The sequence below is a fragment of the Hevea brasiliensis genome, chromosome 8, assembly GCF_030052815.1.
Source record: "Hevea brasiliensis isolate MT/VB/25A 57/8 chromosome 8, ASM3005281v1, whole genome shotgun sequence".
In the NCBI taxonomy this organism is placed as follows: domain Eukaryota; kingdom Viridiplantae; phylum Streptophyta; class Magnoliopsida; order Malpighiales; family Euphorbiaceae; genus Hevea; species Hevea brasiliensis.
Window position 1 is genome coordinate 1,952,444 of NC_079500.1, and position 72,089 is coordinate 2,024,532.

The 72,089-nt window shown below is 33.5% G+C and overlaps 4 protein-coding genes, 1 long non-coding RNA gene and 2 other non-coding genes across 13 annotated transcripts; 2 read left to right on the forward strand and 5 right to left on the reverse strand.

Annotated features, from left to right (window-relative positions):
• Window positions 1–5,571: 5,571 nt before the first annotated feature.
• LOC131182649 (small nucleolar RNA R71) lies at window positions 5,572–5,678 on the forward strand. The gene has a single exon (XR_009150911.1). It is a non-coding gene; the product is annotated as a small nucleolar RNA R71 (small nucleolar RNA).
• Window positions 5,679–16,331: 10,653 nt separating this feature from the next.
• Window positions 16,332–20,095, forward strand: LOC110635732 (protein DETOXIFICATION 43). 2 transcript variants are annotated; one of them, XM_058150914.1, is made up of 13 exons: window positions 16,332–16,618; window positions 16,706–16,827; window positions 16,931–17,212; window positions 17,338–17,543; window positions 17,763–17,898; window positions 18,012–18,108; window positions 18,253–18,353; window positions 18,468–18,631; window positions 18,722–18,793; window positions 18,861–18,977; window positions 19,076–19,171; window positions 19,290–19,411; window positions 19,810–20,095. In XM_058150914.1, the coding sequence occupies exons 1-13, from the start codon at window positions 16,542–16,544 to the stop codon at window positions 19,862–19,864; spliced, it is 1,647 nt and encodes a 548-aa protein (XP_058006897.1). In that variant the 5' UTR covers window positions 16,332–16,541; the 3' UTR covers window positions 19,865–20,095. The 2 variants fall into 2 exon arrangements, with proteins under 2 accessions (XP_058006897.1, XP_058006898.1); XM_058150915.1 differs by having other exon boundaries at window positions 16,333–16,618; window positions 17,341–17,543.
• Window positions 20,096–21,322: 1,227 nt separating this feature from the next.
• LOC110635710 (zinc finger CCCH domain-containing protein 30) lies at window positions 21,323–25,771 on the reverse strand. 3 transcript variants are annotated; one of them, XM_021785141.2, is made up of 2 exons: window positions 25,485–25,771; window positions 21,323–24,184 (listed from the first exon to the last, which is right to left on the reverse strand). In XM_021785141.2, the coding sequence occupies exon 2, from the start codon at window positions 24,089–24,091 to the stop codon at window positions 21,923–21,925; it is 2,169 nt and encodes a 722-aa protein (XP_021640833.2). In that variant the 5' UTR covers window positions 24,092–24,184; window positions 25,485–25,771; the 3' UTR covers window positions 21,323–21,922. The 3 variants fall into 3 exon arrangements, with proteins under 3 accessions (XP_021640833.2, XP_021640831.2, XP_058006899.1); XM_021785139.2 differs by having other exon boundaries at window positions 25,407–25,770; XM_058150916.1 differs by lacking the exon at window positions 25,485–25,771 and adding an exon at window positions 24,842–24,865.
• Window positions 25,772–30,900: 5,129 nt separating this feature from the next.
• TRNAI-AAU (transfer RNA isoleucine (anticodon AAU)) lies at window positions 30,901–30,974 on the reverse strand. Its single transcript has one exon. It is a non-coding gene; the product is annotated as a tRNA-Ile (tRNA).
• Window positions 30,975–34,896: 3,922 nt separating this feature from the next.
• LOC110635568 (uncharacterized) lies at window positions 34,897–36,194 on the reverse strand. Its single transcript, XM_058150921.1, is given in 4 exon segments — window positions 34,897–35,178; window positions 35,264–35,497; window positions 35,577–35,671; window positions 35,790–36,194. Coding segments are annotated over 4 exon segments (558 nt in total). The 5' UTR covers window positions 35,854–36,194; the 3' UTR covers window positions 34,897–35,013.
• A 129-nt stretch (window positions 36,195–36,323) lies between these two features.
• Window positions 36,324–44,231, reverse strand: LOC110635563 (cellulose synthase A catalytic subunit 3 [UDP-forming]). 4 transcript variants are annotated; one of them, XM_058150917.1, is made up of 15 exons: window positions 44,199–44,231; window positions 42,979–43,120; window positions 42,353–42,548; window positions 41,887–42,107; window positions 41,683–41,797; window positions 41,395–41,590; window positions 40,794–41,060; window positions 40,311–40,656; window positions 40,084–40,221; window positions 39,802–39,927; window positions 39,502–39,714; window positions 39,042–39,306; window positions 38,457–38,659; window positions 37,438–37,788; window positions 36,324–37,179 (listed from the first exon to the last, which is right to left on the reverse strand). In XM_058150917.1, exons 2-15 carry the CDS (start codon window positions 43,000–43,002, stop codon window positions 36,595–36,597), a joined length of 3,246 nt encoding a protein of 1,081 aa, XP_058006900.1. In that variant the 5' UTR covers window positions 43,003–43,120; window positions 44,199–44,231; the 3' UTR covers window positions 36,324–36,594. The 4 variants fall into 4 exon arrangements, with proteins under 4 accessions (XP_058006900.1, XP_058006901.1, XP_058006902.1 ...); XM_058150918.1 differs by having other exon boundaries at window positions 43,873–44,211; XM_058150919.1 differs by lacking the exon at window positions 44,199–44,231 and adding an exon at window positions 43,713–43,853.
• Window positions 44,232–64,150: 19,919 nt separating this feature from the next.
• Window positions 64,151–65,569, reverse strand: LOC131182446 (uncharacterized). The gene is made up of 3 exons (XR_009150779.1): window positions 65,314–65,569; window positions 64,776–64,932; window positions 64,151–64,537 (listed from the first exon to the last, which is right to left on the reverse strand). It is a non-coding gene; the product is annotated as an uncharacterized LOC131182446 (long non-coding RNA).
• Window positions 65,570–72,089: the final 6,520 nt, after the last annotated feature.

Below are 72,089 nucleotides of genomic sequence, written 5' to 3' on the forward strand. Positions count from 1 at the left end.
TAATTTTTGCAAAAAATTTACCCTCTCCCCCATACTCAGAATGAACATTATCCTCAATGTTAAAATAGTGCATGGAATGGGATAATGTGCAGAAAATGGGTAGCTGATATGTGCATAAAGAATTATTACCATGTTGCATAAGCGAGAGCACAACTTGTGTTGACAGTGACACAAGCTGAGATGAGAATTGTTACCTCATTGAAGTGCAGCCAATTTAATTAGATAAAATTTGGACAGCTGCTACACTCATTGCAAAAGAAACAGTATGATGGAATCCATTAAATCAATTACACTAAAAAATTTGGAATAGGGAAGTTAAGTTCAAAAATATAATCATCAAGTGTAAATCCGAAATAGCAAATCAAAGCAAGTGAGCAATGTATTAAAGATATAAAAGAAAAATGTATTTTATGAGGAACTAAAGAAACTGAATAAGTAAATGGTTCAAGTAAAATAAAAACAACACAAGCAAAATATTAACTAAACAAGTTCAAAATACTAATTAGTTAAGCAACGAAATTAAAGACATGAAATGTTTTTTTTTTTTATGCTCATTTGCTTGCAATGCATTGTATCCCATCTGCACAAGGAAATTAGAACAATGTTAAACTCTTAATAAGGAGTATAGAAAAAACTTAAAACAAACATATATATGAAAGAAATAAAGAATCAATAAAAAAAATTATGAGTTATGCACAAAAATGCTAAGTTTAGGTCTTTAGCTTGACCATACTCACTCAAGATGTTATGGAGAATGAGAGAGATAGCAAGTTGCTATCTTCTCAATTGGCTCACCAACTGAATAGTGCCTCAATCTTTGCCCATTTACCTTGAAATTACCTGATTTTTCACCAAAAATTTCCACAGCACCATGAGGAAAAACTTTCACAATTTTAAATGGACCGGACCACCTTGATTTTAATTTTCCTGGAAAAAAATTTTAACCTTGAATTGAATAAGAGAACCAAATCTCCTTCTTTAAAGTCCTTTTTTCTTGATATGCTTATCATGCCATTTTTTAGTTCTTTCTTTATAGATCCTAGCATTTTCATAAGCATCAAGTCTCAATTCTTCTAATTCATCAAGTTGCAAAAGTCTTCTGTGTCCAGCAGCTTGTAAATCAAAATTGATTGCTCTAATGGCCCAATAAGCTTTGTGTTCTAACTCTACGGGCAAATGGCATGATTTCCCAAAAACTAACCTATAAGGTGTAGTTCCTATGGGGGTTTTAAATGCTGTTCTATATGCCCAAAGAGTGTCATCTAATTTAAGGGACCAATCTTTTCTGGACTTATTGTGATTTTCTCCAAGATTTGCTTGATTTCTCTATTTGTGATTTCTACTTGGCCATTTGTTTGAGGGTGATATGGTGTGGCAATCCTATGCTTTACCCCATATTTTCTCATCAATTTTTCAAATTGGTGGTTGCAAAAATGGCTACCACCATCACTGATTATGGCACGTGGGGCACCAAACCTGGTCAAAACAAATTTTTTCAGAAATTTCACCACAACTTTTGCATCGTTGGTAGGTGTAGCTATAGCTTCTACCCATTTAGATACATAGTCCACCCCTACCAAGATATATTTATTCCCATAAGAAGATGGAAATGGCCCCATGAAATCAATTCCCCACACATCAAACAATTCAACTTCTAATATGGATTGTTGGGGCATCTCATCTCTCTTGGAAATGTTGCCTACTCTTTGACACCTATCACACTTGCTTACAAAGTCTCTCACATGTTTAAACATTTTAGGCCAATAGAAACCTGATGTCAAGACCTTTTCAACAGTTTTTGAGACACTAAAATGACCACCATATTCAGAGGAATGACAATGGTAAATAACATCATGCATTTCTTCCTCTGGTATACATCTTCTAATTATTCCATCATTGCATCTCCTAAACAAAAGAGGTTCTTCCCAAGAATAAAATTTAACATCATGCAAGAATCTTTTCTTTTGCTGCCAAGATAAATCAGGTGGCAAGACACCACAAGACAAGAAATTCACAATATCAGCAAACCATGGAAGTGCAGAATTCAACACATACAACTGCTCATTCATGAAAAATTCATCAATTGGCACAATTTCATCATCTTTATTTTCAGTTTTTATCCTAGAAAGGTGATCAGCCACCACATTTTCAACACCCTTTTTATCTCTTATTTCCAAATCAAATTCTTGAAGTAATAAAATCCATCTAATCAACCTAGATTTAGCTTCTTTCTTGCTCATTAAGTACCTTATTGCTGCATGATCAGTGAAAACTATTACCTTTGAGTTGACCAAATAAGAACGAAATTTATTGAGTGCAAATATTACCGCAAGGAACTCCTTTTCAGTTGTAGCGTAATTAACTTGAGCTTCATCAAGGGTTCGGCTTGCATAGTAAATGGCATAATGTTTTCTATCTTTTATTTGGCCAAGGGCGGCTCAACGAGAAACTCACTTGCATCACACATAATTTCGAATGGCAAAGTCCAATCCGGGGGTTGCATGATAGGAGCTGTTGTTAATGCCGTCTTTAACCTGCAAAAAGCAACCATACAATCTTGATTAAAATCAAATTTAACATCATGATTCAAAAGATTTGTTAAGGGTTTAGCAATTTTAGAAAAATCCTGAATAAATCACCGGTAAAACCCGGCATGTCCAAGGAAACTCCGCACTCCTTTGACAGTGGTTGGAGGTGGCATTTTTTCAATAATTTCTATTTTAGCTCTATCCACTTCAATTCCCCTATTTGAGATCAAATGCCCTAAAACGATTCCTTCTTGTACCATAAAGTGGCATTTTTCGCAATTCAACACCAAATCATTATCAGCACACCTCTGCAAGATTTTAGACAAATTAGTCAAGCATGAATCAAAATTAGTGCCATATACTGAAAAGTCATCCATGAAGACCTCCATAATTTCTTCAATAAAATCAGAAAAAATGGCCATCATGCACCTTTGAAATGTGCCAGGCGCATTACACAATCCGAATGGCATCCTTCGATATGCAAAGGTGCCATAGGGACAGGTAAAGGTAGTTTTTTCTTGGTCATCAGGATGTATTGGAATTTGAAAGAAACCAGAATATCCATCTAAGTAACAAAAGAATGAATGCTTGGCTAATCTCTCTAACATTTGATCCATAAAAGGAAGGGGAAAATGGTCTTTTCTTGTAGCATTGTTCAACTTCCTATAGTCTATGCACATTCTCCAACTCTATGATTCTAGTGGGTATCAATTCATTATTCTCATTTTTAACAACTGTCACCCCACCTTTTTTTGGTACAACATGCACAGGACTAACCCACTCACTGTCAGAAATAGGGTAAATAATTCCAGCAGCTAGTAATTTTAAGATTTCCTTTTTCACAACATCCTTCATTGTAGGATTCAATCTTCTTTGGTGTTCAATGGAAGGTTTACTATTTGGCTCAAGGAAAATCCTATGCATACAAACTGTTGGATTAATTCCCTTTATATCATCAATTGCATAACCCAAAACTCTTCTATATTCTCTCAAAACTCTCAACAATTTTTCATTCTCAATATCAGTCAAACATGCATTAATTATAACAGGATATGTTTCATTTGGTCCAAGAAAAGCATACCTGAGGTTGGAAGGAAGAGGTTTAAGATCTACCTTTGGGGCATCCTCTACCTTTAATGATGGTGGTTTGATCTCCAAATTTTGCACTCCTTCAAGTTGAAAAATTGTGGCTTTAGGATGTGGTGGAGAGCTCTCCAAGTGTTGTGCAAAAATAGCCATGTTGTGATTATCATCATCAATGCTCCCACCATGGACTAAGCAATTTTCAAGTGGGTCTTATGGATAGCTTTTTCTGAAATGCTCTTGAACAATCTCTTCAATAATGTCTACCCGCAAACAAGACTCAACTTCTTCATGTTTCCTTTTCATGGCTGGATTGATGTTGAATATCATTTGATCATCTCCCACTCTAAGTGTCAATTTCTCACCCTTTACATCAATTAATGCACCAGCTGTTGCCAAAAAGGGTCTTCCCAATAAGATAGGAACTTTTGTGTCTTCTTCCATATCTAAAATGACAAAGTCCACCGGAATGTAGAATTTCCCAACCTTGATAGGCACATTTTCTAGAATGCCTTCTGGATACTTAATTGAACGGTCAGCCAATGAAAGATACATGTTTGTGGGCTTCAACTCTCCCATATTCAACTTCTCATATATTGAAAGTGGCATTAGGCTGACACTAGCTCCAAGGTCACATAAGGCATTTGCCACACAATTATCACCAATATGACAAGGAATGGAAAACACACCCGGATCTTTGAGTTTGGGAGGTAACTTCTTCTGGATTATAGCACTGCATTGCTCTCCTAAGTTGATGGTGTCATAATCTTCTAGTCTTCTCTTGTTGGAAAGAATCTCCTTCAAAAACTTGGCATAACTTGGCATTTGGGATAGTGCCTCAGTGAATGGCACATTGATATACAACTTCTTTAGCACTTCAAGGAATTTGCCAAATTGTTTGTCTAGCTTGTGCTTGATGAATCTTTGAGGGTAGGGAAGGGTGGGCTTGTAAGGTTCAGGTGGGATGTATGGTTTCTCTCCCTCATCTTGTTCACTTTTGCTTTCTTCTTTTTCATTTTTCTTGCTCTCAACTGAATTTTCTTCTTTTGTGCTCTCTTTTTCTTCTCTCTTGTTTTCACTCTCTTGACCAACTTTTTTACCACTTCTCAAGGTTACAACCTTACATTGCTCATGAGGGTTTTGTGGTTGGCTAGGTAGTTTCCCATAGGAATTGCTTCCTGATGAGCTTGCTTGTTGCGCCAATTGAGTCTCCAACATGCGGTTGTGGACTTGTAATTGATCCATGGTTTGTCTCATGTGTTGCATTTCTTCCTCCAATTTGCTATTCATCTTGCTTTGTTCAGCAAAAAATTTCTCCATCATGCTTTCCAAGGTTGGCTTCGGTTCATGAGGTGGAAGGGATTGTTGTGCTCTTGCTTGATATCCAGGTTGTGGCTGCCTTGTGGGCTGAAATTGAGGCTGAAATTGAGGCCTATTCTGCTGCACATACTGCTGGTTATGAGCATAATTTGAGCTTTGGCCTTGTTGAGCAAAAGTTGCTTGTGGTCTCCATGTTGAGTTGTTCACATTAGAATAAGCATTTCCCATAGGTTTCTGTTGATAACCTCCTGCATAAGCAGCTTGTTCTTGCAAATAATCATCTCCATAAGAAGAGTAATCAACTCCACAACTTTGAGTTCCATCTGTGAAGGCAACTTGTTGCATAGTTGTAGGAGTTGAGGTTGTTGCCTTTGTGCAAAAATCACTAAGAAACTGAGTCAACTGGTCAAATCTTGCATTCATGTAGCTAACTGAGTCAAGTTCATAAATCCCAGCCTTCTTTGGCTCAAGTGCTCTAGGATTTCCCCATAAATGGGTATTATGAGCAATCTTCTCTAATAGATCATAGCATTCTTCACTTGTCATTCTCATGAAATCTCCTCCTGCTTGTGAATCAATTGTGTTTCTTATGGCTGGAGTAACTCTGGTGTAGAAATTCTGAACAATCATCCATTTGGGTATTTCATGATGAGGACATTGCCTTTCAAGCTCCTTAAATCTCATCCAAGATTCATACAAAGTTTCATCATCTCTTGGTTTAAAAGCTACCATCAAATTCCTCAAATGAGTAGTTTTCCCGGGTGGGAAAAATTGAGATAGAAAAGCTTGAGATAGCTGCTCCCAAGTAGCTATAATAGCTTGTGGAAGTGAGTCATACCACTCCAATGATGAATCCCGAAGAGAGAATGGAAATAAGGTGAGCCGAATAACTTCATCAGAAACTCCAGGCTGCCTTTGTGTACCACATATCATTAAAAATTTCTTCAAATGAGAATGAGGATTTTCAAGTGGACTACCTCCAAATTGTGAATTCTGAACCATTTGAATGAGACCAGTTTTTAACTCAAATTGATTAGCTCCAATGATAGGTCTGTTATCTCTCACATCTCCACATCTAGGAAAAGCATAATCCAACATGGATCTTCTTTGAGGATCATTTTGATTAACAACTACATTTTGCCCGTTTTGCTCATTTCCTCCATTGTTTCCACCAATAGCTCTATTTTGATTCTCCATATTTTCAATGGTCACCTCTTGCTCAAATCTTTGTTGTTCTTCTTTTTCTGCTTCTTTTCTTCTCTTGAATTCTTTTTTGTTGGCTCGACAGAATTTTTCAATTTCAGGATTGAACAACAATTCAGTATCACTTGTGCTTTTCGATCGTCTCATAAACAAGAAAAGTACCTGAAAAACACAAGGAACAATAGTGAAAATAAAAGAAAATAAAAATTCTAATCAGCTTAAAACAATTAAAATCCAACTTAAAACAAACAATTCCCCGGCAACGGCGCCAAAAACTTGATACGGTGTGTCCGCAAGTGCACGGGTCACAGTAGTATAGTTTTAAAAAAAAAATGATATCGATCCCACAGGGAATTGTGCTTAAATTGGAAATAAAAGTATAAGCTAATTAGAATGACAAAAATAAAAGATGTAAAATGAAATTTGGAATTAAAATTGGTATTTGAGGAATTAAAACTAAATCAATCAATTAACTAAAATTAATTAAACTAGATTACCAAAAATTAATTTGAAATTTCTATTTATGAAATTTGAGAGGAATTAAATCTAAATTCAATAAAAATAAAGTGATTCTAGAGATTGGATTTAAATTTGGATTTAAATTTAAATTGGATTTAAATTGAAATTGCTATTTATGAGATTTGGAGGATTTAAATCTAAATTCAATGAAAATTAAATTGATTCTAGAGATTGGATTTTCAATATTGTTTGCATGTGGTTTATCCTTAATTTAGCCAAACACATGAGAATTGCAATTTTGAGGGAAATCAATTCTTAAATTTTTTTTGAAACCTTTTTCAAGCATTTCAAAGTTGGTTTTCATTAAATCAAACCCTGTTTTCACGGTATTTCAAACCTAACAAAAACCCATTTAAAGCTCTAATTGATTTTTGGAAAGTTCCCCTTAATCCTCTTAGGTTATCTCTAACACCAAGAAAATAAAGTTTATTGCAAGATTATCTATCCCTAATATTCACTTTTCAGTCCATCTATTAAGGATTAAAGCTTAACTTAATGAGGGCCCATTCATCAAGCAAGGCAACAAGCTCACAAGCAATAAATCAAAATGTAACAAATCCCATTTAAATGGCTAAATCAGTTTAAAACCACAATACAAATCAATATTTACAAACCCATCTCTAGAATCTCAATCAACTACTCACAAATCATTGTTTAAAGACAAACCCAAATGTATAAATGAAGAAATAATGGAAGTGTAAGCTAAGGGGTAGAAAAACCCAGAAATATGCAGCAGATTCTGCTGCAGAAAAGTGCAGAAAACGAGTTCTGCAGGCTGCTGAAAAAGAAATGCAGAAAGTGCTCCCTCCTTCTCTTTCTAATCTTGCCAAAAATGCCTCTCTTGCTCTCTATGGAAAGAAAATGATAAAATGGGTCTTTATATAGGCTAAGGGTCTGCCCTAGAATGGGTAAAAGGGGGAAGGTTCCAGAGAAAGTGAGGTAAAAAGCTGGAGTAACGGAAATGCCACGTCAATTATTTCCAGTAAAAATGACATAAGCCGAGTCAGTTGTGTCGTGGGTTGTGTTGCGGGTTGTGTCGCTCTCGGCGTGAATATCTGACGATCGACACAACCTGCGACATAAGCTAATTCGGTTGTGCTGCAGGTTGTGTCGCTCTCGGCCATTTTTTACTCAACTTCAAAATTTTTGCAATTCGACTTTAATCTCCTTCAAATGGCTACTCTGATCAAAATACATCAAATTTCTCCAAATTTAACCTACAAAACAAATAAATTCCAAAAATTAAACTAAGAAGTGTGAAATTTGTAAAATTGACTAAATATATACTAATATCTATAATAATAGCTATGAACAAGGGTAAATTATGTGCAAAAATTACATCTAAATGATGATATAAAATGCATGCATCATTCACTAAAATGTATCCTCCCGCTCGCTTTCAGGATCTCTTAAGCAAACTCAAGTTGGCACCTGTGCTACCACCTTGAGTTTGAGGGGGGGTGTTAGCATAATTACAGCAATTAGCATGATTATAGGAGATTTGTATAGCATAATTACAGCAATTAGCATGATTATAGGAGATTTGTGTAGTATAATTACAGCAATTATTATTCTTGTCTAAATTAGCTCATATTCTCATGTATAAATAGATATAATATCTCTGTAAATAAGACACAGATAAATATATAATCCTTTCCTTCATTACTTGAATTCTTTCTTCTAACACTTTTCAAGGTGTTTAAACATAAATAGTTTTATTTTATGTCTTTTGATATTAAAGACTCGCTTCACTTGAAAGAATACTCTAAATTAATTAATATATTATTTAAAATTTGTCACTTATGACCTAAACTTTTAAATTTGATTGAATGCTTTAATATTTAACTGTTGAGAGTTAAGAAAAGGTAAGAGTTATTGCGTAGTTGTGTAACACCCCAAAATTTTAAATTTATTATTTTGTGAGTAAAATATACATTTGTCACGACCCAACTTATGGGCCGGACCGGCACTAGGACCTGGGCAAGCCTAAAGCCCCCAAGGCTCGTAGTAAGCGTAACTATTCCTCAACCCAACTCTAAGGCCCATTTGGGCCCAATTTCAAGAATTCAACCGGACAAAGTCCTGCCTAAAATGGACATTTTAATGGGGAGTTTTTGACTCACCCGACCTGTAAACACAATATATAATCAATTGGAGAGCTCAGCTCACCCTCTACATACTCATAATAACATAAAGTCAAATGGGAGCTTAGCTCCCTCATCCAGTCCAACATACATGCATATAATAAGTTTACAGGTCCAACATGAAAAATTATATTACAGACACAAATCAAATAAATATTTCTAACACATGTGGAAATTCTAGGAGTTAACAGAATTACACAAACATTAATAAACGACCTGCGAAGAAGAAAAGCAGGTTAACCACAATAATAATCCTTCTGTAGCCTGGAAAAAATAATGAACAGGAGTGAGCATTCGACTCAGAGAGTAAAATATTAATTTTAACCATAATCTCTATAGCTATCTAAAGCTAATGCACCCTGTAGAGTGAAATGCAACAATGTCAATATTTTCACATCATAACAGCAAAAAGATAATTTTGAGCACTTACATACCCGGTAATGTCAAACCATAAATATATGGAAGCTGATCCCCTATACAGCTCTCTTAATCCAACTTCTGCCAGTGAAGAACTCAAGTCAAACTTTCAATTAATAAATCAATACAGGGTCTCAGCGAAGAACTCAAGCCGTGTCTACCCCGAAGGACTGGGTCCCAATAAAAATCTCAAGCCATGTCTACCCATCCTGTCCATATCCAACACTATACTACACACACGCCAACATACACACACTGCTCCAAATCACTACAAACAATATCCATGGCACTTCAACATTTATAAATGTAATGTAAAGCGTGCCTAGTGTTTAACTATATAGATACATACATATAAATGATGCATGGACATGCTTGAACATATAATAATATCGAAATTACAATTAAAATTAATATTTTACTCACAAAATAATAAATTTAAAAATTTGGGGTGTTGCAAGTTGGTTCAAAGAAAGGTGTTATAGCATTAAGCCAAAATAAATTAACTTATAAAAAAATTGCAAATGTGAACATCTTGGGGTCCTCCGATTTTATCAAAATACTGTTGTTTAGTGGTAGTTTTATCACTATGTAATGTAATTAAAGAATGTGTTGAAATTAATAATTGTACTCTGTGTATTCTCTCTCTCTCTCTCTCTCTCTCTCTCTCTCTCTCTCTCTCTCTCTCTCTCTCTCTCTCTCTCTCTCTCTCTGTGTGTGATTTTAGCGGAGTATTCTTATATCATCTACCATTTTCTCACTTGTCATTATGTGTGTGATTTTAGCGGAGTATTCTTATATCATCTACCATTTTCTCACTTGTCATTATGAGGCCATAGGCCTTTACTCATTTGTGGTCAGAAATTAATAATACTAAGCAAGTTTGTTTTACGCAATTTTCTCTATATATTTATTTTATTTTGAAAAATTAATTATTAAACCAAACGAAATGAGCTTCATGTAAAGATCATATTTGTTTATAAACATAACATTTTTAAATTCAGTACTAGTTTCTTGATTATAATAAAAAATAATAATAATAACAATTTGAACCATATTTAGTTTTTCCAATGTACCAAAAAAAATTAAAATAACATTATAAAGGGAATAAGGAAAATGTTAATGTAATAGGGAAGCGTGTGGTAGTAATATTGGAGATCCTACAAAGCCCACCTTATATCTAAAAGCTTGCATGTTACCTACTAAAGGCACTTATTTTTGTAGCAAAAAGTCAGATAATATCATATATAAGAATGTTATAGCTTAAATGGTTAGTGGAATTCCACCTCTTTTTTTCCCTAGAAGCTCGATATTGTGACCTCCAAATTCACATATTTTGATGCCATCATAGTTCAAGTTGCATATATAATTAATTAACTATATATATATATATAATCATTTTATTATTGATGTTATTAGCAAATAAAAACCAAAATTTTAAAATATAATCTTTACATTAGTTTTATCTGCAAAAATTCCTCCTAAACAACAATTTATAATAGAAAATCTATGAAATTACCATCTAATATTTTTTCATCCATGGTGTTGTTTCTCTCTCAATATATATATATATATATAATTTGTTCAAAATTAGTTTTAAATTTTAGCTTCGAGTATTTTTTTTTTAGTAATATTAATATTTTTTTAGAGCTGTAAAGTTATGAATTTAAATTTCAATCAGAATTTATTATATATAAAAAAAAAAGAAAGAACTTTTCTGTTGAAAAGAGATGAAAGTCTTGTGCTCCCATTCTCTTTTTTTTTAATTAATTAAAGAAATGGGAGAGCAATATGAGTGGGAATGTGACCATAAAAGGAACTGATGGGCTAGTATTTCGCCTTGCAATTGAAAGGATCGAAGTTGGTAGAAGGAGCTTTGAAGTTTTGCTGCAAATTAGAAGACTAATACTGCAGAAAAAAAAGGTACACTTATATATATCATCATCTTAACTAACTCTATGTAGGTATATAACAAATTCTTTTCATTCCCTTTAGTTAGGTCTAAATAGTTATCATTCATGTTCTTACACTTCTCCTTTCACTGCCTTTTTGCATTTTAATTACATTTCCACTTTGTAATCTTGCAAGAATACATTAATTATTAATTAAATAGTAAATTAATCTCATTTGTTAAATATGAATTAATAATTTGATTATTGTCGTTACTGAGAATTTATCTCTAATAGACTTTAGCAACAGACTAATGGTGGATTTATTGCTAATCAATTGTTAACCTATATTATTAGTGATGGATTTAATGACATTAATGATAAATTTATTGCTAATCAATTGCTAGCCTATGTTATTTGTGATCGATTTAGTGACAAAACCATTAATCTGTCGCTGAAAATCCTTTTTTTTAGAATAGTCATACAAATTTATTTCCAAAGAATCACTAATTATGATTGTAAAAGCTTTAAGGATTTATATCTAATAATTATTTTATATTAAAATTATTTTTATATTTTTAAATAAATATCTATATATTAATAATAAATTGGATTTATATTTTTCTTTTAAAAAATTCTAAGTCCGCAGCTGCAGCCACGAAATTGAAAAGTAAAAATTCATTGAAGAATTGATTCACATCATTGTTTTAGTTATCATTAAAAATATATTACTATAAACACATTAAAAAGCAGTTAAAAATTAATATTAAATTATATTTATTATATTTTAATTATAAAATTTTAAAATAATTAAATTATTTTTTAAAATTATATTTCTAATGATATTTTAAATAATATTTTTTTTTCCTTAAATTAAATGGATCTGCATGTATATCTGGTGGAACTGGGGACGGACACAGGTGATCCTAACTCTTCGCCCCAGTGACCAAAAACCTTTCAATGATTATCGACAAGTGGGGTCCACCACCGTGTCTTACTAGTTGACGCTGCCGCTTTCACATTTTGAAACTATTATTATTCATTTTTATTATTTTTTGTCTAGATTATTATTATTATTATTATAAAATATAAAAATAAAACACTAAAATATAAAAAATAATCTTATATAATTATTAAAGAAAATATATGCATACGTTAAAAATATTAAATTATTATTATCATTATTATTATTATTATTATTATTATTATTATCATCGATTTCTTACAAGAATGTATTAAGGCGCGGCAAATACACTCTAAATGTGAAAAAAATATATATCCACATTTAATTATTTATATGTATGTAAATAAAAATAAAAATAATAACTATAAAATAATTTTGTATGTATATACACCAATTTTTATTACAACGTGTGTACATATTATTTATATTCATTACTCATAATTTTTTTATATATATAAAATTTTCAAAATATTAATTTCTTTGATTTTATTATTTATTTTAGGACATTTTCTTTTATAAAAAAGGCTAACATAATTTCTCAAATGATCTATATCAATTAGATTTTAAGTTCTTAGCTTAATCTTTAACATAAAAAATATAAATAAATTTTAATTAGTTTAATTTTTTTTAATTTTTTGACTTTAAGATATTTTATTTTATTTAAAATATATTAATTTTCAAAAAACTATTAAATCATCCATTGTCATAATATAAAATTGTTGTGGATATATTTGTCTACTCTATAATAATAATAATAATAATAATAATAATAATAATAATAATATCTATTAAATTTTTTTATATAAAATTTTATTTCAAATTGCAGTGAAAAAGAAATCTTAATTGAGTGAAAGTTAAATACAAGTAGGACAATAATTTTAAATGTATATAAACTCTAAAATCATAATAAAAAAAAATAATATAATTATAAATAATGTAAATAATGAAGGGTAATTTTGACAATCCTAATATTTCTCCATCCTTCCTCCTTTTAGATAAATTATAAATTAAAGGTGGATGTGCCCATATATATAGTCTTTCTTCTTCACATACTATTCAAAAGAAGGTGTAAAGAAAAAGGTTAAGTGAGACTTTAAATTTATGAAATTTAACCTAAAGGGTTGCATTTCAAGCTATATACCATGCAAATGTAGTTGTACTAACCATGGAAATTTTCATTTTAAGCTCTAACTAGGGAGGTGTCCAACTTGTGAGGTTGGGAGAGAGTCCTTAATTAGGGTCAAATTTTACGGCTTGAAAAATCAATTAAAATGTTGCTGTTACCAATTGAATTCAATTAAATTAATTTATATGTTATATCATTTATTGCAATTACAGTGATTTTGGAATTCTTGAACTTGGATCCTTTAACACCAAATGGATGGATATGGTGTGAGAATGAGGTCGATGATTTTTTGTTTTTATATATTTATTATAGAGAATGAGGTATGGGAGAATTCGAATATGAGATCTTACTTAGATTTTACCTTAAGAGGATTCATACTCTTTGTTAGATTTTGCCTTGTCTCTCAAGTGTTCCCAACGATGATACCCTCAATCAATCTAATCTTCAATCTGGAAGAACTTATAAACGTATGTCCTAGTCTAATTTTTCCTTATTAAGATCAACAGGAACAAGAAAAAAAATATATTAAGAAGCTGGCTGCTTCCATTCTCTAAGTAGTACATGTTCATGACCCAGCTAGTCATCAATCCCTACTTCCACAGATATGTACGCTTCCATAGAAATACCTGAGACATGCATGCAACTGATCACACAATAGGAACGTACATTATACCTAGAGATTGAGGAAGCTTTAAATTACATGCATTATTCTTCTCTGATTTATAGATTTATCAGTCAAGTAATATATATACATCGAAGCTCACATGCATGCTTCAAAGGCTAGTATTTTGCTGAATTGTTCGTCATCCTCACATGCTTTGACCCCCTTAATAAAAGCACTTAAACTTCCATGATCTTATTACAACTTGGCATCTGTCCTTTTTGTCTAGGTTTTGCAATTAATTTTAGTTATTTAACAAATCTTGTATATACAGTCGGTGCCTGTCATAACTTATCATCATTATATGAATGATTGAGATGATATAGTAGCGACAAATATAATTGTTGTGGTCATAATTTCTTTTTTTCATTGAGAATTATCTTGTGTAGAATCATATAATGAAGGTACATTTGAATTATTATTTTTTATCATTTAAGTTTGATTCTCCATAGTATATGGTTGAGATGATACAGTAGCGACAAATATGATTGTTGTGGTCATAATTTCTTTTTCTCATTGAGAATTATCTAGTGTAGAATCATATAATTAAGATACATTCGAATTATTATTTTTTATCATTTAAGTTTGACTCTCCATAGTATTAGGATTTAGAAAGCACTAAGCTCTAGTTTATGTTCATTTCTTTTTTTAATTTAATAGAGACCTAATAAATTAAGTTATAACTAGAGATAGTCATTTCCCTTCTCAAATGAATTATTTTAGAATAAATAAATAGAAATACTCGAACTTAAAATTTCTCACTCCCTATATCTTAAAAGTGAAGGAAGATCCATCAGACTATTCTTTGATTAGTTGTTTATTTCTTTTGTTGTTTTTAACATGTTTTTTTTATTTAAATTAGGTCTTGTGAGGATGTGAAACGTTGACTAGTGATGCCTTATTTTCCAAAACTTTAGTATATTCATTTGTACTGTAATATATGTACAACAAAAATATATGACTTCTCTATGATATTTCCAAATGTTTCTCATTGATGATGTTGCTTATGTGTTAATTTCTTTAACTTATTTTAGACAAACAAATCCTCAATTTTGCCCACTATTTGAGTCTTTAACTGGGGGAAGTGATCAATCGTATCTTCCTTGGAGAAAAAGACTGAAGATGTGCACAACATAAAGTTTTTTTTTTTTTTAATATAGATTTTGTTTGATTTCATCATATATTTTTGTCATTCCATTTATTTTTTTTATTTTTTGTGATTAATACAGTGAAAATATCTTAATACTTCACAAAATAAATTATTATTTTATTCTTAAATTTTATCATTATGAATATTTTCGTTCCTAATTTTTATCATTATTAATACTTTTATTCTTTATTTAGATGATTGACTATTAATTAAATTGATACGAATGAACAAATGAATGAACTAAACATAATTAAATTTTAAGGACATTTTAATTTATTTTTCAAAATATAAAAATTTATGTAGTGTTAATTATAAAATAATACAAAGATGAAAAAATAATAAATTACCCATAATAATATAGAAAAATAAGCAAGTCATAGCATAGTAATTTACTGATCAAGTTTTAATTTTTTTTTCTTGTATTTACGGATGGTAGGCTTGTCTCCACGCTATTAAAATAAGCATAATTAAATAATTTTATGTTATTATCTATAACATGTAATTAAGCATACGTGTCTGTTTGTACATGAACAGCAATGGCGTTTTGTTCTGTCGTTAGCCGGGGAGATGCATAGCTGAGGGAGGTTTTTTCTGCATGATATGAACATGAGTCGCAATTTCCAATGATTTTTTTCTCTATTTTTTTAGCAAAATAAAAAATAATCACTGTACTCTTTTACGTGAATTCAATATACAAATATAAGAATCTCGCCATACATCTTGTTTTAGATGCATGAAAAATCCTTTTAGTGGCATTATTTCTTTTGTATTCTGCACTATTTCAAGGCTAGCTAACTCGTTCGTGAGTTTTCAAGCGAGTTTTGCGCCGGACTATAATTGAGAAAACACCTGAATCTCCATTATTTACGCGGAAATTGAATGAACAATGCAAGCAATGCTCAGAATCTGTGCAAAAACCAAGTGTTATGATTAGGTAAACTTGAAAAGATAAAAAGAGAAAGCAAAAGTGATTGAAATTCCAGGACAAAAACAGCATTATAAGTTGTTGCAAATTCCAAAAATTTTTCAATCAAAAACTATATATAAATTCTGGAGTCCGCTAGCTTTTGCAATAGCCCAATCATTCTTACAGGGTCTTCGTTGAGAGAGAAACTTCATTTGACGTGTGTTTTTTCTTTATAGAAGAACCAGGGGAGGTTCAACTATAAGCTGATGTTTAAGGCAAAAGCATATAAACTCACGAGACTTTGTCTTTGAATACTGTATTCCACTTGCATTAGCTTTTGTTTTCGTCTGTAGCCTTTTTAGAGTATCTCCGTTCAGGTATCATATTAAAAACAAGGTTGGTTTTTAATATGCTCACGAACGTTGTTTTCTAGCATTATTATTGTTTGCTGGTGTGATAATGTTTGTTATATTCTTGATTCTTGGGTATTGATGAGCTTTAGTGTCAATTCACATCATGAACTCTGCAGGTTACAGAGATTCGCTTGTGAGATAATTGAGACTTTTTTGGGAATCCCCACAAAGCTAAATTGAGTTGTTTGCATTAGAAAGAGCTAGAACTTCGTTTGATATCATGGCTGAGGATAGTGCTTTGCAGCTAACTGAGAGAAAATGGAAGATGCCACTCCTGATTTTCTTTAGAGATGCAAGGTATAATCTGGTTTTCGAGTTTGATGAATTGGATGCTGACTAGATCTTGTACTTCTATGATCTAGCTAATGCGGGTTATAATTACAGACTTATTTTCAAGATGGATGAACTGGGTTCTGAGATACTAAGGATTGCAGTACCTGCTGCTATGGCTTTAGCTGCTGATCCTATTGCGTCACTCATTGACACTGCATTCGTTGGCCATCTAGGTATGCTTCCATGTCCATCTCTTCTGTTGTGAGTTTATGTCTAGTGAAATGCCCGCATTTTGATTTGCATTTCCATCTGATCCTTATTTATTTATTTATTCAGGACCGGTGGAAATAGCTGCTGTAGGAGTTTCAATTGCCATCTTCAATCAAGCATCAAAGGTTACCATATTCCCATTGGTCAGCATCACAACTTCATTTGTTGCTGAGGAAGATACTGTTCAGAAGATAAGCAATGAACCCCAGAAAGGGGAGGACTTGGAGAAAAAGGATTCAGCTAAAACCTGCGAAATGAAAGAGTTGGTGCCAGAAGATGTCATGCTTGAGAACTTGGAGAAAGGATCAGCAAAAGACCCTGAAAAGAAAGATTCAATTCCAGAAGATGGTACTCTCTCTCTCTGTCTCTCTCTCTCTCTCTCTCTGTGTCTGTGTGTGTGTGTGTGTGTCCGTGCGAGTGAAATGATAACGTGATCATCATCTTAAACTATTCGATGTTGATGATTTTTTTAGCAGATTGTAACGCAGATACATGCAAGTCTCCCACTATTGCTGAAGGCAAAAGTGTCAAGGAAAAACCCAATAATAATAAGAAGGGAAGGAGACACATCCCTTCAGCCTCAACGGCACTCATTGTTGGAGGCATTCTTGGTCTTGTGCAGGCTATATTCCTCATATTCTGTGCAAAACCTCTCCTCAGTATCATGGGTGTGAAATCTGTAAGTATCTCTGGTTCTTGTTATTTTTACCCCTAAATTTTTAATGTGCATCTGATTCCAATCTATTTATTTGCATCGGAAGTTGACGTAAATTAAGTTTCGCACCATAATTTGATCTGGTTTATTCATCTTAATTTTTATTCTGCTCAATAATGTAAAGTAGTTTCTGCTGCTCTTTATTATATAGGAAAATGACAGCTCTTCTCTTGAATTGAACAGGGTTCCCCCATGCTAACCCCTGCCAGGAAGTACTTGACATTAAGATCACTAGGTTCTCCTGCAGTTCTTCTGTCTCTGGCCATGCAAGGGGTCTTCAGAGGATTCAAAGATACAAAAACTCCTTTATATGCAACTGGTGAGAGACCTTTCTCATTTATATATATTTAGCAATTTTATTTTCCTGTTCTGCTAGCTTGATATTCATGGACTTGAAATATTTAACCCTTTTCATTTTGCTTATTCTGATAGTTATTGGAGATGTAGCAAATATCATTTTGGATCCAATTTTTATCTTTGTCTGCCGGTTGGGGGTCAGTGGTGCAGCCATTGCACATGTTCTTTCCCAGTAAGAATCAACATCCTCAGTATTGTTCAATCTTTTTAATTATAACCATTTGTTCCAAAATTTTCAATTATTCAATTAAACTGTCTTCTTGTTTTGAGTAATCTTTCTTGGTGTTGCTTACTGAAAATATATTGATCCTTCTAGGTACTTGATTTCACTGATCCTCTTGTGGAGGTTAATGAAAAAAATTGATCTCTTACCACCAAGTCTAAAAGATTTGCAATTTGGTCGGTTTCTCAAAAATGGTAAGGAGTTCTTAAATCTTTTTCTATATGTCATGTGGATTTTGTTTGTGATCAAGGAAATTTTATCAATATAATTTTTCTTTATTTAACTTCATTTCTTTGCTGGGATTGCAGGTTTCCTATTGTTAGCAAGAGTCATAGCTGCTACAATCTGCGTGACCTTGGCAGCATCAAGGGCTGCAAGGCTCGGTTCGACACCTATGGCTGCATTCCAGGTCTGCTTACAGGTCTGGTTGACCTCATCACTTCTTGCTGATGGCTTGGCTGTTGCTGGACAGGTAAAGCAGAGTAGCCATATTGAAACTGAAATGTCTTGCATTGAGTTGTTAGAATGCCTGTAATGTGTTTCTTTTTGCTTATTCTTTCAGGCAATTATTGCTTGTGCATTTGCTGAGAAGGACTACCAGAAGGCAACAACCGCCGGGACCCGGGTTCTACAGGTATGCCAATCCATGATTCCCAGTTTTCACTAAATCAATCAGAATCTTAGTAGTCTTTGTTCTACAGATGAGTTTTGTTCTTGGCCTGGGGCTAGCTGTTGTTGTTGGACTAGGTCTGCATTTTGGTGATGGAATATTTTCAAAAGATCCAGATGTTCTTCACATTATAAGCATAGGCATCCCGGTAAACATTCTCCATCAAATTAAAATCATTCCTCTCTTTTCACTTGTTTCTGGGTATCAATAACTTGAACTGAATTTTCCTCTGTATCTACCCATCAGTTTGTTGCAGCTACACAACCTATCAACTCAATAGCCTTTGTTTTTGATGGTGTGAACTTTGGAGCTTCTGATTTTGCATATTCTGCATATTCTATGGTAAGTGTATTGGCACTTTTCCAGACCACAAATGAAGCAGAAAGTCTGTGTGTGTCTTCTAATATTAATTCTTTTCTAATGAAAGTCAATTCGTTGTCCAATTTCTTGTGCTCTTCAGGTTCTGGTAGCTATAGCAAGCATTGCAACCATTTTTGTTCTCTCTAAAACTGGTGGTTTTGTTGGAATATGGATTGCTCTAACCATCTTCATGGGGCTACGTACATTTGCTGGTGTATGGAGGTAATTTCCCATTCAACAGCAACTGATTCACCATATTTTCTATAAATAGATTAAGTAATTCCACTAGGCTAATAGCACAGTGGTGGAATTTCCTCATACGGTAACTTAGTCTATTATAAATTCAAGACACAATATGTTCATTAGGATTTGTATATGTTTACGTCTTTGAATCCATTCTAATCAAATCCTAGTTAGAATTTATTATTTCAATTAACAAACTCAAAACCAAACCTTTGGAAGATCCTATTAGTATCTGCACTAATTCACCAAATGAGACATGCAGAAAACACCAACTTATGTCGTTTTGAAGCATGCCAAAATAAAGAATCTAAAAACTTGACATGCTCTGTTTAATGATACAGTTCCTTCATTAAATATAACTACTGCTGTCTTTGCAGGATGGGGACTGGAACTGGACCTTGGAGCTTTCTCAGAGGCAGAATGCTGCCTTAGGAATTTCTCAGCAATATACATATTCTCTTGTCCATTTTCGCCTTTCCCATTTTTTTTCCCCTCTCACTTTTGTCTTTGGCTTTGATTTCGTCTTCTCGAAACACATACGTATATATACTGCTTCATGCAGTTCTTTACATGTTCCTGTTATGGAATTCCCCATAATATACATTCTGTAGCCCCATGTTATGTTATTATATTATATTTCATGTTTAATGGTGATTAGGCATACCTCTTTTTTTTTGCCTACTCCAATCAATAAACTAAAATTCCTTTTAAATGTTACGTGGTAACGTTAAACAAATTCTTTCCTAGCCTCACTCATCTAGTGAACTCAAGCTTAAATCCACTCTCCCAATTTCCCTACTCAAAAAAATGTCAAACTCACTCCTAATTTTTACAGTCATTATGCTTAAATTGCATGCTTATCAAAATACACTCAATTCTAACTTTTTGTATTATCCTTATATAATTTATAATTAATTCACTAGAGAAAGAAGATGGGGGCAATTCAATAAAAATAGGATACAATCATTCCAAGCCCTGGGTTAGGCTTTAAATACTTCTACAACAGAAAAGGAAGGCTTTAGGAAATTTTTTTTTTTTTTTTTAGGTACTCTAGCTGAAGAGGGAGCTTGCTCTATCAGTGTCTTGAAATTGGACGGGAGAAGAAGATGACAGAGATCATCAAGTCTCTCGCAATAAAGGAAGAGAGACTCGTGGGTCAAAATAAGGGGCATTAAAATATTCTGTCATGAGCACACTAGCACATGCATGCTTGAAAATGGCATTAACACATATGAAATAGCTAAAGATGATAGAGAAATGGATTTATAGATGCTCTAGGCAAGTAAAGTAACCTTTCTCATACCAAAGGTGTCCTAAGCAGTGGTCAAATTATACTTGATTAGTGATGACACGATGATCCTTTTAGACCAAAAACCCACTTGAAATTTAGCCGAAATTTTTAAACGGCCATTAAAGGCAAAGCCCTTGAAGTCGTAACACATGCCCCACAAAATTCACCATTAATGAAAGGAAAACCACCTCCATTTTTCTATCTCCCTCATAAAGACCTGCCCACCCACTCTTTGGGGTAAGTGGTTGGCATCTGAGAAGATGAATGGCACCTACCTCCCACACAATGGCCCCATCACCTCTACAAAGTAAGAACCACGTTATATCCCCCCAACCAAAACAACCACATCACAGTCTCACTCTCACATTTGATGATCTTGTTAAAAAAAAAAAAAAAAAGATTGTAAGAATCCAAAAATAATCCACTTAACCAATCGACAATATCCTCTCAAGGGGGTGGGGTACCACCAAGTCACGTACTGCCCTTCTTCCTCAAATCCCCCAAAAATAAAAAAATCTTCCACAGAGGAAGCAAAAGAGAGAAAAGTACAAGGCAAAGTAATGTATAAAACATAACGTAGAGACTAAGGCAACCATTAGTTCTAGGAAACCAGAAAAATCAAAGGTATAGAATTTAATAACTTTAATTCAGTTTTTACATCATCAAAGGAAACATAATGGCTTCTCACTATCTGCTCCCCCCTATATTCTCATTGGAATACATCACCCATTAAAGCTCTTAAAAGAATTACCCTCCTCACCCCTCTTATCCATCAGCTGTAAACAGATCCAGAAAATGGAAATGTTGAAGAAAAAGACTATCAAAAGATACAACTCATGGTTTCATTGCAAAATGTTTCTGTAGCTAAACCTTCGCTTTGGAAAAGGAAATAAAAGTAAAAAATTGATCCTAGAAACAGAAATATTGGAAGAAAGAGACCTAGCCTGGACTGGGTTTCATTAGCACAGCCCAGAGAGGCTTCATCCTCCCAATCTTTGCTTTAAACAATAAATGGTAAAAAATTGAATAATTTCCGTGAAACTTTTAAAGCCAATTCTTTACCTTCCGCCTCTCTTTTGCATACTTTACCATTACCTTCCCAACTTCACTTTCCGATCAGTCAAAAACCCACAAAAAGAATATGTACCTTCGATAAAATTCTTTAACCTATCTCAATGAGTAAAAATGAATCATTTTCACTAGACTACAAGCTCTTGCTGCTGATCAAGCTGCATCTGCTCAAGCCAAGATTCCAAAACAGAATCAATTTGAGAATTAGGATTCAGTCCCTCACCAGATGAGGCTGCACCAGAAACAGGTACACCATACTTCTCCTTAAGCATCTCAGGAGGAGATTCCTTCACCAGAGACTGGACCCATGAGAGGTCAGGCTCCTCACCATTGTTTCCAAGCTCAAATGATGATGATCTTCGCAGGCGACCCTGTTCATCTCCTCCATTAACAGACCAATCTAATTTCCCATTTGGGGAACCCCACTTGGTCCAAGAATTCGCTGGAGAACCAACAATGGAGGCTGCAGGATTGTTTGATCCAAGTTCCCTTGAGCTAAGACTCCGTAGTTGTTGATGCTGCTTCTCCCGCTGGGCAAAAGCAGAGAGATGAGAGCCCATTGGAGAGATAGGCTCTACACTTCTTGGTGACATCCTTCCAGGAGATCCAACACCAAATGAAGCCTGCAGTAGAGGGTGCTCAACATTCATTGGGGAGAAAACAGTTGTATTGATGGGTGATAACATGCTCTGCTGCTGCTGGAACTGATTGCGAACAGCTGATTTATGTGTGGGGGAGAAAACTGCAGCAGCTTGATCAGCATATCTTGGAGATGAGATTTCAGCAGAAAAAAGCTCTTCAAGGTTTGATGGAGTTAGCACTTTGGACCAACCAGATCGATTAAAAGATGCAGAATTGTTACGTGACTGTGAAAAACATGTCAAATCATTTAAAATCTGTTGCCGGGCATCAAAATCAGGCAACAAATTAAGATCCTCAGGTGGAATATCTCGGGCACTAAGGGATGATCTCAAGCGACTTGATTGAAGATTGCTGCCCGGTAGATGTAATGTTGGTACATTTGGCTGTGGCCATGCAACAGATGAGTGAGAAATGCTAGTTGCTGTAGGAGACATTGGTTGGTTAAATGGGTTAGGAGACATTGCAGAGACTGATGATGGGGAACCAGGCAAAAGGCTCAACGCGGCAGCCATGTCCATGACACTAGCTGCAGATGCAGATGTGCGGGGTGAAGGGACAGCAGATCCTGTAGAAACATACAAGGGCCTTAGCTCTTCAGGTGTATGGGCAAAAAAGCAGACCCGTCTGTTGCAACTAATGCCGTCTTTGCAGAGCCGTGTTCTGTATTGAGCTGGGTGTAACCAGCACTCAAAAACCCCATGAGCATACTCACACATATCACCACGCCTGCAAGCCCCTTTACGAAAATCAGGGCAGGGCACACAACTGTAATGAAACTTCCGTGGGTCTCTTCTCCGTGCATTCTCTCCTGGGTGAACAAATGGGCACTCCGTCCAGTCATGTGAGTATGCCCGAGAACATGGGCGCACCTTGAAGGAGTACATGCGAAACTCATCTGTTGCATAGATGCTGTTCTTGATGTCAGGGAGCGATGGATCAATTGGATATTCTTTCTTCTCAGCAGTACTTATTGGCAGATCATTGTACTTTGAGGCCATTGGAGAAGATACCAACACAGAAGGAGAAGATGGTGAGCCATTTTCTGGGGATGATGAAAGGGTTGGTGAGCTAGTATTAGAGGTTCTTAATGACATCAGCAGATGCGAGCAGTCACCAACAGAGACATTAGAAGAATTCTCACCAACAAACCCATTAGAATTATGCTCACCTAATGAACCATTAGAAACAGTGTTTGAGAGAAGCTCTTCCAGAGCAACTCTCAGGCTATGCAGCTTTGGCGGAACAATAATAACATCAATGGGGCGATAGCCGTTACCATCTAGGCAATTCGGATCTGCACCTGCAGATAAAAGCAGTTTAACAACATCAACAGCATTAAGAGGTCCACCAGAAGCAGCACAGTGAAGTGCAGTGGCTTTGTCCATCCCACATGAGAGATTAACATCAGCATCTGTATGTGCGAGTATAAACTTAAGAACATCAACACTGCCATATGTAGCAGCAACCATTAGTGGTGTTCTATGGTCAAGAACAATATTCTTTGATCCCTTTTGCCGGCCATACCAGTACCCAACCTCATCAATTGAGGAAGCATCACGCTCTATCAACAGCTTAAAGCCTTCAACATCATTGTTAGCCGCAAGGTCAAGTAAACAGGAAAAAGAGTCTCCAATTTCAACAGTTAAATGATTCATATCTTTGGCGTTGGGTCTGTTTTTCTACAGTAGATGAAGATGGAGCAGATAACTTTGATGATCGATCTGGACCACCACACATGCTTCAATTAGCTGGAAATCCAACCAAAAAGAATCCAGAATTCATTTCAAAAACTTAAATTTATCATCAGATATACATGGGATGCAGATTTGATCTAATAACACAGCAATGATTGAACAAATCATAGTAAGAAACAGCGTAGAGAAATTAAACCACAGAACAATACTTTTTAAGTACTTCAAAAAAAAAATTGAAGGAAGAAAATTCCCTCAATAGAGCTAAAATTACATATAAATCCTGCCTAATTTACCACTATTTGAGTTTAGCAAAATGCAAAAATTACAAGGGTAAAAATACCTTAATTTGTTGCCATTAAAAGAAAAAATGTCTGGCTGTAGGCATGAAATCAGACATAATAAGTAGGAGACACCATCTTTTGTTAAATGTAAGCCAAAACAAAGCTAAAGTAAACTAAGCTAGAAGATGATCAACAAAAGGAATATTGGCTCATGTCATGTTAAAAGATCTGGTGACAATCGAGAATCATCCAAATTAACCACTATTCCTGTGTAAATTTAACACGAGCATAGATTCTTATTCTCTAGATGAGGAATTTCGGATATGATCAAGAACATAACAAGAATCTATCATCAATGTGCAGGAATAAAATCATTAGATATTATTGGAGAATCCCGAAAACACAACAATGACACCTCAAAGGTATTTACCGTAAGGAAATAAATTCACCCCAACCAACGCAACAAACATAACACTTCCCCATCTGCAGGCCACGCATCAACATAAAAGAGCAAACTTTAAAACCAACACAAATTACAAAAAAAAAAAAAAAAAATTGTCAAATAGATATTAACAAAATCTGATATGACCAAAAGATCAAGCGTTAGATAATTCTTTTTCATTTTCCCTCCACTTGCTAGACAATAAATCAAAAAAAAATATATCAAGCCATCAGCTAAAGGTCACTACAATCCCCAAATTTCATCACCAAGACATACTACAATAAGATCACTAAACGTTATAGATAGAACTAAATAGAAAACCACAATACCAAACAATAATCAACTCAACAACCCAATTCAAATCCCACTTAGCTAATGATACCTTCAATGAATATTTACTCTTTTAATAAACACTCTCTCAATGCAAGCTGAAAAGTCAAATGACAACGCAAATCAACTGAACTAGACTACCGATCATCGTTACAATCTTAATTACCTAAAAATAAGAAATCAATGCACAATCAAAAACGGATTTAAACATGTATTAACTCACCGATTGTCGAATTTGAAGCTAGGATCAGCTTAATAACTTAGAAAACAACAGATCCAGATAATAAGCTTCAACTCATACTTGATCTAGAGCTAAAACATCAAAAGGCGATGCAGGCTGCAGTGTAGCAGATGAAAGTCTAAGAAGCAAAACGACGCTTGCAGCTTCTATCTCCATCGATAAAACCAAGAAGAGAGGAAGGAAGGAAGGAAGAAAGAAAGAAAGAAAGAAAGAGAGGAACTTGTTGCAGATAGAGAGGAGCTGAGAGTAAGAAAATGAAAGGAAACTTTCCTTTGTTGCAGAAAGAGAAACAGAGAGAGAGAGTAATGCCTCGAAATTGAAATGGAAATGAAATGCAGAGAAATTTGGGACGAATTTAAATTTAATCCCGGAGATATTGGGGGGAGAGAGAGGGAGGGCAGTGGAAAGGAAATGCACTCGAAATGCACACCAAATGTAGTTGAAATGCGAGTCAAATTTGAGGACATGGGGTTATTGATGAAGTGGGGAGACCGGTTAGGCCGGTGAGCGGAGATGAGGTGGATGACCGGTTTGGTAAGGAAAGTCAAGGTTAGGGCAACCGGTAGAAGGGGTTCGGATTTGAAAAAGGGTTGGAAAAGTGGAGTGGAATTAGGATTTGGAATCCGCCAATGAGAGAAAAACAAGATAGCGGACGTCAGGGCAGTGTTGAATTGTGATTAAATTGTGGAGTCAAATCGAAGAAAAAATAAAAGGCATGGAGAAGGAGCACAAAGAGAGAATGAGGGACCTTAAATTTAAATTTCAGTACTATATTTTTTGCTGTTATGTCCTTTAATTTTTCCTGTATTTGCAAATATATCCAAATATTTTTTGCCCAAAAGTAAGTTAATTGATAAATAATTGAGAATACTCTGAAAACAAAAAGCTAAAGTCATATTTATTACAATTTAGAATTAATAGTAATATAAAAATAATATTTTTAAATATATTAATTTAATATAAAGGAACAGTAGACAACTAAAATTGATTATGGCATTTATAAAAAAGATTTAAATGTTTACTTTGTCATAAATAAAAAGGAAATATATCAATTTATAAATATTATTAAAATAATATTTTATTAAATATATTTAATTCTTATTTTAATTATTAGAAAATTTATATTTAAATAATATTTTTTTATAGAGAAAGAGTGGTATATTTAATGTAAATTCAATAATATATAAAAAGAAATTAATGTGTATAAATAATTAAAATATAAATATATAATTTCAATATAAATATTTAATACAAGATTTTTAATCTCATTTGTGTAAAATAAAATTTATAATAATTATATAATTATTAGAAATAGAGAAATTATTATTTAATTTTTTTATTTTAATAAAATTAATTATTTAAATTTTTATTTTAAAAATTATATTAATTAATTTTTATATTTTTATTTCATTTTTTCTTTAGTTGTCCAATCATTTAGGCTTTAGTGAATTATGAAAATTTCAAAATGCCCTTGATTTCTTAATTTTTAAGTTTATATTAATATTGTATAATTTTTATTACATATTCTTTTTAATGAAGTAATATCATGAATTAATTTTTATTTGCTATGTTAAATATATTTTTATATTTTATTAAAAATGACATAAATATTTATTTTGCAATATATTCCAAAATTATAATATTACTTTTATTTAATGTTTATTGAATAACAAATACAAATCAGAAATTTGAATAATTAATTTTTAATTTAACTTTAGATTTATTTAATGATAATTAAATAATTCCATTATTTTAATTTAAATAATAAAATATAAATTATTAGAGACCAATAAAAATTTGAGTGGTCAATTAATAAAAATAAAAAATTTATTACACTTATTTAATATTTTTTATAAATAATTATAAAGGTTATCATCCTTGCATACAAATATATTTGATATATTAATATTCAATTAATTTAAATAAAATCACATTTAAAGTTTTATGAGGACAATATATGTATCCTAAAGATTACAATTATTTAATATGTATCCTAAAGATTATAATTATTTAATTAAATAAAAGGATACATAAAATTTTGTGAAGCAATTTCATAAAAATAAAAATTATATATAAAAAAATTATATGGACAATGGGAACAACTAAACTAATTGAGTGATAATGATTTCTTAGAGTTAAATAATTTATTAAAATTTAAGCAATTGCCCTACTGCCCCCAATGTAAATTCATCAATATGCATGACAGAGTTTACATGGAAACCATCCAAACAAAAGAAGTTGCAATGTATTGTTTTGTATAGGGATTAAGAGGAGGATTGGGAGAATTAATCCTTGTCCAAATCATTGGGTCCAATCCAAAATCCAAGAAGTTGGAAATTTCTTGCATAGTTATCATCAATGAACCTAAGAGATTGTCTTGCTTGAACATAACAAAAATACAGGATCAATGTCCAAAACAAGATTGGAGATACCCACTAGGCATTTATGTTGCCCTTTACCTTTGCCACCCACAAATCCCATGAAGTGCTAGTGGGGAATGGAGATATCCACTAAATGTTTAATTACAGGACAAATTTTAGTGGTTAAAGTTGTTTTAAACTCTTAAAATTAATCATTATTAGCTTTATTCTTACGTTGTTATTATTGTTTGACCTGATTTAATTCAATTATTAAAGACATAATACTAAGTTACTAGATTTAGTTTCGAGTTTTCACTCTCTCAATCTTTATATTCATAAAATAGTTAACTAGTGGCCATGAAGCCTTGAGTCTGATTTGGATATTGCAATTTGGTTTAATTTACACTTTGTATGGACATAATATGAAATATGCTCATGTCAAAATTAGAATTGTATTTTCTTAGCTTAGACATACGGAAGTTCCAGTTAGACAAGTAAAGCACGTTAAGGTATAGGATAGAAAGAAAATAAGGGGTATACTTAAACTGACTTGGAGGAGAGTAGTACAACAAGTAGAAGTATTACACATTTTCGAAGATTTAACTCAAAATCGTTTAGAATGGAAAAAGAGAATCCATATAGCCGACCTCAAATTTTTGAAATAAAGACTTAATTGAGTTGAGTTGAATTTATTATAATGAGTTGGCTTCTATAATTCCATTAAAAAGCACCATTTACGTAAGTTTTATTTGAATTAATTAAAATTTAAATATACAATCTCATAAATATGGGGTTAATTGTACCAATCGTCCTTGAACTTAGAAACCTTTTCATTTTCGTCTCTAAACTTCAATTTCTTAAAATAAAATCACTCAACTTAAGTTTCATTTTAAGAAAAATCACTCAACTTAAGTTTCATTTCAAGAAAAGTCACTCTTACCTGTTATCTCTTACCTGCAATAGCAAGTTTACCAATTCAAAAAAATAAAATTATTATTTTGTCAATCTTTGAAAAGAAGCAATCCCCTCATCGCGATAATCATCCTCCACAGTAGGCTCTGGCATAATTTACAGATCAGTCACAACTTCCCCAAGAGAAGCAGAGAAGAAATCTATGCCACTACAAAATCCCATTTCATCGTTGATTACAAAGTGGAGAAAGACTTTAAAGGGAAAGTTTCAATATTGAGTGGAAAACCTGTTATTACAGGTGAAATTGACTTTTTTTTAAATAAAATATAAGTTGAGTGATTTTATTTTAAGAAATTGAAGTTTAGGGACGAAAATACAAAAGCTCATAAATTCAAATACGATTGGTGCAATTAACCCTATAAATATGCATAGAAGTAGTGACTCTAATATTGAATAATATGATATAGATATTAGAATTGGCCATGAGATTTTAGCCTAGTTTAAGATTGGTATCAAATTGGGGAGTCAATTTCTTACTATGTTTGTTCAATTATAATTTAAAATTGATTCTATTTTAATCATGATTTAATTTGGATCGAGACAATTTAACGACTGAAATAATTTTTTAAAATTTTCTAAGAATAAATTCAAGAATTGAATTGAATTAAATTGATGATTTCAGTCCTATCAAGCTAAATTATTATATATTTTTTAAAAAAAGAAAGAGAAAAAAGCATATGAACTCTCCACTCTTTGGAGGATTGAATTGAATTATTGGTGTTAGGAAATTCTGTTGTTACTCTTGAAATGGCAAAAGGAGGCTGCCTTTATATAATTAACACTACATATGAAAATCCAAATAACAATGAATTATTTGAAAGAGAAATATAACTACCATGTCTCAGCCATTATTAAAGGGACTGGTGTTGGTAAATACAAATAGGGAGGAAATTATATTAAGAATCTTCAATTTATAAAAATAAATAAATAAATAAATCAATATGTGCAAAAAGACAATATACTATAATAACCTAATTTCATAAAATTAATTTTATATAATTTTTAAATTATTACTATCCTATTTAGTAAATTTCAAAGTTTTATAATATTAGAATCGCCTATCAAACTATAAATTACAATATTCTATCTTTTGGGTAATCTTCATCCTTTTTTTAATTTTCATTGCAAGTGGCAAGCCTGCACATGATTTATTTATTTATTTTTTTAATTTTGTCATTTTCTTAACATAGAAAATGGGCTTTGGAGCATTATTATATAATAAATAACATAAGGAAGGATGCTATCCAATGGGTCACAAGATACTATATTAAATATTTGGAATTTTATAATAAATAAGATTGCAAACACTTGCTGTCTCAATAAGATTTATTTATTTATTTTTTTTAAATTATCCAAATTGGATTTAGTGGGTTTATTCAATGGATGGATTTGTTCTCTGCAAATAATTATGATTTTTAATTTCTCAATTTTGTGAAAAAAAAAAGAATCGGTCTAATTTTATTTTAAAAATTAGTTTAAAAAAAAGAAATTTGTCTAAATTTTATATATAATACAAACATCTTAACATATTCTTTTACGTCCATGCATAAATATTTAGAGCGTAAAATTTACAAGTAAACACATTTATAATGGCTCAACATTGAAATGTGATAGACTCTGATATCATATAGAAAAAATAGACCGAATCTAACTCTACGTAACAACTAACACAAGATGCAATGCTGAACAACAAATTTCATGTTCAGCATGGTAAATAATAGCTGTGTTGCCACAATTTTAATGTAATTAAGTTGTATATATTTCTGTTGAAATTTTCTCCCATATTAGATGAATGTTCTCTCTGGAACAAAAATAATTTATTTGGTATTCACCCTTTTTTCTGATTTAAAATTAATTTTAAATTAATTAAAATTAAATCAAATTTTATCAATCTAATTTAATTAAAATTAAAATTAAAATTAAAATTAAAATTAAAATTATTTTTTTTAATTCTTATTAAATTTAATAAAAATCAAATTTAAATTCAAAATTTGAAGGCTTTTAAATCTGATATCCATCTCTCTCACTCTAAAATTAAAAATTTATATTGAATTTCAATTGATCTTAAAATCAGACTGTGGCAATGTGAAAATGACTTGTGAAATAAAATTTTAAAAAGTATAAGTAATAATTTAAAAAGTAAATGGCCCATGCAGGTCTCGAACCTGCGACCTTCGCGTTATTAGCACGACGCTCTAACCAACTGAGCTAATAGGCCACTTGTTTTTAGTTGTCCTATTGACATACTATCACAGAGAATATGGAGCTAACAAAATTTTATGGACTTTTCTAATAATTTTTAGTTTTTCTGTTTATAAATTTAGTCCGTCAAATTAATACATGCTTTATTAGCCTTTATTTATAATTTCTCATGTTAAATCTAATTGAAATCAATTAATTAATTAAAATTACAATTCAATCTTATAAAATAATTTTTTAAATATAACATTTTCTATTATATTTATCATATTTTTAAAAATTATATTTATTTGATAAAAATGATAAACCAACTTTATAAAGTAAATCTATCATTAAAATGAAAAATTTAAGTTTATTAAAATAAATAATAAAAATAGGGAGGATTTACCATATATAACAATAATCCCCAAATAAAAATATGGTTAAAACTATCATCATCTCTAAATTTATAACAACTATTATTATAATTTAGATGATAAGATTCTCTCATGTGTTATTATTAACATAAGACATATTAAAATTATTTTCGAAATTATAAAATCTGAAATTTAAATTTCAATCAGAGCTATTTATGTTATAAAAAAAAATAATAATTATAAATTTCAGACCCTCATTTTGCAGAAAACACACCCTCTTCATAGCTTATTAGTTGGCTATGGCTTGTTATTGTGAAAACTCCATTTCAACTACCTTGGATAGAAGCCAACTTGATGGAGCAAACAAAAATCCATTACCCTTTGGTCCCATTTTGAAAAGCAATTCTAGTGTGCTAAAGCTCACATGGAATTGTGATTACTTTGATCAATCAACCAATCAAAGAAAACAAGATTGCCATTTGCCACTTCTCATCATCTTCTTGCCCATGATAGTGACAATTTTTTTTTGGACTCTTCATTTAGCTCCCTCTAATGGGAGCGCCAAACCAATGTGGACCTAAATTCATTATCTTAACATAAATTTTCTTGTCCATTAGCCATGCAATTGCCAACCTAATGTTCCATGAATGTTTCAATAGTCTCCATTAGTTCCCATTTTGGGAACCAATCCCATGTGATCTATTTTATTTCATTCAATTAGTTTTATTAATATTTAAATTAGAAATCAAAAGAGCCTATAGAGTCATAGAGAAGCTGAAACAAAGAACATTTGCTCTAAAATAAATTTAATAGCTATCCTTAGTTGATGATATAAAGTGCATATTTTGTGTTGAGATTGAAGTGCTCAAATTATTTTTTTTAAAAAAAATTATTCTAAAAAATAATTTTAAATATTTTTAAAATAATTTGAAAAAAAAATTATTTTATTATTTTAATATTTTTAATTAGTATATTACACTTGGCATGTCTAGATTGGTTGTATAGTCACCGTAGGATATCAATTCCGGCATCAATTTTGAGCTAAAAGAAGAAGCGTCCCCCTTTCATTGAACAGCTTCTTAAGAGATAGATGAAATATCAACGGTCTGTATTAATTTGGCAGATGTGCTACAGAACTATCCCCCTTTAGAAAATGACATCTCATTAAGGTGAGGGGTCCCACATTATGGGATAACTTTCTAGTAGAAGGGTCCCACATTCTGGGATAATTGTGGATATCAATCTTACCATATGGGATGACCTATACCGTTGACCTATGTGAAATTACTAACTTTTGAATCAATCTGTACTATTTTGGACAGATTAATGATTTTTGAAAATTATTTTTAAATTCACACATTTATTTTTTTTAATTTAAATATTTGAAAATTATTAAATAAATAAAAATACAATTAATTATAGCAATAGAATTCGATTTAATATATTTTTTTTTATTTTTTTAACTTACAATGATTAAATATTTAACTTTATTCAGAGATACAGGCTGTTTTACATTATAATAAATTAAATAATAATAATAATAAATTATACATTCAACAGTGAAAAAGCAATCATTTTTTTATATTGTAAAAATAGATAATCTGAAATTATATAAATAAAAAAAGACTAAATTTAAAATTTTTTGTAAAAAATTTTAAAATTGTGGAAAATTGTCAGAAAGAAAATATCATAAATTCATGTGATATAAATTAAGAGTGACCATTCGGTTTAAATATTAAATTATAAAATTTAAATTTTAAATTTTAGAAATCGAAATGAATTGTAATATGTGAAAAATTAAATCGAATCGAATCATTTTATTTCTGTTTGGTTTAAACTAATTATTTTTTATTTTTGATTAATTTTTTAATTTAGACTTAATTTTCAAGTTATTTGATCTAATTTTGACTTTGATTTAAACTTAATAACCATTAATCAATAAAATTAAACAATTAATATATATAAAATTAAATATAATTCATAAATTTCACATAAAAATAAATTGATTCGGTTCGATTTAGTTCGATTTGAATATATAAATTACTATTCGATTCTGTTTAACTGATTTTTTCTCTTTAAAACTGAATCGAACCAAAATAACTGAAATTTTTATAATATAAAACCGAACCGAACCGATTGAATTTTAAAATTGAACCGATTAAATTGAATTGACTCAATTCGATTCAATTTTTCGATTTGAACCAAATTTTGCTTAGTCCTAATGTAAACAGAATTGTGGAAAATTGGCAATAGCTTTGAAGAAAGAGAATCTCTTTGGTCATATGCTTAATAATGATTTTATTTGTGATTGATTTTAAGATCTTATTTTTATTTATTTTTCCCCTCAATTTCTAAAAACTCTTCTTCATTTTCTTTGTGGCATAGAGAAAAATTAAACAAGAAGAAACACTACATATGTATATGCTTTTAAAAAATTTATATATAGTCATTAAATTATTAATTTAACAATTAAAGAGTGTTATTTAATTTATAAAATTAACTTATAAATTAATTTAAATTTATAAATATTTAAAATTTTAAACTATAAATTATTAAGATATTTAATAAAAAAATAATTTATAAACATATTTATTATTAAAATAATTAAAAAATATTAAATAAAATTTATAATAAAATTTTAAAAATTAAATAAAAATAATATAATAAAATATTTATCAAGCACTAAAATAAAAATTAAATCTCATAATTTTTTTTTATATTTATAAACTCAAAAATTATTATAAACAAGTATATCAACCATTTTTAGAGCTTATAGATCAATATAAAATTTTAAAACTCAAATCCTCATACTCATGGCTTCCGACTTCCGTAACCTTTAAAAATTTACCAAACCAAAATCTAAAATTCTCTCTATAAGTTTCAAATCTTTAACTAAAAAAAATTCAAAACTCCTTTAATTATTTTTTATTTTCTTCCCATGTATGCTAAGGATTGCACTAATCTTTATGTTCATGATATGTTTGTTTATATTTCATTTATATGAAAAATATTTATTTAAAACTTAGTCATGACTATGAATCCTTTTACATCATTTATCATTTATAATTTAAAGATAATTTATTATTTATTAATGAAATACATGAATGTTATTACTATTATTCTGTAATTAATATAATAAAATAAATTTAATTTTTTTTATTTTGAGAGGGAAAAAAAAGCAGCAAAATTGTGTTGATTAAAAAAAAAGATATTGAATTTAGTCTTAATTGATAAGAGGAAGCATATCAAAGAGATTATTATAATTAGAAGTAACCATGCAAATCTAATATATATATATATATTAGATCCAAAAATAGAAGATTTGAAAGATTAAATAAATGTGCTAAACCTATAATACCTTCCTTTATAAGAAATGCTTATTGCTTAAGCTAACTTATTAAAAGCAAAATTCATATTGTATTATGTTATTAATTAATTAATCTTCAAGCTTTTATCCTATAATTTTTTGTTAAACATATTTTAAAAGTTAATAATTTATAAAAGACAAGAAAATGATGATCCTAAACTTAAAAGAGAGAGCAGCTAAACCCTCCTTTCGCATTCGATTTTCTTTATCTAATCTCATTCTTTGGGATGATTAATTATCTTCCTACCATTTCATATATACATAAAGAGAAACCAAAAAAAGGAGGTAGAAATTCACAAGAAAAGCTGTAAAAGCTTCAAGAACATAAAAAGAAATTAAAGAAAGAAGATGAAAAACACTTCAATCCTTTGTTTTATGGTGGTTCTTTCCCTTAACCATGTTTTTAACAAAAGTCCTTTTAAGCCCTTCTTCTCACTCTTATCAGTCTTCTCTTCCCTTTTCTTCTCAGCCTCAAGTTCGTCCTCCAACTGGATACACAGCTGATACAAATAAAATAACATCACTCTCATTAGATACTAAAAATCAAACGGCAAAAAACGCTTGATCATTGATGATCATGATTACTTTTAGTAAACGTTCCTCTGCATGGTCAAGGCCCTCAACGAGTGTGCCTTTGATTTCAGTCTCCATCATCACACGGTTGATAGGACGGCAGTGCTTCTCTAGAGTACTCCTTGGGGAAAAATCAATGGATTACATTTGGCCTTCACTTGCAAGTGTCCCACTTGATGCGGTCGATTCACATGAGCTCTTTGGTGATCTGTTGCAGCTACCTCTAATTTCTTCTAGCTCCCTCAACTAATAACACCAAGAAAATGTTATAAAAAAAAAAGAAAGAAAAGCAACAAAGAAAACCCATGAAAGATGGAAAGCTAACCATGTTGTCCAAACGGTCCAATCTTGAGAGAATGGGCTCTTCGGTGACAGCCATTGAAGATCTTTGTGCGGCAAACTCAACTGATTTCACTTTTTCTTTTTAAAATTCGTTGCAAGATTATTGTAAGACGCTTGCAATCTATTACATATATATAGAATTTATCCAAAGTTGACACGTTTCCAACATCTAGGGGTAAGTGTTTATGTAAGTTACCTTCTGTCTTAAACGTGGCAAAATCCGGTCGAGGGGGACGATGATAAGGATGGTGTTGACCCATGCAGGGACTTGCTAGGACACGTTACCGATTTGCATGCAAAGAGGAAGATAAAGGATTGTCCATGTTGGGTAGCACGTGATCTGTGAAACTGTTGTGTCAGGGGGATAATGGAAGAGCGGATAGGATATAGAACCAGTGATCTTGTTTAGCTGGTAGCCATTCTCCTATTCGTTTCTCTTTGCCACTATTATGATCCTAGCTCTTAATAAAAAGATTAACATAAATGGTAAAATTCAAATATTAATAATGCAGGGAAGAAATCATCCATGACATGATTCTTGATTCCATCATATAATGTTAGAAGATGATAACTGAAAAATCTTATTAGATATATCAAGAGTATTAAAAATTATTTTTTTTTTTACAAAAAAGTAAACTCTCTTTATTGCACGGAGAATAAGTCTCATATGATTGTGAGAGATAATGTATGTGCATCGAATGCATCTAATAATTTCTCAGAACACAAAGAGTTGGATCAACGTAGAGTTTTGCTTGTGAACATGAAGTTACATTACAAATAGAATCTTTGTTCCACCAGAGAAGTCCATAAGTTAATATATCCACAATATTACAGTATTGATCACTTATGGAACAGCAAAATAATTCCAAGTATCACCTATAAACTGCACAGGTTATATAGATTCACATGGCGGAAAAGATCAAAAAGAGCACAAAAAACATGCAAGACTTGCATAACTTCACCTCCTTAATGAGGATTTGGAGGTGTTCAGATTTCTCTTTTTAACAGTTGATTCCACACTGCTCAACATCCGGTCCAGTAACTCTTGTGGTGAAAGGATCAATCCTGACCCACAGCAAAGAGAAAATAGAAGCAAGAAGAATAGACCAGACCACAACAATGGTGGGTGTTCGGTTCTGGCGACCCATCAAACCTTTGAGGAATGGATAGAGATGGATGATCACCCAGAAGGCAAAGAAAAGCTTGCCAAAGAGAGGACCCCATGACTGATAACCGCTGTTGATGGCGTAGGATATACCAGCAACGACACCCACCAAGTTAATGATAAGGAGAGTCGTTGGTGGGATTAGAAGAGTTGTCCATTTGAACATGTAAAGTTCAGCAAAGTCTCCATCTTCGTCTGATGCCTTGGAGGTGACAGTGAAGTTTGTGTCAATGCCAGCAAGTACCTTAAGAAGTCCTTGGACAACAGCAAAAAGATGGGATGAAACTCCTCCAATAACCCAAAACTGTTCGTTTCTCCACCATTCGTCGATTCCAACGCCACTCCATCTCATCTCCAAAATGCCAGTTGCAAAGATGGAAAGAAAGAGAGAGATAAACCAGATACTTGCAAGATTACTAATCTGCAAAAAGATGAACACCCAGAAAATGAAATTTAGCATGTTACAGTTGGAGACACAATGGCAAATAACAGACTTCAATTGGCCAATTAGGTGAGATATTCATAAAACACATCTCAATCAGTTGGGATATTCACATACTTTCCAGCTACTACCTCCCAAGTTATCATAAACAGCAAAGATTGCATGTGTGGGGAATGAAATCCCAGTGTGAGTTGAGATGCGGAGTCTATATTAACAGATAACTGAGATATCACTAACCTGTGGAATAATGAACTTGTTCGTAAGTAGACAAACAGCTGGAAGTGTGCAGTACACGAGAAGAGGAATGGCTGTGACTGGATAAATGGTGGTGTTTACATATGCAAACCTCTCGAGCCATTTTAATCTACCACCATAACCATACCAAATTGGACAATGACGACTAAGAAGAATTTCCACAGAACCTAAAGCCCATCGAAGCACTTGGTTCAAACGATCTGAAAGATTAATTGGAGCAGACCCTTTAAAGGCTGGAAGCTTCGGCATGCAGTAAATTGATCGCCAACCACGTGCATGCATCTTAAATCCAGTGAGAATATCTTCTGTAACAGAACCATAAATCCATCCAATCTGTAGATGAAGAGGTAAGTATTACCACTGTTGTGGACAACCCAGCCAGCGCCAGAGACATAAAAGAACTAGAGCAAAGCAAAAAAACTACAGCTTACATGATCCTTCCAATGCATAAAAGCAACTAATTACCACTGTTATGGACAACCCAGCCAGCACCAGAGACATAAAAGAACTAGAGCAAAGCAAAAAAACTACAGCTTACATGATCCTTCCAATGCATAAAAGCAACTAATTTGATAAGCCATGACAAACAACTAGTACTTGCTTCAGTTTTAAGGTTTGCCTAGTCCACGGGCTGCCCGTGATGAGCACATAATTTACCCACACAAGCCTCAAACATAAAGTGAAGTAAGGTTTAAGTGATTAAAAAAACCACATCGTCACTGTTCGTAAGATATTGATATGGTCTTTGTGTTCATAGATGCCAAAGATGCCTTCAATAGGCTCTGGGAATTTCAGATGGGGGAAAAAGGGGGAAAGAGCAGAGCAGCACCACCAAACCACATCATCACCGTTCGCAAGATATTGATGTGGTCTTTATGTTCATAGATGCCAATGATGCCTCCAATAGGCTGTGGGGATTTCAATGAGAAAAAAAAGGGGAAAGTGCAAAGCAGCACCCCCACAAGGAAGTGAAAGCATATGAGTAAATGAAATCAACATACCTCACTTCCCCAATCTGTTTTATCCTCATACCCACAGCTGATAACATGAATAGCCTCTTTAAGAAGATTCTCTGGTGTTGCAGACTGAGGAACACCACCATTCTCCATAAGTGTGGAAGCAACAAAAACAGCAGACTGGCCAAACCTTTTTTCCAGGCTCATTTGTGACATTAGGAGTGACTTCTCGTCATCAAATCCAGCACCTGAATTTACAATGTACGTATGAATATCTTTGTCAACATCTAATAAAACTCAGTAATTCAAAAAACAAAGCAACTTTCATCAATCAATTCATGCTGCCCAGCATGATCATTGCTTCTATAGCTATTCGCCAACAAAATTGCAGAATAGTGACATTATCTTGAAGTCATGCCAGAAATATGTCCACAGCAGTATTTCTTTAAGTGACAAGGATAAACAACCTAGGCTAAAGAACAAAATTAAAACATGGTTGACTACTCAACTTTTAGAAGTTAAAAGTACCGTTTACTGTAAATTCTTATGAGCCATATAAGGATAATAGCAAAAAAAATAAGAATGATATAATTACCAATGAAACAGAAAACGATAAATAAACGAATGTACCTTCAACTCCCTCTTCTATATCTTCCAGACTGAAAATTGGCACAGTAGGATCTACATGCTTTCCAGATTTCTTTTTGTCTGAGCCCTTTTTCCTTGATTTTGAACTCTTATTTCGTGATCCACCACAAAGAGAAGATAGTAACCCTGTTTTCTTATGCTTGGGTTTGAGAGGAGGTTCATAACCATACAGGGCTGTCCTATTGAAGACACACCCAGTACCCACGTAAACAGGGCCTTGAATACCATCCAAACCTCTCAAGTTTATCTGAATTTTCACAAGGTAATAGACATTATAAATAAGGGTAATCAATACAAGCTTACAAGTAATTCTATGCAGCATTTTTTAATATTCATATTTATCAAGTCATACCGAACATGTGACAGAAAGATCCTAATAAATCATTGAATGGCATTATATAGGAAAAGAATTCATCACTTCAAAAAGGGATGGACAACTTACATCAAAGAAAACAGTATTACGGTTGGCATATCGATCGTTCCTATCAATACCATCAAATCTCTGGGGGAACTGAACATAACAGACCTGTTTCCCAAGGTTGGGATCCATCAGGAAACACATAGCTTCTCTCAAAGCCTTGCTGTTGTTTACATAGTGATCACAATCAAGATTCAACAGGAAAGGTCCATTAGTAAGGACAGCTGATACTCTGACCTGCAAGAGTTGGCAAAGGTCAGATAAGCCCAGACAAAAAGGAAAAAAAAAAAGGTAATCTCCAACTTTCCACTGTCAACTACTCACAAGTGCATTCATTGCACCAGCCTTCTTGTGGTGTTGGAACCCTGGACGCTTTTCACGTGAAACATAAACTAGCCGTGGCAGCTCATTACCCTCAGCATCAAGGCCTCCATTTTGGCCCAGGAAAACCTGAAACATAACGATTACAGAATTAGTGGTCTAATAGCACTGGTGCCTAGAAGTAAAAAGGGATTCAGCTTCCACAGCCAGTGAGTCATCCATAATTTAAAAAATAATCAATTATATTCATGGCAAACAGATATGCCAGTGGCAAAATGATGTTACCTGAATCATTCCTGGATGGTCTCTGGTGTTATTTCCCGGCCATGGGGTACCATCTTGCATAATCCATCCTTCCTCAGGAACTTTTGTTGCCTTAGCAACAAGCCCGTTAATTCGAACTTTGAATTCTTCATATTCTCTCTGCAAGAGAAAAGGAAAGAGCAACATAAGACAAATTTAATTATGGTAAAAATTCAGTTCAGCCATGTACACATGTATCATATTCTTACCTTCATTGCTCTTCGATCTTTTACAAATGATGTTTGCACTTTATCCTTCAAGTAGTCAATCTTTTGTGCAAAGTACCATTCTGGAGCCCTTGGCTCAATGTGATATTTCTTGCAAAAAGGTACCCATTTCCTTGCAAACTCTGAAGTCTCGGATAAGGCTTCAAATGTCAACATAGCAGCACCATCATCAGAGACATAACAAGAGACCTTGTCAACTGGGTAATCAACAGCAAGAATAGAGAGCACAGTATTTGCAGTCACAAGGGGAGGCTCCTTTAATGGGTCCACAGTACTGACAAAAATGTCAACAGCAGCTAATTGTGATGGTTCTCCTTCACGATCATATCTGTTATAACATGGAAAAACAATTAGCAATCTAAATATGACAAAAATAAACACAAACTCAAACTCAAGAAATTGAAACATGCAGAATAGAATTTGATCACAAGCAAGATGCACAAATACGGAGAAAAAGGGTAATACCTTAAAGCAAGCCTGTCAAGATATGTTTCACGGTTTACAGGCAGCCACTTAGGGAACTGATCCAAAATCCAGGAGATAGCAAACCATATCTCACATATCACAGATAGTAACCACAAAGCATATGCATTAGACACAGGATTTGTTATTCGGTAGTGCAAGAAAATGCAGAGGATAATCAGCCGCAAAACAATGATCATCCTGTATGGATTAATCCTAGATGAAGGAATAGAAACCTTCCTGGAAAGAGGTTGTCGAGCTTCATCATTCCTTCATAACCAAAGGAAATAAGCATCAGATATGAGCCCTAACTAAACCGGAATGTAGAAATAAACAACAAATATAAAAAAAAAAAATGCACTTGAGAGGAGTCTAATAGACTAATGGTTGAGTGCAGTGAGCACCTAGCTCATTATTCAGTCATTGCTGACGAGGGATGTTTGAAGAACAGAATAGATTCTGGGCATCTTGAGAATTTCAAGTGTCCCTCAAAACAAAAAAACTGTAACAAGGGATGCAAGAAAAGCAGGGTAATCTCAATTTTCATTTCTGTAAGACTAAGAGCATTTGAGAACCTAGAGAATTTAATCAGGAAGGAACTTACAATAAAGACTCATCCACAAGCACATCAGTGCTGGCATCGATATCTCCAATGCCCCTTTCAGAAGGAGCTTGGCCAGTGCTCATAGGAACAACATTCTTCTCCTGCTTCATCTTCCAGCCATCAACTCTCTCTTTCCAAGCCACATTGCCCAATCCTGAAGAACCAAACTCCCTCACAGGATCCACCCTCACATTAGCTGCAAAATGAATGCAACCAAGACCTAGAACCAATATCACATATGACCAGAAAAAAACAGACAGAACATATTCCATGAGAAAGAACAGTTACGTGATTGATTGACATCAGCTGTGTAAGGAAGAGAATGGATGCTCTTCCCACCAGCAACTCCAGGAGATGCCATAGAAATATGTTCGGGTGATGCAGCAGACAACTCTCCAGAAACCTAATAGTTTGCAACAGCTGAAGATTAATTTCACTTCAATTTCAGGTGAAGCCAGCCAACCAAAAAAAACAAGATGCTTATTGAGCTACCTCATGTCCATTGGTGAGTAGTGGAATATGGTTATGAGAAACCTCTTTGTCATAATTTGGAGTGCCAAAATCCTCACCTCGTCCGTAAGTCATTTGCCAGCTCAACATTCGTTCTGCAATTTTCTGCTTCTGGTTTTGATTTGCTGAAGAGTAATTGAAATCACTGGCACCATCATCAGCATCATCGTCTTCTTCTCTGTCATCAAGAGTGGCAGGGCTACCTGGAAGTTATCCAAACAATCAGAGATAATACGATTCAGAAACTACCAATGTCATTGAAATAAGTAGGTTAGCGTTAGCACAATTATATTTTCATTTTGCAATTTGCTACAAGCAGATTACAAAATATGCATAAACACTAAAAAATGAATGCCAGACCACACTACTTAAAGATAAATATTACATAGAACTACAAACTAAAAGCTGCTTACAGCTCAGAATCATAAACACAATGCCATTCACAAACCTTTCTGCCTTTTGTATCTGGTTTTGCATTGAGGGCAAGACTGATTCCCATCCTTCCTCTCATATTCATAGCAAGGTCTGCAAACTGGAAATGCACAAACATTGCAAGCAACGAATGGGTCACCATCAACAGTTTTGCCAACATTATCACCACAGATCTGGCAGACCTGTCCACCTACATTCTTCATGGGCTTTGCCTGAGCATTCAAGGATTATATCACACACATTTCAGAAATTCAGCAAGGAATCACCATCTCACCATCAATCTAATTTTACCAACACTATATAGAACTGACTATTCTACAACAAAAATCATATCACATCACAGAATATAAAATAGAGTGAAATCAAAGAAGAAAACTGAAATTCAAGTTTATAATGAACATTCAACGCGGGTGCTGGACAGCATAGAAAAAGAAAACAACACTTTCCACCATTTCAAGTTATCCAAGAAAGTAATAGTTCCTCTCAAATGAACTATTTGCTTTCTCTGGCCAGATATGTTTCCCATTTTGGAAACAGAAGTAACATAAAGCAAATTACTGCAATTACTGCATTATGTATATTTTCCTCCATTCATCAATCAATAAAAACCAGAAACAATGGCCCACTGCCTAGGATACTTACCCCACTTTCTCCTTCAGACTCCATTGGCACCCGCTCTTCTTTGTCAGATGAAACTTCAGTCAGTCTCAACAATATTTATGCATGTTTAAATACAGAATGTTACAGAAAAGATTTCCCCTTCTGGTCTTCTTACGCGAGAAATCTGCAAAACAAATTGAGAATCAGATTGTCTGTCTCAACAAGCATTGTCCATAATCATAATCTCCACAGAGAGAGAGAGAGAGAGAGAGAGAGAGAGAGAGAGAGAGAGGAGACAGAGCTAAACATTCATCAGCCAAGGTAATATAAGAGGAGAAGAGAGTAATGGCCAACAAATGAAAAGTACATAAAAAATGAAAATAGTCGATCAAGTTCACTTATCCCCGGTTTTCTCGGTACTAGACAGAGACCTAGTCAAGTTCGCCAAAAACAAGGCAGATAAACCCCAAAGATAATCCTAATCATTTCACACACCCACCCACAAACTATTACAACATTTTAAATTCAAGAATCAAAATCCAATTTCCTTCAAATTTTCGCAGCTACCAAACAGAAACTACGAAAATGGACACCGAAAACTCAAAAACATCGAAAATTTCAATTCTAAATCAGCACGAATCGTGTAAAACCGTTCGATTCATAACTAATCCAGCAAACTCTCTAAACTCTCTGGGATACAAACAGAACGCAAAAGCAATTCAACACTAGAGAAAAAAAAAAAAAAAGCGATGCATCTAAAACAAAACCACACATTCCTCGATCCCTCCAGAACCCAATTTAATCTTCTTAGAAAGAACAGTAATTTGCTAAAATCTCCATCAGATCTCACGAGACAGAATACAATACACAGAGAGACTTATGGAGGTGAAATCAAAGATCGATGACACAAAGAAAAGACTAGAAATGAAGAGTTACCCAATTGAACTCCAACCCGAGAGACAAGCAACGCAATGCAGTCTAATAACCCTCTCTCTCTCTCTCTCTCTCTCTCTCTCTCTCTCTCTCTCTCCCTGTCTCTGTTTGTGTTATCTAGAGAGAGTGATACAGATGCAGTATAGCTGTAAATGAATACATAGTGATGTGATATAATAGAGAAAAATTAGAAAGGAAAGCGATGCCGCAGCTGCTGTGAGTGTGAAAGGCTAGAGAACCAGTCCACCGACAGTGTAAGAGAGGGAAAAGAGAAAGTTAAGCAAATTATAGGAATTTCAGAGGTAGTAGAAGAAGAAGACAACACTTACAATTCTCTCAATCATTTCTTTGCAGAAAAAAATATTATTCTTTTTTAGCTAAAAAAATCTAAAAATTATTTTGATAAAAATGAAGATCCACAAGGAAAGTTTTTTTTTTCAGAAATTAAAAATTAATGAAAAAAAGAGAGATACCCATTGGACAGTGGGGCTTTTACTGTTTTTCTTACGTTAGAACTCAGAGGTGGTACTTTAGGTTTGACTGTGGTTGTCTTACCCAATACTGTCGTGCCACGTCGGAGTAAGTCGGAGCAATGGTAACAGAAGTACAATATAATTTTTTTTTATTGTGCGTAAAAATGGTTAAGTTTTTTAAAAAGTCAATTATAAAAATAAATATTAAAATTTTAAATTTGGTGAGTCTCACAAATAAAAAAAATAAAAATGAAAGAAATTAAAAATAAAAATAAAATAAAAAATAAAATTTAATCAATAGGATTAATATATTTCTTAAATAAGATAGATTACTCAGTCCTTATGAATAGAGAAAATTATTTTATCTTATATTAGACTTCTCAATATAAGCGGGTATAATTTAATGAGGTATGATTTAATTAAAAAAAACATTTGCAAAGTTAAATTTTGATTAATTAAAAATATATTTCATATTTTCTATTTGTTTGTGAGAAAAAAAAGGATCTTATAATAAAAATTCAATAAAATTTACATTTATAATATTAAATTTTAATTAATTAAAAAAATATAACAATTCACTCTTTTTCTATTTATTCTCTGAGAAACAAACGACGTGCTACATAATCCTCAATGAAAAAATCACTAGCAGTTGATTGCAGAACTCCAGTCAATCTACACAACCTCACCCTGGGCTCTTCCATCTCATTTCACCTACTTCCCTTCCCTCATGACGCTTCTAGATTGCCTGTACCAACTCCCCTTCACGATGTTGGCACCACATCCAATCTACCAAGATCTGGAATACAGCAATCTTGGTCCAAGGTCACTATTCGCACATCTGTTACGAATAAGAAAAACTTGTGTCCCACATTAAAACTATAGGATTTTAATGTAGATCCTTGGGCTCTTTTACCTCAATAATTAGCTTTTGGGGTGTGGTTCTGTTAAGTTCATATTAATGGTGTCAGAGCCAATCCCATCTTATGAGACTCGACATTCGAAGTGGTACCTATAAAGTAGTGGCTTAGGCCCATTATGTAAGGATAGGTGATACAATATGTAGGGTGTTAGTCGTAACCAACATGGCTGTGACTAACGAGATGTTGGCTCTCCAAGTGTGGGGTATTGTTACAATCCATTATAAGAAAAACTTGTGTCTTACATTGAAAGTATGAGATTTCAATATGAGATATATGTGAACTTAGACTCTCCAACCTTAACAACTAGTTTTTGGGGTATAATTCTCCTAAGTTCATATCAACACCACCTTAAGAACCACCACATTAAAGTCATAGATGTAAGACTCTTGGGTGGCTTTGCTAATATTAAAGCATTTAGGGGCAATGTAGCCCATCGTTCCAGGCACCCTTTTAAGTAAACAAGAAATCAAATTGGCAAAACCCACAAAAATCCCAAAATCAAAACCAACCCATCTTGAGAAGATAAAGAATGTGTAAGAAGTATAAGGTTATGGAGCCTGTATGTTGGGTTTAAGAAATATAGGATTTGGAAACTGGGAAAGAACACTTTCCTTTTTAATTTTAATATTCAACTAAAATAAATATAGGGTGAAGAGTGTGTGGAACCCCACATCATTTGAATATCTTACGTCTAGATTTATATGTTCTTTACATTTATAGTTTGTTAATTCAAGACCTACTCAGTTTGGAATATTGGTAACGCCCTCACCAAAGATAGTCCGTACATTTTACTGTTCTGACGACTAATGTTTGTTTGGACAGTTAAAATGTTTGGAACTACACATAGACTATAGTGAGGAGGCATAAATTGAAGAAATAAATGTTAAGAAAATATAGGAAAAATATAGAGAAAAAAAATAAATTAAAGTTTAGAGAATTTATAAATTGATACAAAAATAATAAAAATAACCCAATATGCACTACTAAGGGCATTTTGGTAATTTCACCCCTAAAGGTGAATTTTGACCTAAATGTCAAAATAAAAAAAAATAATTAACATTAATTAAAATTTATGAAATAGATTAGGAAAATGAGAAGAGAAAAGAAAAGAAAAGAAAAGAAAAGAAAAGAAAAGAAAAGAAAAAGCTTAGGAAGATTAAAAAAAAAAATTATAAATAGGCACTAGAGGACAAACTTCCACCCACTTCCATCTTCATCCTCAATTTCTTCTCTCTCTCTTTCCCTCATTTCCTCCATTGTTGTCAAGCTTCCAAGCTTGATTTCCCAAGCTTCTACACACCAAAACCCATAGCCCACTTCACAAAAAATACTCCCCACACCCTAAGGAAGCTATAGACACCCATTGGAAGCAATAAATTTGAAGTTAGGGAAGCTCAAGTAAGGTTAGTGCACTAATCTCTCTTCTTCTCTTTATTAAACATGAAAAGTATGTTTAGCCAAGTATAAATACCATGGAAATAAAAAGAAAATCTTGAGCAAAGAATCCTTGAATTTTTGGCAGCCATGGAACTTGAGGTTTGTTGCTTTTAAATGATGAAAAATGGTTCGATGAGAATGTGTGATGAGTTGAAATGGTTGGGAGTTTGATTGTGTAGTGTTTGTGTAAATTTGAAACTTTGAAAACTAGGGTTTGTGTAAATGTTGAGGACTTTGTGTAAAATGTTGAAATTGACCTATTGAGTTGAGATTGTTGCTTATAGAAGTGTATTGCATGCAAATTGAAGTAAGGAAGTTGGAGGAATTGAGATATTGGGAGTGTTCAATTTTCTACAGGTTTGGACTCAATGAGTCCAGTGGGTTTATTGACCCATAATTGAAAATGTGTGACTCCAATTGGTATGAGGCCAATTGAAGGTGAAATTAGACTCAACATAGCCCATTTTCCATGAAGAAACTATGCCTAAATTCTATCCAAAACTTGACCTAAATACTACTCAAATCCGGATTACCCTGCACCTGTAATGCCCACACTGTAAGTAGTCCGTACATTTTATTGTTCCGACAATTAATGTCTGTTCGAACAATTAAAATATCTGGAACTACACCTAAACTATAGTGAGGAGGCATAAATTGAAGGAATAAATGTTAAGAAATATTGGAAAAATTTAGAGGAAATAAAGAAAAATTTAGAGAATTTATTTATTTGGTACAAAAATAATAAAAATAACCCAATATACACCGTGAAGGGCATTTTGGTCATTTCACCCCCAGAGGTGAATTTTGACCTAAATGTCAAATTAAAATTTAGAGAATGAAATAATTAACATAAATTAAAATTACAAGTTTATGAATTTGAATTAGGAAAAAGAAGAAGAGAAAAGAAAAAAAAAAGAAAAAAAAAAGAAAAGAAGCTAAGCTTATGACATAAAAAAATAAAGTACAATAAAAATACATATATGTATGACACAAGAGATAAAATCTACCTACACAAGTCATCTTCCTCACCTCTCTTCTCTCTCTCCCTCTCTTTGAACCGTCCACCATGGGAGCTCTCTCCCTCCATTTTTATTCTCCTTAAAGCTTGATTTTCCAAGCTTTCTCCTCCCAAAACCCATAGTTCCTTTCATTAAAAAGTTAGCCCACTCTATAAGGAAGCCATTGATAGTGAAAAGAAGAAGAAAAGTTGAAGTTTAACAAGTTACCCAAGAGGTTAGTGCCTAATCTTCCTTTCTTCCTTTATTAATCCTTGAGTTAAGGTTAAAATGAAGTGAAATTTGTAAGAAACTAAAAGAAATAGGTGAGTTTATGAGGGGAGTGAATTTTTGGTACCCATGGTGAGTGATGGTTTTTAATGACTATGATGTATATCAAGTGATTTAATGATGTTGGTTGATGCATTTATAAGTATTAGAAGTTGATTTACATTGAGATTTTATGAGGTTGAAATTGTGAGTTAGGGTTTGACCTAACTTTGGTATTTTTGTATTATACCATGCAATTGGGATTGTTGAGATGTGTTGATGATATTTAGAAGTGCCTTGAATGTCAAATTGAAGTAAGGAAGTTGGAGGAGAAATGAATTATTGGAAGTGCTATTTTCTGCAGGTTGTGTTTGTTGAGGGCAGTATACATTTTAGGCCATAAATGAAATTGTATGACCCCAATTGGTATGAGGCTAATTGGAGGTGAAACTAGACCCAAAATAGCCCATATTCTATGAAGAAATTATGCCCAAATTCTGTCCAAAACTTGACCTAAATACTGCCTAAATCTGGATTACCCTGCAACCCAATCCAGAAAATGACCAAATGAATAGTACATTTTCATTTGGTCATAACTCTCTCTATACTGGTCCAAATGACCTAAAATTTCACCAATGGAAAGTTTAGACATAGGGCTACACTTTTCATGAAGACCACTTAACCTAGTTTTGCTTTTAACCAATTCAAATTGTTAGCATAAGTTGGGTTACTGAAACTGTCAACCCAGAAAATGACTAAATGAACGGTACGTGTTCATTTGGTCATAACTCTCTCTATACTAATCCAAATGACCTAAAATTTCACCAATGGAAATTTTAGACATAGGGCTACACTTTTCATGAAGACCACTTAATCCAGTTTTTCCTTTAACCAATTCAAATTATTAGCATAAGTTGGGTCACTGAAACTGCCAACCCAGAAAATGACCAAATGAACAGTACGTATTCATTTAGTGATAACTCTCTCTATACTGGTCCAAATAACCTAAAATTTCACCAATGGAAAGTTTATACATAGAGCTACACTTTTCATGAGGATCACTTAACCCAGTTTTGCCTTTAACCAAATCAAATTGTTAGCACAAGTTTAGTCACTAAAACTGCCAACCCAGAAATTGTCCCAAAATACTATTCCTTGTTATTTTGACCATAACTTGAGTTCTATAACCCCAAATTCAGTGATTCAAAAATTGAAATTCAAGTTTAAACATAGAGGAGCAATTGTTATGAAGGAAGTGTGACTAAATAGACATCCTAACCTAGTCAAATTCCTAGATAAAGATAACACACCAATATGAACCTAAATAAAGGTTCATGGGAAAAATGCTATATAGGATAATTAAAATACTCATAAGGAAAATTTGATATTAAAAATGATATGAATATATAAATTAAGACTAATGTCCTATTAATATGAAATTAATGGTACCAATGAACAGTACTAGAAAATAGTAACAGTGAATAGTGCTAAATTAATTAAAAATGTTTAATTACCCATGGTATATCTTATTTATTTAGTTGGATAAATTGGTATACCAATTAGGGACTACAGATAGCAGTACTACCTACCGAGAAAATCATGAACTGACAATATATGTCATGATTGTTCTACAGGCTATATGCCTACTTATTGGCCATTGTGCCTACTTTATTTCTGGCTTTATAAGCCTAACAGCGGGTCTCGTGCACGACAGCTGGCCTCATGCCTGACAGATGTATACTGGATAGATATATGACTGTCTAACCAGTATACACCCGTGCATTCAGCTTTTATAATTTGTTATAGGTTTCTTGAGCACTGATAAAAAAAAATTAATTAAGACTTAAAATACAATAAGTAATCATAAAAGATCCCGATAATGTTAATTATTTTCAAAGAGCAATAAAAATGTAAAAGACCCACAAATTATGAGTTGCATATATTGTTTCAAATTATTAAATTATTGTTATTATAAATTATGCACCACTAAGCGTTATGCTTAGCATGTTGGTTTTCCATCGCGTAGGTACTGGAGATTAGTCCCAGCAGCCGCAGCAGTCGCAGCAGCAGCACCAGTAGTGCACTAACAGAGCTCTGATCAGATCTGCCACTATCCAGAGTCACCTCACCGGTCTTTTGTATTTTGGTAGGGCTCATTTATAGACTAGTATTTTGGTTCATTATGTTTAGTCATGATGTAATTACTAGTTTATGATGTATTTCATTTTGGACTTGAAATGAAAACTTATAATTTATTATCTATGAATTTCCATATGAATGCAATAGATGACAATTCATTTTGAGATCTCATAAATAGTTGTGAATGATATGATAAAAGAGAATATGATATGGAAATATGTGAGATGACTATAAATATGTTAACAGGTGATAGTAGAACCCTCCAGATGCTAATAAAACAGAGAAGGATCTGTTCGGGTCTCCACAGAAATAAGATATAAAAAAAAAATTTCTACACTTAAATTACCTGATTTAAATGACATTAAAATTTACAATAGACATGACAAGACAAGATAGGGTGCTCCGGCACCGAATGTGGCACTTCTTGTTCGGCTATACAATAGACGGGTAAGGGGCGTCACATTTAGTGGTATCAGAGCAGAGGTTTAGGTGGTCTTAGACCTAGACAGATAGAAAGAAATAGTTGCATCACATGCATGGGCCTTTAAATAGAGTCGAGGTGACACTAATGCAGATATGTTTCTTTGTCTATTTTATAGGATCGATGATGATTTAAATAGAGTGAGGTGACACTAAATGCGATATATTTTTTTTTGTTTTTTTATAGGATGATGCCCGATCCTTGAGCAATGACTCCGGACCCGGGGCCGAGAGGAGGAAGTAGAGAGTCATGCACCTGCTCCTAGTCGGGGGAGAAGTGGTAGTAGAGCAGAGTCATCTCGAGGTACTGTGAGTAGGGCACAGTAGGCCTTCTATGAACAGATGACACAGTTGTTTCGTCAGATCACCGGAGCCATTCCCCAGCCACAACCGCCTCCACCTCCACAGCCACAGCCACAGCCACAGCCACCACCACCACCACCACCTGTACAGCCACCTCCACCCCCACAGCTGCAACCTATACATAGATCTCCACTAGAGAGACTGTGAAAGTATGGGGCAATTGACTTCAGAGGTAAGAGGGATGATGATTCAGCTGCAGCAGAGTATTAGCTGGAGAGGACAGAGAGGTTATTACAGCAGTTGCACTGCACCCCAGAGCAGCAGTTGGAGTGTGCTCTGTCATTGCTACAGGAGGATGAATATAGATGGTGGGTGACAGTATCTAGAGTGGTACAGCCTGCACAGGTCACTTGGGATTTCTTTCTGACTGAATTCAGAAAGAAATATATCAGTCATGTGTACTTGGAGGCCAGAAGGAGAGAATTCCTGGCATTGAGACAGAGGCAGTTGACAGTCTCCGAATATGAGCAAGAATTCGTGAGACTTAGCGAATATGCATTGGAGTTGATGCCGACAGAGGTTGATAAATGCAGAAGATTTGAGGATGGACTGAATGACAATATCAGGTTGATAGTGACATCTCACCACTTCACAGATTTCTCTCTGTTGATAGCATCAGCCCTTGATGTGGAAAGAGTCAGAAATGAAAAGCAGTCCAGAAAGGATAGGCAACGCAAGAGGGGTTCTGGGTTTGGTCAGTCCGGTTCAGCAGACACAGGTAGTAAGAGACCCAAGGAGTCTCAGGGTCAAACTCAAGGTCAGGGCAAGAAACAGAAGTCTCGGTTTTCTCCAAGGAGAGGAGGAGGACAATCTGGTGCATCAGTGGGTAGTTCACCAAGTGCAGCTACACGGGGATCAGCCCCACCACCTGCTTGTTTACATTGTGGTAGACCCCACAGAGGAGAGTGCAGATTGTTGACAGGTGTATGTTTCAGATGTGGGTCTATGGATCACTTCCTGAAGGATTGTCCATAGAGGAACACTAGTGCTCCCACTGCTCCACCTCAGATAGAGAGGTCTGCCCCAGCAGCACAGAGGGGTAGGAGACCTATGAGGCCTGATACATCTGGCACATCATAGAGGCCTACTGCAGAGACAGTCCAGAGGCAGGAGATTAGGGTAGCACCTCGTGCTTATGCCATAAGAGCTTGAGATGAGCCAGAGCCAGCTGATGTCATTAGAGGTACATTTTCTTTTTATGACCTGCTAGTATGTGCATTGATTGATCCGGGTTCCACACATTCATATGTGTGTATCACACCACCAATTGATAGAGGGGTACAAGTAAAGGAGCTAGAGGAGGACATACAAGTCACAAACCCTTTAGGCCATAGTGTCATGGTGAAAAAGGTCTACAAGGGTTGTCCTCTGAAAATACAAAGGTATGAGTTTTTAGCTTACTTGATTGAGCTACCATTCCATGAGTTCGATGTGATATTGGGTATGGACTGGTTATCACGTTATCAGGCGATGGTAGATTGTCGGCTAAAGAGGATGTCACTACAGACAGTAGATGGGGACGTGATTACAGTTGTGGGTGAAGGAACGGGTTGTCTTTCCACCATCATATCAGCCATAACAGCCAGAAGATTGATAAGAAAGGGCTGTGAGGCTTTCTTAGCACATGTGGTTGACCCCAAGAAGACTAGCCCAAGCATGCAGGAGATCCCCACTGTATGTGATTTTCCGGATGTGTTTCCGGAAGAGTTGTTGGGTTTGCCACCCAATAGAGAGAAGTGGAGTTTGCTATAGAGGTTATACCAGGTAATGCACCAATGTCCATTGCTCTATAGGATGGCACCTACTGAACTGAGAGAGTTGAAAGTTCAGTTACAGAAGCTACTAGACAAGGGCTTCATACACCCTAGTGTGTCACCCTGGGGAGCACCAGTGCTATTTGTGAAGAAGAAGGACGGAACCCTTCGGCTATGTATAGACTACCGGCAGCTGAATAAGGTGACTGTGAAAAACAAATACCCTTTACTTAAGGTAGATGACCTGTTTGATCAGTTGAGGGGAGCTGGAGTATTCTCCAAGATAGATCTCAGATCAGGCTATCACCAGTTGAGAGTGAAGGAGACAGATGTTCTTAAAACTGCTTTCAGGACCCGGTATGGACACTATGAGTTCCTAGTGATGCCATTTGGGCTAATAAATGCACCAACAGCTTTCATGGACCTAATGAACTGCATCTTTCATCCCTACTTGGATCGGTTTATTGTGGTCTTTATAGATGATATCTTGGTGTATTCTAAGAACCGGGAAGAGCATGATGAACACCTGAGAGTAGTACTACAGACACTGCGGGAAAAACAGTTGTATGCCAAGTTATCCAAGTGTGCCTTCTGGTTGGATGAGATATCCTTTCTTGGACACATTGTGTCAGCAGATGGAATCAGGGTAGATCCAAGGAAGATTGAAGCAATAATTGAATGGAAGCCTCCCAAAAATGTAACAGAAGTCAAAAGCTTTTTGGGGTTAGCTGGATATTACAAGAGATTTGTGAAGGGATTTTCCCTTATAGCAGCCCCACTGACTAAGTTACTACATAAGAATGCAAAGTTTGACTGGAATGAAAAATGTTAAACCAGCTTTGAGAAGCTGAAGGCTATGCTTACAGAAGCTCCAGTGTTGACACAGCTAGAGTCAGAGAAAGACTATGTGATCTACAGTGATGCCTCTCACAATGGGCTTGGGTGTGTTCTAATACAGGAAGGGAAAGTAGTTGCCTATGCTTCTAGACAGCTAAGGCCACATGAAAAGAACTACCCAACTCATGATCTAGAATTAGCGGCAATAATATTTGCATTGAAGATATGGAGGCATTACCTATATGGTGAGAAGTGTTACAACTACACTGATCACAAGAGTCTAAAGTACTTGCCAACTCAGAAGGAACTCAATCTGAGACAGAGGAGATGGATTGAATTCCTTAAAGACTATGACTGTGTGATCAACTACCATCCTAGGAAAGCAAATATAGTGGCTGACGCCCTAACCAGGAAGTCCATGATGGCTTTGAGAGCATTGAATGCTCGGCTGTCTTTAGCACAGGATGGGGTACTTTTGGCTGAGTTGTGTGTAAAGCCAAGTTTGTTACAGCAAATACAAGAGGCATAATTAAGGGATGAAAAGTTGCTAACTGTTATGGGCAGAACTCAAGAGGGGAAGGAGACTGATTATGAGTTGAAAGGAGATGGGTGCCTGTACTATAAAGGCAGAATATGTGTACCAAGAGATGAGGAACTGAAGAAGAATATCTTGAAAGAGGCGCACAGTAGCTTCCATGCTATGCACCCAGGAAGTACCAAGATGTACCAAGACCTGAAAACACATTATTGGTGGCCTGGAATGAAGAAAGAGATTGGTGATTTTGTGACTAGATGTTTGACATGCTAGCAGGTTAAGGCTGAGCATCAGGTTCCATCAGGGTTGTTGCAACCTATATCCTTACCAGAATGGAAATGGGACCGAATTACCATGGATTTTGTGACTAGGCTACCATTGACACAGAGGAAGCATGATACTATATGGGTGATTGTGGATAGATTGACTAAGTCAACTCATTTCCTACCAGATATAACCAACTACTCATTAGAGAGATTAGCAGAAATTTACATAGATGAGATAGTCAGGCTACATGGAGTGCCAACATCTATCATATCTGACCGAGACCCGAGATTTACTTCGAGGTTTTGGAAGAGGCTACAGGAGTCTTTAGGCACTCGACTACACTTTAGTACAGCTTTTCATCCGTAGACGGATGGACAGTCAGAACAGGTGATTCAGGTAACCCTTAGAACCTAGTAAATTATTATAAATGTTAAAAGGTTACTAAAAATGACATGAATCACATAATAGGTATTGGAGGATATGTTGAGAAGCTGCATCATTGATTTTGAAGGAAGTTGGGAGAAGTATCTTCCTTTGGTAGAGTTTGCTTACAGCAACAGCTACCAAGCCAGTATAAAAATGGCTCCATATGAAGCGTTGTATGGGAGGAGATGTAGAACTCCCTTATGCTGGACAGAAATGGGTGAGGAGAAAGTAGTGGGCCAAGATTTAGTGAGACAGACAGAGGAAAAAGTGAAACTCATCAGAGACAATTTGAAAGTCGGACGATGCAGAAATCATATGCCGACCTGAGGAGAAAGGATATAGAGTATGAGGTTGGCGATAAGGTATTTCTTAAGGTATCACCTTGGAAGAAAGTGTTGAGATTTGGTAAGAAGGGTAAGTTGAGCCCTAGGTTTATTGGTCCATACGATGTCATTGAGCGTGTGGGTCCAGTAGCCTACAGGCTAGCTTTACCACCTGAGCTGGACAAGATCCACAGTGTATTCCATGTGTCGATGCTCAGAAGATACAGATAAGATCCTTCACATGTCATTTCAACGGAGGAGATAATTATGCAACCTGAGCTGACATATGAAGAAGAACCCATCAGAATCTTGGCACGGGAAGTGAAAGAACTCAGAAATAAGAGGATCCCACTAGTGAAAATCTTGTGGAGACACCACAACACAAAAGAAGTGACATGGGAGAGCGAGGAGACGATGAGGCAACAGTTCCCTCAGCTCTTCACATTAGGTAAATTTCGAGGACGAAATTTTTATTAGAGGGGAAGAATTGTAACGCCCACACCGTAGGTAGCCCGTATATTTTACTGTTTCGACAACTAATGTCTGTTCGAACAGTTAAAATGTCTGGAACTACACCTAAACTATAGTGAGGAGGCATAAATTGAAGGAATAAATATTAAGAAAATATTGGAAAAATTTAGAGGAGATAAAGAAAAATTTAGAGAATTTATTTATTTGGTACAAAAATAATAAAAATAACCCGATATGTACCATGAAGGGCATTTTGATCATTTCACCTACAGAGGTGAATTTTGACCTAAATGTCAAATTAAAATTTAGAGAATGAAATAATTAACATAAATGAAAATTACAAGTTTATGAATTTGAATTAGGAAAAAAAAGAAGAGAAAAGAAAAAAAGAAAAGAAAAGAAAAGAAAAGAAGCTAAGCTTATGACATAAAAAAATAAAGTACAATAAAAATACATATATGTATGACACAAGAGACAAAATCTACCTACCACAAGTCATCTTCCTCACCTCTCTTCTCTCTCTCCCTCTCTTTGAACCGTCCACCATGGGAGCTCTCTCCCTCCATTTTTGTTCTCCTTAAAGCTTGATTTTCCAAACTTTCTCCTCCCCAAAACCCATAGTCCCCTTCATTAAAAAGTTAGCCCACTCCATAAGGAAGCCATTGATAGTGAAAAGAAGAAGAAAAGTTGAAGTTTAACAAGGTACCCAAGAGGTTAGTGCCTAATCTTCCTTTCTTCCTTTATTAATCCTTGAGTTAAAGTTAAAATGAAGTGAAATTTGTAAGAAACTAAAAGAAATAGGTGATTTTATGAGGGGAGTGAATTTTTGGTACCCATGGTGAGTGATGATTTTTAATGACTATGATGTATATCAAGTGATTTAATGATATTGGTTGAAGCATTTATAAGTATTAGAAGTTGATTTACATTGAGATTTTATGAGGTTGAAATTGTGAGTTAGGATTTGACCTAAATTTGATATTTTTGTATTATACCATGCAATTGGGATTATTGAGATGTGTTGATGATATTTAGAAGTGCCTTGAATGTCAAATTGAAGTAAAGAAGTTGGAGGAGAAATGAATTATTGGAAGTGCTATTTTCTACAGGTTGTGTTTGTTGAGGGCAGTATACATTTTAGGCCATAAATGAAATTGTGTGACCCCAATTGGTATGAGGCCAATTAGAGATGAAACTAGACCCCAAATAGCCCATATTCTATGAAGAAACCATGCCCAAATTCTGTCCAAAACTTGACCTAAATACTGCCTAAATCTGGATTATCCTGCAACCCAACCCAGAAAATGACTAAATGAACAGCACATTTTCATTTGGTCATAACTCTCTTTATACTGGTCCAAATGACCTAAAATTTCATCAATGGAAATTTTAGACATAGGGATACACTTTTCATGAAGACTACTTAACCCAGTTTTGCCTTTAACCAATTCAAATTATTAGCACAAGTTGGGTCACTGAAACTGCCAACCCATCATTTGGTCATAACTCTCTCTATACTAGTCCAAATGACCTAAAATTTCACCAATGGAAAGTTTAGATATAGGGCTACACTTTTTATGGAGATCACTTAACCCAGTTTTGCCTTTAACTAATTCAAATTGTTAGCACAAGTTGGGTCACTGAAACTGCCAACCCAGAAAATGACCAAATGAACAGTACCTGTTCATTTGGTCATAACTCTCTCTATATAGGTCCAAATAACCTAAAATTTCACCAATGGAAAGTTTAGACATAGGGCTACACTTTTCATGAGACCACTTAACCCAGTTTTGCTTTTAACCAATTCAAATTGTTAGCACAAGTTGAGTCACTGAAACTGCCAACCCAGAAAATGACCAAATGAATAGTACGTGTTCATTTGGTCATAACTCTCTCTATATAGGTCCAAATAATCTAAAATTTCACCAATGGAAAGTTTAGATATAGAGCTACACTTTTCATGAAGATCACTTAACCCAGTTTTTCCTTTAACTAAATCAAATTGTTAGCACAAATTTAGTCACTAAAACTGCCAACCCAGAAATTGTCCCAAAATACTATTCCTTGGTATTTTGACCACAACTTGAGTTCTATAATCCCAAATTTAGTGATTCATAAATTGAAATTCAAGTTTAAACATAGAGGAGCAATTGTTATGAAGGAAGTATGACTAAATAGACATCATAATCTAGTCAAATTCCTAGATAAAGATAACACACCAATATGAACCTAAATAAAGGTTCATGGGAAAAATGCTATATAGGATAATTAAAATACTCATAAGGAAAATTTGATATTAAAAATGATATGAATATGTAAATTAGGACTAATGTCCTATTAATATGAAATTAATGGTACCAATGAACAATACTAGAAAATAGTAACAGTGGATAGTGTTAAATTAATTAAAAATGTTTAATTGCCCATGGTATACCTAGGCTTATTTATTTAGTTGGATAAATTGGTATACCAATTAGGGACTACAGATAGCAGTACTGTTTACCGAGAAAATCATGAACTGATAATATATGTCTGGTATGATTGTTCTACAGGCTATATGCCTACTTACTGGCCATTGTGACTACTTTATTTCTGGCTTTATAAGCCTAACAGCGGGTCTCATGCCCGACAGTTGGCCTCATGCCTGACAGACGTATACTGGATAGATATATGGCTGTCTAACCAGTATACACCCGTGCATCCAGCTTTTATAATTTGTTATAGGTTTCTTGGGCACTAATAAAAAAAAAAAAATTAAGACTTAAAATACAATAAGTAATCATAAAAGATCCCGATAATGTTAATTATTTTCAAAGAGCAATAAAAATGTAAAAGACCCAGAAATTATGAGTTGCATATATTTTTTCAAATTATTAAATTATTGTTATTATAAATTATGCACCACTAAGCGTTATGCTTAGTGCGTTGGTTTTCCATCGCAGAGGTGGAGAGATCAATCCCGAAATGCAGAAGAAAGATGAGTGCACTGACAGAGCTCTGATCAGATCTACCATTGTCCAGAGTCACCTCACCAGTCTTTTGTATTTTGGTAGGGCCCATGTATAGACTAGTATTTTGGTTCATTATGTTTAGTCATGATGTAATTACTAGTTTATGATGTATTTCATTTTGGACTTGAAATGAAAACTTATAATTTATTATCTATGAATTTCCATATGAATGCAATTGATGACACTTCATTTTGAGATCTCATAAATAGTTGTGAATGATATGATAAAAGAGAATATGATATGAAAATATGTAAGATGACTATGAATATGTTAACAGGTGATAGTAAAACCCGCCAGATGCTAATAAAACAGAGGAGGATCTGTTCGGGTCTCCACAAAAATAAGATATAAAAAAAAAATTTTACACTTAAATTACCTGATTTAAATGACATTAAAATGTACAATAGACATGACAAGACAAGATAGGGTGCTCCGGCACCGAATGTGGCACTTCTTGCTCGGCTATACAATAGACGAGTAAGGGGCGTCACAGCACCAAACCCAGAAAATGACTAAATGAATAGTACGTGTTCATTTGGTCATATCTCTCTCTATACTTGTCCAAATGACCTAAAATTTCATCAATGGAAAGCTTAGACATAGGGCTACACTTTTCATGAAGACCACTTGACCTAGTTTTGCCTTTAACCAAATCAATTGTTAGCAAAATTTCAGTCACTAAAACTGCCAACCCAGAAAATGACCAAATGAACAGTACGTGTTCATTTGGTCATAACTCTCTCTATACTGGTCCAAATGACCTAAAATTTCATCAATGGAAAGCTTAGACATAGGGCTACACTTTTCATGAAGACCACTTGACCCAGTTTTGCCTTTAACCAAATTAAATTGTTAGCAAAATTTCAGTCACTAAAACTGCCAACCCAAAAAATGACCAAATGAACAGTACGTGTTCATTTGATCATAACTCTCTCTATACTGGTCCAAATGACCTAAAATTTCATCAATGGAAATCTTAGACATAGGGCTACACTTTTTATGAAGACCACTTGACCCAGTTTTGATTTTAACCAAATTAAATTGTTAGCACAAGTTGAGTCTCTAAAACTGCCAATCCAAAAATTGTCTAAAATACTGTTCCTTTGGTATGCTTGACCAGTTTTGGAAAAAATGCCATAACTTGGTCTCCAAATCTGCAAATTGAGTGAAACTTGTGCCAAAAGTTTTATAAGACATAGCATAACAATTTTTATGTTTTGACCATGCTCTAGAAACCATTGCATCCTAGGGAAAATATTAGCCAAAGTTAGGAATTGAAATCTGGAAAATGTTAAGTTGAACCCACAATGCCATTTGATACCTGTGTGTTCATTTGGCCATAACTCCCACTAGGAAATTCCATTTGAGATGTGCCAATATGATCTGGAAACATTATACTTAGGGCTACAACATTTATTCAGACACCTTTGCCAAATTCTAAGTGTAAAGACCCTAAAAAGAGGGTCAAACATATTGCCCTGAAGTTGGTTATTGCCCTTATAGAACTGAGAGTCTAGGTTAATACACTGACTATATCTCACTATACCAAGCTTGAAAAATTATGAAATTGTACCTGGGAGTCCCTAAGACATAGAGGAACATATCTTGTGAAGGAACCTAAGTCTAAAAATGACCATAAAATGATTAAATGACTGGTCAAAGTTTATTGACCAGGAATTATAAATTCTGGACAGCTTAGAGGCAAAGGGACCAGTTATGGTATTTTGACCATAACTTGAGTTCGATAATCCCAAATTCAGTGATTCAAAAACTAAAATTTAAGTTTAAACATAGAGGAGCAATTGTTATGAAGGAAGTGTGACTAAATAGACATCCTAACCTAGTCAAATTCCTAGATAAAGATAACACATCAACATGAACCTAAAGAAAGGTTCATAGGAAAAATGCTATATATGATAACTAAAATACTCATAAGGATAATTAAATATTAAAAATGATATGAATATGTAAATTGGGACTAATGTCCTATTAATATGAAATTAATGGTATCAATGAACAATACCAGAAAATAGTAACAGTGAATAGTGCTAAAATCATTAAAAATGTTTAATTGCCCATAGTATACCTAGACTTATTTATTTAGTTTGGATAGATTGATATACCAATTAGGGACTACAGATAGCAGTATTGCCTACCAAGAAAAATCATGAACTGATAATATATGTCTGGTATGATTGTTCTACAGGCTATATGCCTACTTACTGGCCATTGTGCCTACTTTATTTCTGGCTTTACAAGCCTGACAGCGGGTTTCATGCCAGACAGCTAGCCTCGTGCCTGACAGACATATACTGGATAGACATACGACTGTCTAACCAGTATACACCCATGCATCCAGCTTTTATAATTTATTATAGGTTTCTTGGGCACTGATAAAAATTAATTAAGACCTAAAATACAATAAGTAATAATAAAAGATCCCGATAATGTTAATTGCTTCCAAAGAGCAATAAAAAAGTAAAAGATCCAAAAATTATGATTTGCAGATATTATTTCAATTGTTAAATTGTTGTCATTATAAATTATGTACCACTAAGCGTTATGCTTAGCGCGTTGGCTTTCCATTGCGTAGGTACTGGAGATCAGTCCCGGCAGCCGCAGCAGCAGCAGTAGCAGCAGTAGTGCTCACACAAAGACCGATCAGATCTGCCAGTGTTTACTAGTCACCTCTAAAGTTTATTTTGATAGGGCCCATGTATAGACTAGTATTTTGGTTCATTATGTTTAGTCATGATGTAATTACTAATTTATGATGTATTTCATTTTGGACTTGAAATTAAACTTGAGATTGAAATGAAAACTTGTAATTTATTATCTATGAATTTCCATATGAATGCAATAGATGATACTTCATTTTGAGATCTCATAAATAGTTGTGAATGATATGATAAAAGAGAATATGATATGGAAATATGTGAGATGACTATGAATATGTTAACAGGTGATAGTGGAACCCGCCAGATGCTAATAAAGCAGGGGAGGCTTTGTCTGGGTCTCCACAGAAATAAGTCATAAAAAAAAAAAATTTCTACACATAGAATACATATTTTAAATGACATCAAAAGTTTACAATAGATATGATAAAACAAGATAGGGTGCTCCGGCACTGAATGTGACACTTCTTGCTCGGCTATACAGTAGACGGGTAAGGGGCGTCACAATATTGGCTTTGATTGACTATCAACATCTACTTACATCCATTTGAATTAAATACAATATGATTTATTAATATATGACATTATTTTTATCGTTAACATGTTTAAAAAAAAAATAGTATGGTATAAAATAATTTAATAACTTGTTTAGTTGGATGATATGCTATGGTAAAATACTTATAAAAATTACTAAAATATTCTCATTAATATTTTAAATATATAAATACTTTAAAGAGTAAGATATAATTGGAATTTTATAATTTTTATAATGATAAAATGTGAATATAAAAACTTTAAAGAATCTCAAACGGCCAATTTGGTGATTTGAAAACTTGTAATAAAGTGATAATTAAGAAATTATCATTTTATAACTCAAAACTACTTTTGTCAGGAATAATCAAAACAAACAATAAAAGAAATTATACCACGCATTAGAAAATCATAAGGAATCATGATCAAAACAAACAATAAAAGAAATTATACCATGGATTATAAAATCATAAGGAATCATGATCAAATATAGTGTTAAGTATAAAATGTTAAATCATAGGGCTTTTTGCACTTTTCCCCACAAATTTTTGATAAATTACTTTGTAATTAGATTTTAATCATTATTAATATTTTTACTTCTCTATCTAAAAAACAAATTAAAATATTTTCAAAATTTTAATTTTGTATATTCACTCTGATCATCATAAATAAAAAGTTTAAAATATTGTAACCATTAATAAAAAATATATTATCATTTCATCCATAAATTTTATTATTATTAACACTTGTATATCTCTATTCTTAAAAATAGATTAAAATATTCTTTATATTTGAATATATCTATAAAATGGTGTCATCCTTATTTTTAGCCCATTTAACTATTAATAAATCATTTAATTTAATTTATAAAAATCGAATACAACGATTTGATTATTAATTAGAAAATAAAAAATTTAATTGTTAATTATAATTATTAATTTGAAGGGGAGTGAGGGTGAATAGAGGGAGAGGAGAGAGAATATAGTACACTAGAGAGAGAAGAGAGACAGAAACATGGAAGAGAGAGAGATGAGGAGAGGAGAGGGAGTGAGGGATAGAGAAGGAAACCGGGGAGAGATGGAGAAGGACAAAATGATAAATAATAATAATAAAGGATTAAATAATAATTTATAACATTTTATAGTCATAACCAACTTTTAAATGGGCTGGAAGAATATACCATTTTGTTAACTGAATTAAGTTTAATGGACATTTTAATTTATTTTCTAAAATAAATGAATATATAAAATATGTATTTTTTATGATTTTAGGAAAATATAGAGATTAAAAAGTAATAAATATAAAATTTAATCCTTCATTTGATTTTCCAAAGTATAAACAGTATGGTTTAGTGCATAAATAATAAAACTGGTAGAAACAGGTGGCTTAATTTACAAGCCACCGCCATCTCAAAATCCGAATCCTCTTAGGATTTGAACTGAGAAGGTTATATGTATATATGCTCAAATGCTAGATCGTTATCAGTCAAGGCATCAAGAAAGGTTATTTTCATCAAGTCAGTCTTTTGCAATCTTTTCCCTGATTCGATCGAGAGTTCCACAATTGCCATGGCAAGAAGGAGATCGAAGCGAGTTGTTAAGAAGCCGATGCGGGTGGAGAAGCTCGACACTGTCTTCACTTGTCCCTTTTGCAACCATCCCAACGCCGTGGAGTGCATCATCGATAGGAAGTTGTTCGTGGGCGAAGCTGGATGCCGTGCGTGCAAAGCAAGCTTTTCGACCTCCGCCACTCCTTTGACAGAGCCAATCGACATATACGGTGAATGGATTGATGAGTGTGTTAGGGTTAACAAAAGCTGAAGATGTATCCTGATCTTAAATAGTCTTTAATGGGTTGTCGTAGCTTTAGGTACAATTACTGTTTCTTTTTTTTCTTTGGATTGGGAGTATATTACATTGTGTTTGACGTTAATCTTATGCATGTTTAATTCGTAACTTTAAATGGAGAATCATTTCTTGTGCATGAAATATAATTTCAACGCATTGTTGGATTCAGTTGGCTATGATCGTTTCTTATTGACAAAATTAAGCTAGGGTTACTTCAATTTAGATAAGGAAACTTAAGGAATTGCCACGACTCATGAGTAGGGCTTAAGCTTGTTTATATGATTTCTGATAGGACAGATGATAAGACAAGCATCTGGTAGTTCTATGTTCTGTGGTTGAACATGATTTTGCAATGATGCTTGTTTAAGTTTGTTCTGCGTTTGTGCAGGATATTCTTTGGTTATTTGAAATTGTGCGCTGAGTATATCATGGAAAAGAATGAAAGAAGGAAATATTAAACAAGAAGCTAAAAAGAACCATAAATGGAAAACAATTCCAACAGCAAATCTATTTACGATAGCAGATTTGATCAAGGCGTACGTAAATGCAGGACATTAGGATTCTGCATGAATCAACAATCCTCTCGCCACTAGTAGAGTAAATTTAACAGATTATCAACCATCCACAATGTTAACTGGATTTAGTTTAGTTTTTATGAAGATATAGCTAGCATGCCAACCCAGGCTGCTAAGATTATCCCGTACAAACTAATCTTTGACTCAGAACCCGCAAAATGGAAAAGAACAGATTGAGAATGTCCTGGTAGAGAGCAGCAGAGGCCAAAATATATTCATCATTATGAGTAGCGCTTGATGAGGTTGTCAGTGCCATAAATAATATATCCGCAGAAAATTAGAGCACTGATCCCATCATAGATAGCTTTAGATGTTGAGCTAATTAAGAGGGAAGAATATCTAAATAATAAAACATAACAAGTTAGAAAAATACCATATAACAATCTTGTTTTGCATTCAAATGCAAGTAAAGGTTAAGTAAATAATATAAAAATAGAGAATAAAGTTTCATAGAAATATTAGCATTATTATACATTTTGCAGTCTTAACCTTAACCATGCCCAGTTGGGAGATTTTTACCAGACAAGGCACTGTAGATATAAAATTACCAGAAGGGGGTGATCCATTCAGAAATTACCAAAATGGTATGAATTGTACTTATGTGGAGATTGCAGCATGAAGAAGCCATGAAGACGCCAGTATAACTCTCGTCCTGAGTCAGGATGCGAGTCATTCTAGCGTTACACCGCAAAAAGCTAGTAATACTAGCGTCCCAGCTGCCCTCTTTGCACCACCTGACAAATTATAAAACTATCATACTATTACTATATTTATTTTATATATATACATATATCTATTTTTTTATATTATTAAAATTATTTCCTATCATTTTTTGGGTAACCTATAAACTAGTTATTACAACAATGAGACAAATATGAAAATATTACTGAATAAATTCATATGAAAATATTATCAATAAATCACTCTTTTTTACTCTAATGTATGGAAATATTACCCTATAGTCTAAAAAAAAAAAAAAAACTACACACTAAGGCAGACATGCATGCATATTTAAACAAAAATTTTATCAACTTTATACAAAAATAAACGTATTTAAACGCTCAAACATATAAATATAATATATGTTTGTTTTCTTCAACAATGAACATACGTACCTTTTGACAGTATAATATACCACCACAAATCACCTCTTCAACTTTTCACTTAGCTTTTTCCACCACAAACAAAGAAAGCCTTTTTTTTCCTTGCTGGTCCACCACCGGAGGTCCTCTTCTGGTTGTTGGACCACCGAGCAGAAGCTGGCTCCACCACCTGGTTCGACGAGCAGCACAATGATCCACAACAATGGAGAAGAAAGGGATGAGAGGATCGCAATAAATGAGAGTGATTGAGGGTTAGTGAGAAGGATAAATGGAGGTGGCTGGGGTTTTGAAATTTTAATGAACTCTGGATGCTACTTTTAATAGCGTCGCCGCTCGGATGCTACTATAACTTGCATCCCAAGTGATGATGAGCTCTACGCCGATGTGAGGTAAAATTGTCAGAACAATGCACACGCTATTATGAATGGCGTCCCGAGCTCTGCACGCCAGTTTGAATGGCGTCCCCATTGGCTGACGTGATGACTTGCAGAGAATCTCTGCAAATAAAACCAACTACTCATTCACATTTCTAATTTTAGGATAGTATTGAAACTCTGGGTTGAAAGAATACTTCTTAGAAATGTAACATTTTAGATACAATTGAAAAAATACAATCTATAAAAAGAATATTGTATTATTTTGGAGTTCTTCTAATCACAAAATAACAGTAATATATAAGGTGATAAGTTATTATTCAAGACAACCTCGATTATAATTCTTTAAATTCAATTCATATGAAATTAAAAAAAAATTATTCAAGATTTTGCAAATGAAATTCGATTTTAGAAAATTATATATGCTTGAGTTAATGGTATGAAACAGTCCAAGACAACCTCACAACCACAAAAATGCATTTAATTTGCAATTTTACCCTTGAGAACAAAGGAAATTTCTTTTTATTGTCATTGTTTCATATAAAAAACCAATTGTCATTGTATTTTAAAATTTTTTTAATAGTGTAGTGATTGGGCACTGGACCCTCAAATATTTTAAAATATTTTAAGGATTTTATTAGTAATTTTATAAAAAAAAAATTATTGCTTTGTTAAAAGAAAGATACTGATAGTATTATCTTTCAAAAAAGAAAAAAATTTCAAACTGTTGTTGTGTTTTGCCCTTTTTTTTTAATCAATTCTATTTTATTATTTTTCTCTTCTAACAAATACACATTCACTAACTTCTATATCTTGAAATTCAACTTATAAAGTTTGGTAATTTTTTTTATTAATTTGATAATCTCATTATTATTACAAGAATCTCTATCTTGCTAGAATTTCTTCATGCTCCGATTAAAAAAATTTTTCCCTTTCATAATATTAGAAATGAAGAATTATTATCATTTATTTTATTTAATCTATAATTATAATTGAATTTGTTTTTTATATTTGTTTTTAAAAAATTATATTTTAGATAAATTAGATAAATTTTTTAATTTTAAACTATCAATATATTTTTAATTTAATAATTTATATTATTAAACATTTATTATGATTTTTAATTAAGAGCACTTTCATTTAATTTTTAACAAGTCAAATTTATTTAAAAAGTTAGAATTATATTTTAATCGGGTCCTCTAAGTTGAATCTCTGCGTTGGTCACTCTCTCCAACTCCCCTTTTCCAAAATCATGAGTCCACACTAACTCAAGCCCATGCATCAACACGACTTGTTTGATTACACAATAAAATTATTTTTTTATTAATATAGCTTTTATTTTGCAAAATAACGCGGGGGAATAAATGGTAAACGAGACTCATTTTCTCTAAAATGTGATTTAGAATGGTTTTCTTTAACACGGTTTTTCATTTTTACCCATTGATTAAAAAAAAAAAAAAATTCTTGTTTTCTATTTATATTATAATATTAAAGCAATGCATTGTTTGAGTCCCTTCCTTTTTTTTATTTATTTTTCTAAAATAATATTAATAAAATTTTACATTAGCTAAAATTTTTATTTATCAATTATATTTATTTTATGAATTCTCAAATAATTTAATTAAAAAATGCATAGTGTGCAAAATTATTTTCACATGAAACTCTATATATATAGATTTCAAGTTATGTGAAATAAAATTTACATAAATAACAATGAAAATATTTAACAAATAATATATAATAAAATATTATTCACATTTTTCAATTAGTGCACATGCTTTCTTACAAATAATTAAAGAGGTTTGGTATTTTAGAATTTGACCTTAATAAAAAAGTATTTTTTATAATTTTAGAAAAATGTAGGGACTAAAAAGTAATAAATATAAAATTTAATCTTTCATTTTATTTTCCAAAATATAAACGGTATGTTTTAGTGCATGAAACGACAAGTTAAAGAAGTAAGTAAATAATAAGACTGGTAGAAACGGGCAGCTTTACAAGTCACCGCCATTTCAAAATCCGAATCCTGTTAGGATTTGCACTGAAAAGGCTACATGTATATATGCGCAAATGCTAGATCGTTATCAGTCAGGGCATCAAGAAAGGTGATATTCATCAAGTCAGTCTTTTGCAATCTTTTCCCTGAATCGATCGAGAATTCCGCAATTGCCATGGCAAGAAGGAGATCGAAGCGAGTTGTTAATAAGCCAGTGCCGGTGGAGAAGCTCGACACTGTCTTCACTTGTCCCTTTTGCAACCATCCCAACGCTGTGGAGTGCATCATCGATAGGAAGTTGTTCATGGGCGAAGTTGGATGCCGTGCGTGCAAAGCAAGCTTTTCGACCTCCACCACTCCTTTGACAGAGCCAATCGACAATTCGACATATACAGTGAATGGATTGTTGAGTGTGTTAGGGTTAACAAAAGTTGAAGATGTATCCTAATCCTTTACAAGTCTTTAAGGGGTTGTCGTAGCTGTAGCTACAATTACTGTTTCTTTTCTATTCTTTGGATTGGGAGTATATTACATTGATTTCGACGTTAATCTTGTGCATGTTTAATTCGTAACTTTAAATGAAGAACCATTTCTCATACATCAAATATAATTTCAACGGATTGTTGGATTCAGTCTGCTATGATCGTTTCCTATTGACAAAATTAAGCTAGGGTTACTTCAATTTAGATAAGGAAACTTAAGGAATTGCCACGACTCATGAGTAGGGCTTAAGTTTTTTTGTATGATATCAGATGGGCCTGATGATAGGATAAGCATCCAGTAGTTCTATGTTCTGTGGTTGAACATGATTTTGCAATGATGCTTGTTTAAGTTTGTTCTGCGTTTGTGCTGGATATTCTTTGGTTATTTGAAATTGTGCGCAGAGCGTATCATGGAAAAGAATGAAAGAAGGAAATATAAAACAAGAAGATAAAAAAACCATAAATGGAAAACAATTCAAACAACAAATCTGTTTACTATAGCAGATTTGATTAAGGTACGCAAATGTAGGATTGCATGAATCAACAATCCTCTCGTCACTAGTAGAGTAAATTTAACAGATTATCAACAATCCATAATGCTAACTGGATTTAGTTTAGTTTTTATGAAGATATAGCTTGCACGCCAACCCAGGCTGGTAAGATTATCCTTTCCAAACTAATCTTTCACTCAGAGCCCGTAAAATGGAAAAGATCAGATTGAGAATGTCTTGGTAGAGAGTAGAAGAGGCCAAAATGTGACGCCCCTTACCCGTCTATTGTATAGCCGAGCAAGAAGTGCCACATTCGGTGCCGGAGCACCCTATCTTGTCTTGTCATGTCTATTGTAAATTTTAATGTCATTTAAATCAGGTAATTTATGTGTAGATTTTTTTTTTATATATATCTTATTTCTATGGAGACCCGGACAGATCCTCCTCTGTTTTATTAGCATCTGGCGGGTTCCACTATCACGTGTTAACATATTCATAGTCATCTCACATATTTCCATATCATATTCTCTTTTATCATATCATTCACAACTATTTATGAGATCTCAAAATGAAGTGTCATCTATTGCATTCATATGGAAATTCATAGATAATAAATTATAAGTTTTCATTTCAAGTCCAAAATAAAATACATCATAAACTAGTAATTATATCATGACTAGAAATAATGAACCAAAATACTAGTCTACACATGGGCCCTACCAAAATACAAAAGACCGGTGAGGTGACTATGATCGATGGCAGATCTGGTCGGAACTCTGTCCGAATACTACTGTGGCGGCTGCTGATCTTCAGTACCTACGCGATGGAAAACCAACGCGCTAAGCATAACGCTTAGTGGTGCATAATTTATAATAACAATAATTAAACAATTGAATTAATATTTATAATAATCATAAATTTTGGGTCTTTTGCATTTTTTTATTGCACTTTGGAATCAATTAAAATTATTGGGATCTTTCCTGTTTACTTATTGTATATTCATTATTAATTAATTATTATCAATGTCCAAGAAACCTATAACAAATTATAAAAGCTGGATAGACGGGAGTATACGGGTTAGACAGCCATATGTCTACCCTGTATACATCTGTCAGGCACGAGGCCAGGTGTCAGGCACGAGACCCGCTGTCAGGCTTGTAAAGCCAGAAATAAAGTAGGCACAATGGCCAGTAAGTAGGCATATAGCCTGTAGAACAATCATACCAGACATAAATTGCCAGTTCATGATTTGCTCTGTAAGCTGTCCTGCAATCTGTGGTCCCTAATTGGTATACCAATTTATCCAAACTAAATAAATAAATCTAGGTATACTATGGGCAATTAAACATTTTTAATTATTTTAGCACTATTCACTGTTACTATTTTCTGGTACTGTTCATTGGTACCATTAATTTCATATTAATAGGACATTAGTCCCAATTTACATATTCATATCATTTTTAATATTTAATTATCCTTATGAGTATTTTAATTATCATATATAGCATTTTTCCCATGAACCTTTCTTTAGGTTCATATTGATGTATTATCTTTATCTAGGAATTTGATTAGGTTAGGATGTTTATTTAGTCACACTTCCTTCATAACAATTGCTCCTCTATGTTTAAACTTGAATTTTAGTTTTTAAATCACTGAATTTGGGGTTATAGAACTCAAGTTATGGTCAAAATACCATAACTGGTCCGTTTGCCTCTAAGCTGTCCAGAATTTATAATTCTTGGTCAATAAATTTTTGACCAGTCATTTGATCATTTTATGGTCATTTTTAGACTTAGGTTCCTTTACAAGATATGTTCTTCTATGTCTTAGGGACTCCCAGGTACAATTTCATAATTTTTCAAGCTTGGTATAGTGAGTTATGGTCAATGTATTAACCTGGACTCTCAGTCCTATAAGGGTAAAAACCAACTTCAGGGCAGTATGTTTGACCCTCTTTTTAGGGTCTTTACACTTAGAATTTGGAAAAGGTGTCTAAATCAATGTTGTAGCCCTAAGTATCATGTTTCCAGATCATATTGGCACATCTCAAATGGAATTTCCTAGTAGGAGTTATGGCTAAATGAACACACAGGTATCAAATGGCATTCTGGGTTCAACTTAACATTTTCTAGATTTCAATTCTTAACTTTGGCTAATATTTTCCCTAGGATGCAATGGTTTCTAGAGCTTGGTCAAAACATAAAAATTGTTGTGCTATGTCTTATAAAACTTTTGGCACTAGTTTCACTCAATTTGCAGCTTTGGAGATCAAGTTATGGCATTTTTACCAAAATTGGTTAAGCATACCAAAGGAACAGTATTTTTGGACAATTTCTGGGTTGGCAGTTTTAGTGACTCAACTTGTGCTAACAATTTGATTTGGTTAAAAGCAAAACTGGGTCAAGTAGTCTTCATAAAAAGTGTAGCCCTATGTCTAAGCTTTTCATTGATGAAATTTTAGGTAATTTGGACTAGTATAGAGAGAGTTATGACCAAATGAACATGTACTATTCATTTGGTCATTTTCTGGGTTGGCAGTTTCAGTGACCCAACTTGTGCTAACAATTTAAATTGGTTAAAGGCAAAACTGGGTTAAGTGGTCTTCATAAAAAGTGTAGCCCTATGTCTAAACTTTCCATTGATAAAATTTTAGGTCATTTGGACCAGTATAAAGAGAGTTATGACCAAATGAACATGTATGTTCATTTGGTCATTTTATGGGTTGGCAGTTTCAGTGACCCAACTTGTGCTAACAATTTGAATTGGTTAAAGGCAAAACTGGGTTAAGTGGCCCCATTAAAAGTGTAGCCCTATGTCTAAGCTTCCCATTGATGAAATTTTAGGTCATTTGGACCAGTATAGGGAGAGTTATGACTAAATAAACACGTACTATTCATTTGATCATTTTCTGGGTTGGCAGTGTTTGGTCATTCGGGTTTGGGCAGAGAATTGGTCATGATTTTGACAGAATTTGGGCAGGGTTTCTTCTTAAAAAATGAAGGTTTGGATGTTTCAAAACACCTCCAATTGGCCTCATACCAATTGGAGTCACACATTGTCAGTTAGGGTTCAACAAACACACTGGACTCATTGAGTCCCAACCTGCAGAAATTTGACACTCTCAAAATTTAATCTCCACCTTCTCCAAACTCCAAATAAACATACATGTCACTTCTATTATCATCAATCTCAACACAATTAGGTCAAATTCAAAAATATCACAAAATCCTCAATTTCAAGTGCACAACCCTAATTTCAAACATCAAATGCATATATATAACCATGAAATCAATTTCCACATATAATACCTTGTTAATTAACTTCCCTAACTAAACTAAAACCAACAAAATCCATCATTTTCATGGTTCCTCTAGGGCTGCTGAATTCAAGGGTTTCTTTCCCAAATTTTTCTTTTTAATTTCATATAAATCTTCACTTAGTTTAG

What these genes read in the sequence shown, in the direction of transcription:
- LOC110635563 (XM_058150917.1), bottom strand. Translation starts at nt 43,002, where the DNA reads ATGGAGTCTGAAGGAGAAAGTGGG. An exon ending in GTAATACTGTTTTCTTTGAT is followed by an intron (nt 39,307 to 39,501) that starts GTAAGTTGTCCA and finishes GTGAAAATTCAG; the next exon opens with ATAAACTTGAGAGGTTTGGA. An exon ending in TATAGAAGAGGGAGTTGAAG is followed by an intron (nt 38,660 to 39,041) that starts GTACATTCGTTT and finishes TTGTAAATTCAG; the next exon opens with GTGCTGGATTTGATGACGAG.
- LOC110635732 (XM_058150914.1), top strand. Translation starts at nt 16,542, where the DNA reads ATGGCTGAGGATAGTGCTTTGCAGCTAACTGAGAGAAAATGGAAGATG. An exon ending in TGCATTCGTTGGCCATCTAG is followed by an intron (nt 16,828 to 16,930) that starts GTATGCTTCCAT and finishes TTATTTATTCAG; the next exon opens with GACCGGTGGAAATAGCTGCT. An exon ending in GTATCATGGGTGTGAAATCT is followed by an intron (nt 17,544 to 17,762) that starts GTAAGTATCTCT and finishes TGAATTGAACAG; the next exon opens with GGTTCCCCCATGCTAACCCC.
- LOC110635710 (XM_021785141.2), bottom strand. Translation starts at nt 24,091, where the DNA reads ATGAATCATTTAACTGTTGAAATTGGAGACTCTTTTTCCTGTTTACTT.